Raw genomic sequence first — 71,138 nt, forward strand, 5'->3', positions numbered from 1 at the left:
GCCGGTGTGTAATGAGCATGTGTGGGTGGCCAGGGGACCCAGAAGAGCCGGAGAAAGCGCAGCCTGTCCACTTTCGCAGTTGACGGGTGAGGACTGTGCACCGTGGGTCGGGTTCGCACGCAGTTCTGTCGCCCACGCCATTGTGTGTGTGTTTCTATTCATGTGACAGGTCCCACTGAGCTCAGGTTCTTTGTTCGGGTTGCTTTCTGCTGTTTCTCAGGATCATCGTGCCCCCGTGTCCGTATCCTGTTACAATGTGGCAGTAATGACTGCTCTAATGTAGGGTAGACACAGAGTCCTAGATTAAGTAGAGTGTAGTGATTGTCACATGTGATACACAGCAGCACAGCACACGGTGCACACAGTGAAATTTGTCCTCTGCATTTAACCCATCACCCTGAGTGACCAGTGGGCAGCCATGACAGGCGCCCGGGGAGCAGTGTGTGGGGACGGTGCTTTGCTCAGTGGCACCTCAGTGGCACCTCGGCAGATCGGGATTCGAACCGGCAACCTTCTGATTACGGGGCCGCTTCCTTAACCGCTAGGCCACCACTGCCCCTTACAAGTTTTAAAAGTGCTTCGTATCTGCATGTTTATGGGTAAAGACATGGCCCCGTCTGGCCTTGCTTATCAGATGTTTCATTTCTCTCGGAGCTGTAAATACAGATGGGTGACGAATTAAAGGCAAAAACAACGTAAAGATGAACCACCAGAACATCCTTAATTCCTCTACTGGAGGAACACCATTCGGCAGGTGGAGATACAATGTCTCCACATAATCTACCACATGTATGGAAATTGTATAATTCTCACAGTCAACAACCCAACATTTTGTTCTTATAATACAAAAACATACTAAATATTTTCCATTTCCATTCAGCTGTATTATATAATTGCACGAAAATGCACTATTCTATTACACTAGCCCCTTATATTATATTGCAGTATGAGGGATGGGAGGTTATAGTCCACATTTTTAGACTTGATTCAAAAGAGCAGGATTACCCACTCACTTATTTTATTGCCGTAACTTCTGTGTCTTATCAGAAGGGACCTTGTTGCTTTGAATATTTCCAATGTGCCATTTCCTTTTAGTGAAATTTGAGGTTTTAATGGAAAAGCAGCTACTGTTGACCTGCAGTGACCCTTCAATACCTGTAAATCTCTCTCAGTAAATCACTCAGTCAGAAGCCTCTGAATACCTGTATTATGTTACTCACATAATTAGCTTTTGTCTTTCATTCTATTTTATTTATCTTTTTTAATAAATTGTTTTGTTATTGCACATTTAATTCCATGTCTCATTAATTACACTAAATTGGATGTAATTAGTGTCATTCCTGCACTGCTAAGCACATTGTACTGATAGTTTGCAATATAACTTGTCACCTCCTCTGAGGAAGTCTTCTAATTTAATGTGCAAGGATGATGGAGTCGATCAGTGTGAATGCAAACGCATAAATTCTGTTGCATTGTGTGTGTGCGCGTGCGTTCCAGCACATCTGTGCCCGCTTTGTACGGACGCAGTCGTGTTTATTTTGTGGCACTGCGGTCTACCTGGCTCCTTTGTGCTGGTGTGTGTCGCGATGGAGATGTGTTTACACCGAGACCCAGCTTTGGCCGGCCGAATGTTTGTCTTCTTGTTGTGTTGCGTAGGAGAGCTCTCGGGTTTGTATATGGAGTTGGTGGGTGGTCTCCTTGCGGCGGCTACCCTTGGACATACACAGGGATATTTTCCTCAAGAGCAGGTTCCACTTTTCCTTAGAAGAAAAACATCCCCTCTTTCCTCCCCCCCTCCTTTTTTAAAACTGCGCAGAGAGACGTTATGAATGGCTGCCCTCTCATACATATCGGAATTGCTGCTGAGGCCTCCTGGCCTCCCTCCCTCTTCGTCTTCTCTCTCTCTCTCTCTCTCGCTCTCTGTTTGTTTGCATGCGTTCGTGTCGCTTTTCCATTCCGTGGTCTGTAGCCCATTTCCCTTCTCATTCTGTTCCTCCTTCTCGGCCCACCTCCAGCCTCGCGGGCATCGATCCTCTCCAGCGTTTCCATGTCCACGCTGGTTTATTTCGCAATCACTGGTTTGTCGGCGGTTTGGCTTGCTGTTCTTGTCGTATCGGTTTTGCTTCTTCGCTGGTCAGTTCCAGGCTGAAAGTGACCTGTGGCTAATGGACTCCTTGCATCAAGTCTTAACAGCGCACAGAGCTGCAGGAGAACCTTTCCCGGGGCCATTTATCACCGAAGCACTGAAGCATAGCTTGGTGTCTTGGTCCGTGTTGAGGCTGATGAGGTTTACAGCTTTGTTTGTAGATTTTTGGACATTTAGGATGCACAGTTCCACGCACCCACTAATCAAACGGGATTTTCTTAGTTGCCGTCTGTGTGGGATCGAATGACGCCCACGCCTGGAAAAATGGGGTTGGCTTCAACGTTGGGTTCAATCGCACGTCCTACATTCGAGCGAAGGGACACTGCAAATCAATACAAAGTGACTGTGATTGATGATCTTCGCCATAAGAGGGAACATTTCTCTCCTGATGGGAGTGGTGCCTTCCAGAATGAGGGTGAATCCGCTGAACGGTTGATGAAGATGGGGAGCAGACAACGTGGGCTTCAATCATTGCATCTAATCCCAAAAACTGGGAACATGATACATGCCAACGCTAATGAGGGAAGATCTTTGGGAAGAATTGCGTCCATCCGTCAAATAGAGGACAAGAGACTGGAGAATCTGGGTCAAGGGACACGGAAGCACCATCCTGAGACACTTTACGTTGGCTTTCTGTGGATCTGTCCCCCATCTGTTAGCAAACAGATTACATTTGGTCGTTTCCGATCTATGGTGCACTCTACCCTGCACCTCATTACTGAGACAAGAATGGACAAACTGCACGGCTCTTTATAAGAGCACACACACCACAAAGTGGCACAGCGCAGCACTAAAGCTGGGAACGAGGAAATGAATTTTACAGCCTCTGTCCCTCAAGTGGCCTGCACCCCGTTCTTGTCTCCTCGCTCGTTACTTAGTAAAATTAGATTTAAAAAAAAAAAAAAAACGACAAAAAACTGTACCTTCAATCCCTCAACGCATGTGGCACATTTTTGTGAATATAACATTATGTGGCATATAACATTATACGCAAGGCATCCGGTGGACATTGATTCATTTCCGATTCATGCGAATACCCAGAGTACAATGGTGCCCCTTTTTTTTTGTATTCATGAAATGGGGCTAAAGGGGGGTGCAGAATTCCTCGTAGGATGTCTTGCGCAGCGCTGGGTTTGGTCGCAGGCCATGTCACATGACCTCAGGATGGTTTAAACTAAAGGCCACTGAGCGCTATACTGGTTTATTATGGTTTATTACCCGCCCTTCTAATCCAGACCGCCGCCCCAAACGAAAAGAAAAGCTGCTCATCCAGATATTTGATGTAAGCAGATATAAAAAGACAGATTACCGCCGTATTCGCCGTATTATGGTGCACTGCTGATCGGCGACACTTAATACAAAACCTGAGTGAATGAGTCAAACTTTGGCGGGCATTTTGAGCGGGGCACTTCAAATGAAAGGTCATAATTCGGCTGATGAAACATCTCCATCCCGCTGGGTGTGTTGGCTTCCTGGATGATGATTAAGAGGACCGTAGCTATGGCCTTCGGTCACTAGATCACAGCCGAATGGAACACCTATGGGTTATTTTTAGGGTGTTGTCATAGACACCAACTCTTTCATCATTTTTACAAAGGCATCCAGCCCTCCAGCGGAGTACGAGCTCTGAAGATGTTCCAAAGACGCAATGTCTTACTGGCGTCCTCTTAGCTTCTTGGTTTCGTGATGAAAAATGTGGTGCGGCGGATTACGTGTTGGTCTCCTGCTGATTGCTGCACGGCGTGTCGGTGATTTTACTGGAGTGTGTGTGTGTGTGTGTGTGTGTAGTGTAAACTCTTAAAGGGAACATTTTCGCGTAAACGCTGCAGGACACCTTGACGAGCAATTTATTGCCGGGTTAGACAGCACCGCGGTGGAATTTTAAATCATTTAGCTTAGCACCAAACATTACTCTGAGAAATGTCTCGTGGTATCTTTCCGTGCACAGACACTGCAGCAGAGTTGAACATGGACGCCGGGGAGGAGCCGCTGGTGTTGATGTTCGCGGTCACGTACCGTTCACGTTCCGCATTCAGATTTGTGCTGATTCGAGATCCTGACACAAGGACCTGAACCTTGAAATAAGGAGTGTCTAGATTGCATGTGTCGGTAGACATTGGTCCCCAACCTTGCAGCAAATTAATTTCGGCCCAGAGCATGATGAGCTCCTCGCCTACCGCGGCGGGATTACTGGACTGAAGCAAAGCGAAAGTAATTCATCATTTTCGTTCAGCATCAGTTGGGGAGGAAATGCTGTAAGAGAAAATGCTCAAATTTTGACAATTGTCAAGCGGGCATTTGCCCGCAAGGCAGCAGTCACACCTGAGCTCACCAAATAGACTCCGGACTCATTAATAACACTTTAAATACATTACAGCACTTTGTAATGCATTTTTAATGTCTTACCTGCAGTAGCTGATGGTGGCTACTGAACGTCAAGAAGATTCTGTTAGGTAGTAGCCTAGTGGGTAAAACACTTGCCTATGAACCAGAAGTCCCAGGTTCAAATCCCACTTACTACCATTGTGTCCCTCAGTTAGACACTTAACCCTGAGTGTCTCCAGGGGGGGACTGTCCCTGTAACTACTGTCCCTGTAACTAAGTCGCTCTGGATAAGGGCGTCTGGTAAATGCTGTAAATGTAAATGTAAGCTGGGTGTTTTATTGCAGAGGTTGGAGACGTCCATCTTCTGGGCATTTAAAAAAAAATGTAATTATTCTGTTTGATTCTTATGAATTTGAACGCACCTAGAGAAGCGTTGCCTGGAACCGATTTTGGCTCCAAGCGTTGCCTTTACAGAATGGAAATCTTGAGGAGCCTTGTGCCATCAGATCATCGGTGATAATTAGAAAACAGTGGATTCGTCAGCAGGGAAGCCCTCAAGAGTTAAGATAACAGACCTACAGACGTTGCATTGGGGGGGTACGGACCTTCTCCATTTTTACCCCCGTGGGCTGATTGGTTCTGGTTATGGAGATTTGAATGGATGGTCGTAACTGCAGGGTTCGAATCCGGTGACCGGACTGTTCATTAAGAGAGATGGGTTAAGTGCAGAGGACACGTTTAATTTAGCGTACTTGCTGTACATCACAATGTCAAACACGCTGTACGCTTGAAAGCAGAGAGAAGAGTTATGTCCCTGTAAGACATATATGTAGGAATATTTATGATGTTTACATTTACAGCATTTATCAGACGCCCTTATCCAGAGCGACTTACAATCAGTAGTTACAGGGACAGTCTCCCCCTGGAGCAACTTAGGGTTAAGTGTCTTGCTCAGGGACACAATGGTAGTAAGCGGGACTGTTCACTCATCTCTAGACTAGGCAGCAGTTTCGTTATTCGACCATATCATCTCTTAATTTAATAAGAGATGACATAATTTAATAAGACAACAAAGCCTTTTGTCCCGCTCCTTATCTGATTAGATAGCAGATAGTCCGTCGAAAGGAATAAAAGATTAGTGTAGTTGGCCTACCAGCAGAAGGTGTAAAAAGTAAAGCGTCGGGCTAATTAATGGAATCTCATTAGGCGGGACGCTGGGTCGTCTGGGTTCCCGCTAAAACGTCCCGGTGTAAAACCACAGCTTTAGGCGGATGGGTGTTGCGACTCCCAGGCCTCCTGGGGACGCGATATTGATTATCGGCTATGGAAGTTCCGCCATTCCCACGCTGGCCGCAGGGGGCGCGCTTCTCGTGTTTGGCCCCGCTTGCACGAGGGACCGTTGCTCGCATCGCATTGGCTGCTGAGCCTCGGTGGGCGTGGCCACGACGACGACGCTTTCTACAAAACCGAATCGTGCCGCTGGACTTTCTCATTCACTGCGACCGTCGCGGCGCGTCTAATTGCGTCTCCTGCCCTTGCGGTGCATTAAGTCCACTTCGAATAAGTCTGACAAAGGATCTCTGAACGGAAAAGTTTTCTTTGAGCAGTTTACTTCCTGCACGAGGTAAAAGAAGGCGGCTGCTGCCTCCCGCGAAGAAGCCGGCCAGCATGGATTTTGTGGGGCTCTTGTGCGTCGTTGTGAGTCTCTTCGCCTGGATCTCATCTGCCGAAAGGCACAGCGTCTTCTGGAATAGCACCAACCAAAAGTGAGTGGCCGAGATTTTTTTTTTTTTCGTCTTGAATTAAATGCTTTTACGGTCCTCTGCACGCATGCAAACTGCGCGTAAAGCGACGAAACTTGTCGCCGGAGACGCAGTGCAAGCTTTTCTGCGTGCAAGTTGCACGTCCTGCTGGGGTTTTTTTTATGTGCATCACGCCGCCGCCTCGTTTGCGTGTAAAGAGAGTTTAATGCGCGTCGCCCGGTACCTGTGGCGGCATTATGCAACCCACGTCACAATCCCCGAGCCCACTCCGGGAAACAGGTTTTTAAATCTTTTTTTAAGGAGAGGTGTGTGTGCGTGTGTGTGTGTGTGTGTGTGAGTCGTTACGCAATGCATCCCATGCATGTAAACACGAGCACCTTTACACAGAACCCGTAAAATGAACTGCGCCACCCCACAGGAAGCTGTCTGCAGTAAAAACCGGGCTTTAACTGGGAAAACTCTGTGGGAAGTCTGGAGTGGGAATCTTTTCTTTTTCTTTCTTTTTTTTTTTTGGCGTTTGAACGTATCTTAAATGGATTTGATGGACGTTCCAGACCTGTCTGTCGCACGATGGCACATTTTGTAAGGCTGCGTGACAGCCAGACCTGTACGGTCTTCAGTGGTCTGATGACTGATGGTGGTGGAGTCGAACCCGACACCCGAGCTGCGGGCCGTGGTGAGAACGAGCAGATCGGACCTGGTTTTTGAGGGCGATGCGGGCCGTGGGGAGGAATTAGGACGAAGTGGAGAGATGTGTTGATAGACGAACGGATAAGAGTAAGGCCTTCGCACGCACCGCAGGCCGCATACGTGTCTGGCGCGTAAATATTGGAACCAGATCAATCATGCTGGGAATTTGGGTTTTTCAGCTTTTTTTCCCCCCTAAGTGTGTGTGTGTGTGTGTGTGTAGATCCAGTTTATTTGTGTAAATCCAGACACACGGCCGACCCAGAACTCTTGGTGGCGGTTACCAAATGCAGACGTAAGAGTTATGCGTGTGTGAGTGGCGCGCAATCCCGAACGCCGGCTACTTTGAACAGTCTCTGCCCCGAAATCCCACTTTCGTTCTCCACCGTTGCTGGAATCGTGCCATCTGCCATCTTGTCTTGGTGACCCCCGACCCCTGTCTGTTGTCGCTCGGTCACTGGTCTGTAATTGGAGGTCTGATTGATTTCAGACCGACCCAATCGGGTCAATAAAGCAGAAACTCATTACCTCGTCTAGACCCCAGTATTAAGTGGTGTGTGTGTGTGTGTGTGCGCGCCTGCCTGGGAGCAAGTTGACTCCAAGGTCAGTCAGTATGTTTCAGCATGAACGAGGGTCCTGTTTCTGACAGCTCTGTTCAGAGTTCTCTCTCTCTCTCTGTGTGTGTGTGTGTGTGTGTGTGTTGTGAGTCCTGCTTGTCTTGGCTCGCCAGGTGTATATGCCTTTCAGTACCTGAGCGAGGACCTGAGATTTCACTCCAGCCGAATGGTGCTTTGTGTGTGTGTGTGTGTGTGTGTGTGTGTGAGAGTGTGAGTGTGAGTGTGAGAGAGAGGGAGAGAGACGCAAGGAGTGCCCATGTTGGACGCACACACACTTTCGCCACTTCCTGTTACACGCTCCCTACCTTGCTACACTGCAGTGATTCATGCACATTGTTGTCTTGACACTCATTTCTGCCCGGCACTTGCTGCACAAGCTGAGAGTCATGCAGTCTCTCTCCTTCTCTCTCGCTCGCTCGGTGACTGATCGTGAGTGAACCCCCCCTCTCTCTCTCTCTCTCTTTCTCTCTCTCTCCCTGTCTGTACCTGTCTCTCCTTTGCTCCACAACTTCCTCCTGTTGGCAGGTTGCCGTACGCACGCACACACACACACACACACATGGTCTCCCCCACTTTCTTCCGTCCCTCCGTGCTTTTTCCACCCGTCCAACCGATTCCTTTGTTGGCCGTTGTTGCTCGGTCCGTCCAGCTAAACGCCGTTTTGTGATTCATCCCGTGCTAATTAGCGATCGCTTGTCCCCCCGGTAAAGAAGCGGAGGGCCGCGCCGACTGATCTGGGGTCAGGGTTGCCACACTAATGAAGCGGCGCTCATTGCGTCTGTCCGTCAACTCGCCCGGAGCAGTCGGTGGTCTCCTGAATGGGGGTGCGGGTTCACGCTGCTGTGGACCCACTGAAGACGGGGCTCCACCGTCCCCCCGCCCCTCTACCTTTCATCCCTATCCTCACACGTTCCCCTTTTTATGCCTTCACCCCCCATTTACGAAAGAGAAAGTGAGAGAGGCTGGAATAAAAGCGGGGTGAAGGGAAAGTATGTGGGTTCAGGTGTGACTCCTACCAATGGGGTGCTGGTGGCGGAAGGGTAGGGCGGGGGGGTCTCGTTGTTCCAGAAATTGCAACTTTATCTCCTCCCATCTTTTCCATTAAAAGCAGAGGGGCTGCCCCCCCCCCCTTCCTAATCCCCCTTCTTTACAAAAAAAAACTCTTTTCTAGTAACTCCCCCAACCCCCAGGCGGCACTAATCTGGTTGCTTAATCTGAGCCCCCAGAATTGAATCCAGAATAGTCATCTGTTACATTTCAGAGCAGCGATGAGCGCCTTCTTATTTATTTAGTAAAACTGGCCGCCTTCAGAACCCCCGATTATACCGTACCCCGTGATCCGTGATCGTTCCGTGTTGGTCTCCTCTGATCTGCGCTGATCTCTCGGAAATTCCTGCAGACAGTGACAGAAGGCGGCCCGCTAATGAGTGTGTGGCGGAGATAAGCAGGCCAAAGGTTTTCACAGAGAGAGAGTGTGTGTGTGTGTGTGTGTGTGTGTGTGTGTGTGTGTGTGTGTGTGTGTGTGTGTGTGTATATATATATATATATATATATATTTATTTGTGGGTCCTGGACCGAACATCCGTATTACTGCAGGTCCAGACCAGGCGGTGTTACGGTGGGCGCCGCGGCCTCACCTTGTACAAATTTGGTGTCTAGACGTGGCTGGCGGCGTTACGGCTGCGTGCGACGTTTGCCGCTGGCCAGATGTACCAGCAGGTTTGGGTTTGTAGGGTTTTCCGCCGGTTAAAACGCGTCCCCGTGGCAAATCTGCTTCTCATTCACGTAGTTTTTATTTTTTTTAAACATGCAGAACGCTGCACTTTCGGTGGGGCGACGCCCGAGGGGGTGCGAGGAACCACGGGCGAAGTGGGCAGACCTGGAGACCGCCGTCATGAAAGAGAAAAACCGGGCGGAGGGGCGGCAGACAGCCCGACTGTCTCCGCTCGACACCTCCCCCCCCCAAGCCCGCCAATGTGTAATGAGAGAGGGAGGGGGGGGGGGGGGGGGGGTCCAGAAAACCCAAGATGTCATTTTAGCTGCATGGTTCATAATTTAAACGCGGCATAGCATGTTAAGCAGGGTTTTGTTTTTCTGAATGTGTGCGTCTAAAGAAATCAATACTCATTTGCACAAATGGCTAGATTTTGTGTGTGTGAGAGAGAGAGAGAGACATTATGTGTGCTGGGGGTGTTTGTGTTTTTTTGTGTGTGTGTGTGTGTGTGTGTGTGTGTGTATAGCAGCAGATGTCAATACTCATCTCCTGGCATCGCGTCCTGACAGAACGCTTACGCCTCTGAGTAAACAGCAGTATACGGCAGAAGGAGACTAGATCAATACACACACACACACACTCTCCCTCCCGCTGGAGAAATCCAAATGTTCCGCTCCGAGCTCCATGCCGACCATCATCCATATTCATCCCCACGCCCGCCTCCATCTTCGCGAGTGCCTTTTCTCATTATTACACTCACTTAAAAGTTGCACTCCAAATTAGCCCCGCCCATCAGCTCCCCCACGCCGACTTCGCACCCCACGCCCTGATTTCCCCGTAGGTCGTAGGTACACGGCGCCGATCGATTGGCAGGCCATTTCAAATACGATTAAACTGCGACCGCCGCGCGTCTTTGCCGGCTGAGACCGTGGCTTGACTAATCCTCTCTCTCTCTCTCTTCTGGCCCTCAGGTTCTTGTGGAACGACTACGCCGTGAAGGTGCGACTGAACGACTACCTGGACATCGTGTGTCCGCACTACCCACTGGGCGAGGTGCCCTCCCAGGATGCCGAGCGCTACGTGCTGTACATGGTGGAGCGGGAGGACTACGAGTCGTGCCGGCCGCAGTCGTACGACCAGATGCGCTGGGAGTGCGGACACCCGTTCGCCCCGCACGCGCCGGAGAAGTTCTCCGAGAAGTTCCAGCGCTTCACCCCCTTCACCCTGGGGAAGGAGTTCCGGCAGGGAGAGAGCTACTACTATATCTGTACGTTCTTCCAGAACGAACCCCTAAACGACCAAAAAACGCCCTGCCGGGTCCGCGCCGTATGATTTATGGCAGTCTGGGCTCCGTGAGTCATGTGAAGCATCGCGAGAGGGCGTGGCCGCGTAAAGCGGCCTGATCCCGAGCTTCGCTATCGTTCCGAAGCGGCTGCCAGATGCACTGGGCGTCTCTTTTTATCCGCGTGGAGCGGCCGGGTTCTCCGCCGGGAGAGCCGGTTCCACCCAGTTTTGTAGGCGTCATTGGCAGCGAGAGACGCGTTGGTTCTTTGGGGACTTGTGTAACACTTGGGACGTGGCCGTTTTACTTATTTTTTGTTCTCTCTCTCTCTCTCTCCAGCCAAACCTCTGCACCATCACGGAAAAGAGTGCCTCCGGCTCAGGGTGGACGTCATTGCTGCCGATGGTAAGCATGTTCCCCTCAAAGTACGTTCCGAGCGTGCCAAAATAAAGAACGTTTTGCACCAGTTTGGGCCTCGCCCGTTAGTCCAAGTGACACAAATCGGCATCGAATCAGCTTGTAGTGTCAAGCCAACTCGTCTCGTGACCACATGTGTCACAAGAGGCTTAACCTGGGTCTTAACCTAGTAGAGAAGTCTCACCTACCCCCTACATTCTACCATTCTGTGGGGGCCAAGCGGGTTAAAAAAAAAGTGGCCCCGTAATCAGAAGGTTGCCAGTTCCTCAAATCCTCGAGCCGCCAAGGTGCCACTGAGCAAAGCACCGTCCCCACACTCTGCTCCCAAGGGTGATGGGTTAAATGCAGAGGACACATTTCGTTGTGTCACCGTGTGCTGTGCTGCAGCGTTTCACAATGACAATCAGTTCACTTTCAGGAGGCCCTTTAACAATATGAACATTTTTTGCTGCATAATATTATAAGAGTATTTCGGGTTTTTTTTTTTTTTACCACAAACGTAGCCGTACCTACTAGAGACTGGAAGTCGCTCAGTATCAGAAAACGTAAGACGAGCACACGCTTGTAGAGGGACGAATAGAATTTTTTTTTTTACACCGAAATCTGTATTTGGTTTGGATCTGGCCACAATCTTTCTTTTGTCAGAGCGAGGAAAGATATTTACAGGTTTTATGTGTTTTATTTTAGGCTCTCAAGAAGCCCAAGTGGGAACGGGGGGCGGAGTCCACAACCCGTCCAACAGACTGCCTGCAGGTAAGCTTACTCTCACCGCGGGGATTTCAGCCAAACGGGCGAGACGAGACCTGCGCGCCAATTAGGCAGATGCCGTCGAAGCCACCGTGCTCCTGTACGTCTGCCTTCGGATAATTAAAAATCTCTTTTTGTCCCCCCTTTGTGTAGATGACCCCGTTGTGGTCCTTCCCAAGGTTCAGAAAAGTGTGAAGTCCAGCTCGGCGGCGGCGTCGACGGCGGGCGTCTCCGCGGTGCTGCTCGGCATCTTATTACTGCTCGGCCTGCAGTGAGACACCAGAGGGGACCGCAAATCCCAAATATTTGGGAATACACTGGCGGCGAGTCCCAGAAAGACAGTTCCCCAAAACCCGGTGCTGGCCACTGGAAGAGCCACTTGTATAAAACCGAACAAAACAAAAAAAAACTTTAAAAAAAAAAAAAAGAACATTCCGGCACTTGCAGTGTCAAGAGAGTTACCTGGGGCAGTGTTGAACGTTCCTCTCCTCTTTTGACATCTCGAGACATCAGTATTTTTTCTGGAAGGAAGACTTTTATTTTTATTGTGTTTTTTACAACTGTCCTCCCCTTTTTTTTCCTGTGATTTTTCGACAAAACTTTAGGAAAAGTGCTTAAACTATGAAGACCAGTGGGACAAGTTAAATGGACTCGCGGAACATGAGTATGGACAGCTCTTCAACTTTGATGTTCCCAAAAAAGGACACATTCGTGTGACGACCGCATGAGCCAAAGACATCAGCACCCTTCTCTGACAACATGTACAGCGGTTCGTGAAGTCTAAATGTTTTCGTCTAGTCCTTTCTGGAGAAGGAGACTGGTTTGATTCCAGAGTCGGGGTTTTTTTTTTTTTTGCATTTTTGATGTAGCATCTGAGCAAAACAGGGGTTCGATCTTCTGTCTCAGCCCAAGCTGGACCGGGTGCTCCAACAGCACAGAACTGATATTCTTGGACCACATGCACAGATTCAGTAGTACTTTGACACACACATACGAACAGGGGTCCTTTAACGCTGAAGTGTACATTTTTGTTTTTTTCTTCTTTGCAAATAATTTATGAAGTTTGCCGCAGACAGATCACTGTATATAGAAACTGAAACTGAGTGGAGAGAATGGATTGAGTGAGATAATGTGTGGAGTATACTAATTTGAAGAGAGGGGCAACAAAATGATATTTGCCAAAACCCATGTACACATTAATTCAGATAGATGAGGGGAGCTGGACTGTCCCAACTTTTTTTTTTTTTTTCCTTGTTCTACAAACTCCAAGCATTTAACACTGCCAAGTACAATCACATAGATTACACGTACCCGCTCCGCAGTGCAGTGTTTCTTTTTCCTTTTTAATCGATAATGGTAAAAAGCACTCATTATATTTCAACATTGCTGTTATAACGTCTTCCTTGGAAGAAAAAAAACTAAATATTAACAAGCAAGCTAAGCCAGTGAAAGGATTCATGCCTTTTATTTTCGGGAGAAACACTGCACTGATGCACACGAACCTCAATGTCGGACGCACAAGCGTTGCAAGTGTCTGTGCCATTACTAGAACGTGTAACGTAAGACGTAAGCAGCCTGTTGTAGCTAAACTCCTAGTGGTGGTGGGGGCTTGTATGTACGACCAACGTTGCTCTGTCTCCTCCAAACACCTTATTTTGTAAAAAGTTGTATGTAAAAGTGTATCATATTTGTATATATAGAGGATTATATAAAAAAAAAAACACCTTTGATAACGCTAAATGTGAAATTCTCATGTGAAATAAAAGAAAAATATTTTTTTCCCGATTCGTTTCCAACGTTTATTTCATGTTTTCTAATTCATTGCTACTTTCAGCCCATATAAAGTCAGTGAACCGAACATTAAAATATGAATCAATTTTAGCCAGATTTTTGGGAAGGGTTTATTGGACCTACATGTTGTTCGAAATTAATCTCGGCACTCTGAACTCCAGGCCGGGCAGATATTTTTTCCACATGGTCAAGCCAGGGCCCTGTGACAGGAAAACGGCAACAATGGTCGGAGGACGGTGGCCTTCTCAGTGTTTTACGCTCACCGGTGTGACTGTGTCGTTTTTTTTTATCTCTACTTGTTGTCAGGCTCTGACCCGTAAACACCCTCCCTCCCTCTTTCTTTCTCTTTTTCTCTCCGCTGCGCTATTAACGCCAGATCTAGCAAGAGTGGGGGAAACTGAATCATATAAAACCCGGCATTGCACCCTCCAGTTATATTTTTATTCAGAGGGGTTTGGGGGTGCTAATTTATAAGGACCCACTCAAATGGCATATTCTGAGACGCAATGGTAGTAGATGGAATTCGAACTTCTGAACTTGCTGGGTCCTTTTGGTCCATTATTTACCCTCTGGCCTATGACACCAACTACTTTATCTTATAATCTGTAAATCTTTTTTTTTTTTTTTTTATTGCTCCTGCGACCTCCAACGTGTGAAAGAACTCGCCCAATTTCGCGTGGAAAACACGGACCTGGCAACAAAGCGGGGCCTTCTGGCCGCATTGTTCTCCGGGGTCCTTCCAGAAGCTCCCATGCGGGCGTGACACTAAAACCAGCTGTCGCACCATTGACCAGAGCCGTGAGCGCCGCATGTGTTTTTTCAAAGTGACGGGCCATAAATTAGGGCCGGCAGACAGACACTTAACCATTCGACCCCGTCCTGAGGGCCCGAGGTCTGCGAACGCGACGCTGTTTTATGTCCGCGGCGACGGCGACGTTCACACCGTCTGCTGCACCGACGGCGACATTTCACCTCACGAAACTCCCTGCAAGCGTGTACATGCAAGCGCTGGAAAACCATTAAAGGCACGAGAGTCTGCTTAAAAAAAAAAAAAAAAAAAGGTGTAGTATACGCTGCAATACGGACATCTGCTGCAACGTTTGTGATGGTTTTGCTAACTTCATATTTTCAGCAGTTGTAGATACGTACCCATAATCAGACCCGACTTTAAAAATGGTAGTCAATCCCATTAAATGTTATTTAGTCGACATTTGTTATGAAGTCGATATTTTCTTGATCTACAGTAAAGGCAGTAAAGTTTGGACACCTTCTCATTCAATGTGTTTTCTTTATCTTCATGACCATTTACGTTGGTAGATTCTCACTGAAGGCATCAAAACTATGAATGAACACATGTGGAGTTATGTACTTAACAAAAAAAAAGGTGAAATAACTGAAAACATGTTTTATATTCTAGTTTCTTTGCTCTGATTACTGCTTTGCACACTCTTGGCATTCTCTCGATGAGCTTCAAGAGGTCGTCACCTGAAATGCTTATCCAACAGTCTTGAAGGAGTTCCCAGAGGTGTTTAGCACTTGTTGGTCCAGCTCACCCCAAACCATCTCGACTGGGTTCAGGTCCGGTGACTGTGGAGGTCAGGTCTCCACTTTTTGTTAAGTACATAACTCCACATGTGTTCATTCATAGTTTTGATGCCTTCAGTGAGAATCTACCAACGTAAATGGTCATGAAAATAAAGAAAACACATTGAATGAGAAGGTGTGTCCAAACTTTTGGCCTGTATTGTATGTCTGTAAGTAACATAAAACATTGTGAGCTTAACGGAAACTAGTAATAGGAAGCCCGTTAAATTAGGGTCCTAATTTAATGTCGTTTTAAAGGCCATTTGTTGCTTTACATGCATTTCAGACCTAATAATAATCCTCATCATCATAATAATAACACAATTTAGAAATCTGATCTTAGATTAAATGGCGAATCTTTGTGACAGTCAAGGCTGCATTCACACACTGGATGATCAGCAGCATTACTTCATCGCACTTTTAACACGGTTGGACCTGAAGGGGAGAACTGTGCTGTTTTGGCGCACCGTTTACACAGAAGTATTATGCAGTATTATTTCTGTTGTAATACTATAGAGGTTATGCTCATTTTAAGGGGGTGGCTGTTATTTACTTCATCCCGAACACACACGTATGGTCAGGATGACAAATGAGTTGTTTGTATGCGAGGGACACCGAATGCAGCCATAATCTTCTTGCTTTCCTGAGTAGTGTTTGTTCAACCTCTCTGGTGCCCTGTGGATTGTGTGGATGTCATTTTTTCTTGATTTATGGCATTTTCGGTGCTTGCTGTGACCAGTGTTGTTCCAACATGCGTAATTACTGCAGTAAAACAAACAGCTTTGAGCTGATCCCTGTGGAAACCAGGGGAATGCAAAATGACACTAAGACAGTTGTCGGAGGCGTCTGACTAGAAGTCCAACTTGTGGGAACTATACGTATATACAAAACCTAAAGCTTGTTAGGAGTGAAAACGGTAACACTTCCACCAAAGAGCAGAAACACTTCCTGCAGATTCCAAGGCCCTGGGGGTGATGGTTGCCCGCGGTCACATCCTACTGAGAGGTGACCACACTGAGAAAGATAAAGCTGGCCAAGCCTGAGTCACACAAGTCGGAAGAGCCTAGACTGGAGGGAGGAGCGAGCAGATGGCCGTGGAGTCTGGAGTTGGTCTGGCTGCCAAACTTGCCTGGTTACAGTTAAGATGTGAGTTCTCCACAGGAAACATTGTTGCGGGGAGAAAGATTATTCTCATTTGACCACTAGGGAAATGTATTGAATTAATGCTGCAACGTCTCCTTGAGAACACGTTTAGCATGGCCTGCAATTACGCTGTGTGCCCGATATTTTCAAAGCATCATAAAAAGGCTTCGCACTTCGGAACAACAACGTATGGTCAAGTACGTCCTCAAGATTTACATTTTCTGATGTGTAATTGAAAGTGGAGTGGTTGTGAAACACTGCAGCACAGCACACAGTGACACAATGAAATGTGACCTCTGCTTTTAACCATCACCCTTGGTGAGCAGTGGGCAGCCATGACAGGCGCCCGGGGAGCAGCATGTGGGGACGGTGCTTTGCTCAGCAACCTTCTGGTTACGGGGCCGCTTCCTTCTGTTTCAGGTTAACATCGTCTCCATAAACTTCAAAATTGGAAGAGCGTATAGCAATGACTGACAGCTCACACGCACACTACTGTCATATGTCAAATAGCTACATCATCCAAAAATGCGGCATAACACACAAAACATCCCAAACAAAACTTAAATGATTTTTGGGCTCCTCAATACCCATTCTTGTAGAGTGGTAGTAGCCTAGCAGGTAACACACTCACAACTGAACCAGACGACCATCAAGTCCCAGGTTCAAACCCCACTTACTACCATTGTGTCCCTGAGCAAGAGACTCAACCCCGAGTGTCTCCAGGGGGACTGTCCCTGTAAGTCGCTCTGGATAAGGGCGTCTGATAAATGCTGTTTATATGCCCTAAATATCAAATACAAAACCACCAAATCTGGCCAATCCAAACATGCAGATAGATTTTGTTCAAGAATTCTGATTCTGGCACGGTACTGAATGTGACGTTCCGGAACACTTTTAATGCGCGTCTTATATGATGCCTCTAAACGTACCTCAGTCAGTTTCAAACTTGTCGTGTCCAGTTCAGGCATTCAAAATTTAAACCATCTAATTCATTCCATCTACAGGAGTTTTGAGTGGAACCACTGCAGTCAGTGGAGGACATTGATTGCACGACGCAAAATGGAAGGAACAAACAGGAGCAACAGAGATGTTCTTACGTTTTATGGCAGGTCACCTGATCTACCTACAAGTAGAATCTTTACAAAGCGCACTGGGTGTTTCAGGAAACTGCCTGTTTGCAGCTTTTCAAGTTCTGGAACTCGTTCTTTTTTTTAGAAAATGCACACAACAGTTGCAAAATCTGGACACAATGGATTTTGCGGTTTTGCAGTGCTCCTGTGGATATCATCCCACAAGCCAAATGCATACAGCCGAGGTGAACTAAGCCGGGTTTAATTTACCCTGGTATGTGTGCATCTGTGGTGGACTGGGTCCTTGTTTAGGACGTGTTCCTGCAGCCAAAGATTGTTGAGCTGAGAGACCCTCATAAAAACAAGCAGGTTCAGAGAAAATATACATGGAACATTTTTGCAATATGATATCTAATTATTTTCATCATCCAGTTGTATATATATATATATATATCGTGATATAACCCAGTTTTGCAGACTTGTTTCTGGAGAGCCCCACCTCACACGCACGCCGTCAGAATGGTTTTCGTCCAACCCACATTCTTCACATGCTTTCAGACCGCCGCATTCATCCTTAGACAATTAATGTTGACCTATGCCTAAAGTGAGGTTGGAATGAAAACATTTAGGTGGGGGGGGTCCCTCCAGGATGAGAATTACTATTTCGTTTTTTTCCATACGAATGGCATTGCTTGGCTCGGGTTGACTCGGTTTGGCCCGTCAATCAGGCACAGCTTGTGTCTGTGGATTATCCTCCAAATGGGCACGCCCCATCTAGTCCATCATGTTGCTGAATGATGATTGAACACAAAGGACATTCAACAACATTAGATGCGTTTAAAGATGGCCGCAGTGCAGTTTGGTCCTGCTCAGGAGAGGGTTCGAAATGAATGGGAAATGCTAATTATCCCAGCTCTGTGCCAGCATGGCCAAAAAAAGTGGTAGTAGGACGAGTATTTACCACAGTATATAATACCATGTAAAAGTTTAAGGACATTTTGAAATGTCCTCATTTTTTTGTCCATTAAAAAGACATCAAAGTGATGAAAACTTAGCTGTAAATGACTCCGGTAGCTGTAAATGATGTGTTGTGTTCATTAACCGAAGTGCATCACTTTAAAAGCTTCATTCATTATTACAAAAACCTTTTCAATTATTTTAGAAGCACTGAAAACAGTTGCACTGATTAAAGAAATTGGCCAAATATTTAAATGACCAACTTTGAACAGTATTGTATATATGTAGAAATTATTATTATTATTATTATTATTTTACATAATAATACATAGCATCAACAGAATATGCTATTCCACTGCATATCTTTTTGACATGGGCATTAATCAGTACTGGAATGTGATTAAGATTATGCAACAGCATCAAACCCACATTGAGCACATTTTGCATAACAATATAGGTATAAATATAAATCTGTTCTTATTTAACATCATTTGAGTGGTTCAAAAAAAAAAAAAAAAAGAAGCTGGTTATTGCTTAAATGCAAAATACTCAATTCAAAGTCTGCAATTTGAGTTAAACGTATCGTTAACTCTGGTTCTGTAGGCACGCTCGTCGTATGTGCCTTCAAAAGGTTCAGTACCAAAGCTAGAAATATATTAAGCAGTTTTGCCAAGTTATCAAACAAGGACTAAGGCCTTTAACAGCTCACTTCCTGGAGCTTTTTTATAAGGAGGCTTATGAACATTTCTGTAAAACGTATCACCGTGGCACTTTACTTAATTTATAATGGGGTTACAATGCAGCAACATTCACAGTTAATCTGAAATCTTTAATGCATTCGATCATTTATGCAGTTTAAGCCCAGGACGCAGTGTGGGCTGGTTTATGCGTGGTTTGTGTTGCCCAGGTGATAACCTGAATAATGGGTCTTCTATAGGACCCTCTATAAGGTGGATTTATAGTAATGCTACATGACATACCGGTTGAGGTATTATTGAGGTATAGGTATTATTTATTTAAAATTCTTTTGTTCTGCTAAAAAAACTTAATGTAAATTAATTATTAACAGCCCATTAACAATGTAAAATACTCATTATATAATTTCTCATGTTTTAATTGTCCAGATGTCATTCAGCTCTGGAAAGGAATGATGATATTTCCACAGCATGTTTAGAGGGGAACCTTGACGTTCCCTGCTGTTCCAATTCATCATTTGTCCTTCAGTCGTCACACTTAAACAACATTTAAACAATTTACAGACCACTCTCAGCATATACAGATGAGGAAGAAGGTACTAAACGTCTAAACAAAGACCAGAATCTGGTTTATGCTGAGGTAATTACATGGGTAAAGCTTGATTTAAGTTAAACAAGCACTAACATAAAAATCCCCCCATGTTGTGTGCTAATGACGGAGACACAGCAAGAGACTAACAGTACATTGCAGGCTCATTGAAATTATAGGCTCAAAGTAAAATAATAGTGTGAAATATGAAACCCCGCCTCCCTCTCCAGAGGATTTATAAACCCACATACGGCCCCAATATTTACACGAAGTGCAGCGACAGAACATGGCTCTGGCGGTCCTCGCGTTTACTCTGATGGGATTTAATTGCTTTGCTGTCTTGATGTGAAACACCCGCGATTTAAGGCTAAAATCATTAGGGTCCACCTCTAAACCGCTTTGAAGGGGGTGGGGAGGATTTGCCACTATGCGAGAACCACAGAGCCCTGTTGTAAACTGTACGTGACATTTGACCCCTTTATGGAGAAAGGCTACACATAATAACACTGGAAGGATTATGACGTCACAGTCATTACATCTGCATGTTTATTCATGTGAGACAAAAGGAGATTAAAAGGGCGCAATAAAGGAATTGTAAACAAGTGACATTAACATTCATTATGAATATCCTACTCCAGTACCACAGCTAGCACAGGGTCCGAAAAAACAAATATTATCATTATGTGTCCGCCTCTGGGAATACTGCAAACACACAGCAACACACTGCAACACAGCAATCATTTCCGGAAGAAGTGAAAGTGGCAGCACAGCAAATGGCGACACAACAAAATGTGTCCTCTGCTTTTCACCATCACCCTTAGTGAGCAGTGGGCAGCCATGACAGACATGTCATGACATGACATGGAACCTTAGCAGTTCTGGATTTGAACTGGCAACCTTCTGATTACGGGTCCGCTTTCATATTCGCTGGGCCACCACTGCCCCATATAATGTAGGTGGACCAAATTTTGAGAACCAAGGTTTATACTTAATTGCATGGTGTCAAAATATGCAACAAACTGGATTCATATGTGCTTCTAAGCCACAGAGAGGTTTTTCATAACCCTCAAACCTTGGCATTCAACAACTTTAAGAAAAGGTGTTGTTAATTTAAAAGTCATGAACGTCTGGTTCAGACAGCTTGAAAGAATCAGGAGGCATAGCCCTGCAGAACACGAGCATCATTGGTCCACTTCTTCATCTGTTCACTTGAGCCTATTACTTTGACAAATGTTTACGGCAGGCTAATAAAATTTTTTTTTACAATTTGTCAATGGTTCAAGTCCTCGAGGCACAAATGTCGGCGTAACTGAGCATTTAAAAAAAAAGTGCAGTGATTGTCATTGTGAAATGTCCTCTGCTTTTAACCATCTTCCTTGGTGAGCAGTGGGCAGCCATGACAGGCGTCCAGGGAGCAGTGTGTGGGGACGGTGCCTTGCCGGTTCAGGATTTGAACCGGCAACCTTCTGATTACGGATCCGCTTCCTTGCTTGCTAGGCCACCACTGTCCCATTATACTAAGAATGTAATTATTTGATTGTTAACTAATATTTTAAGCACATATGTTTTGCATCTGCAACTTGATTTTACTAAATGATATCAAATTTTCAGCATGTCTGGGCAAAAAGTGGTGCAGACCACACATTGCGATTGGTCGAGAGTTCAATCAGGGACAACTGATCACAATAAATATCGTTCCACTCTGTTCCAACCACAGATGAGCATCTGCTGTTTAATGACTGTTGCTTAGCAACAAAACCAATGGTAGATGGAGTGGTTTTTCCAGCACAGGCGCATTTATTGTCACAACAGTAATATTGCGAGATAAAATGGGCTTTAAATAGCAATAACACACTCAAGGTTATTTGCACTTGTGTTCTACATTCAGATGTGTGATGAGGTTGAGTGCCATTTTTTTTAACCATTATATGACGTTGAGCAAGGTATGGATTTGAACAGGCATGTGTGTGCAATAAACTTCTTTTTTATTATTTCTTTCAGGATCAACATCTGTGATGCAGAAATTCCCACAGCAGCTCAAAGCTTGGCTGCATAATGATGCATAGTGAGGTCAGCCCCTCCGAGCGCTCACAACTTTTGCAGATTGCTCAAGCAGGAGAAACGATTGCCGTTTTTTCATTTTCAACAGCTTGCTCCAACCTGCAGGGCTTGATATCACGGAGCTTGAATGGCAGCCAGTCAGCTCTGGGGCGGAGCTCTTTCTTCTGCCCAGACTCCAGAGTTGTTCTCAGCCCGTAACGAGGTCTCCCCTCGAACCAAGCTTTGTTTATGCTCGGCAGGGGGGGATGAAAAATGAGAGCACGGCCCTTTTAGTCTTGGAGGGCCACAGAGTATCAGATTAATCCCGAAGCGTCATAAACACAGCCATCCTGTATGCGTTTAGCCGTGTTGGGATTACAGATTGAAAGTCTGCGCATGGAGGGAAGAAAACCAAACAGAACATGTTGACACATTTCTGAGCGAAACGTCCCTACGGACTTTATTTTCTTGCAAATGATAAAGAACAGCTCGCACCCATCCATGAGTCATTCGAGCATCTAATGCATCTCAAACTCTAGAATAGTTCATTACAAGCAAATTTAGAAGAGATTTAGACGTGAAATCATGACATCTTAACGTTAATGTTTTCCATTAAAACGCGCACCCGCATAATTACGTTAATTTAGGAGAGAGAGATTTTATTCAGTTATTGAATCCCCTTTAATGCAGAGTGATTGATAATCTCTCTCGGAAAGAAACCATTCATCATGTACATGCTACACCAACAGATGAACTTGTTCACTGGGGGGGGTGGGCTCCATCTTAAATGAAGTGTGCTTTCATCAGATCCAGCACTGCGGTGCAATGGCTGGAAGAGGCATAAAGCCATGATTACAGAATGTTTCAAAGATACCACGTCACATACTTTACCAGAAAGCTGTGAAAAGGCAGTAAATGAATTTGAATTTCAGCACAAACCAAACATGTCTGGCAATTTTTTTGCAACAATAAAGTGTAACAATATGCTTCCAAACATCCGGTAAACAGGTATAGAAAATGTCCAAAAGTTTATACATGTCTACATCTTCAGTCCTTTTTGCTTCAGGTCCTCTTTTGCCTCCTTGATCTGAGCCTGCAGCTCCTTGGCTGCGTCCTCACAGTCATTGAAGGTGGCCACCCTGTAGCCCACAGTGGCCAGAGAGTAGCAGCCGAACACCACCAGCAAGTACACCGGTATCGGCCATGCCACCTCTTTACAAACCGAAGGTAGCTGCAAATCCAGCAGGTCAAAGGTCACCAGTCCCCAAGCGATGCCCACAAAAGACACCCCAAGCAGCCACTCCAGGAGCTTGGTCATGGTGAATGGGATCACAGAATGGAGAGGAAATTGAGGACCAACTTGTAATTTCCCAAACCTGCAGGGTAGAATAAGAAGAAACCATTCAGAAGTACTGGCGACGTCTGGTCACACACATTCTGCAACTTATAAACTAGAATAGAAAAATAAAATGAATAATTCTGCATTGACTTTTTGCCACATGCTTTACAAATCATCCCTGTCTTACATACATTTATGATACACATATGGACTCCTTACTACTGCAACAAGATGGTAAAAGGAAAAATGTAATTCATTTTGAATGGTTATCTGAAAATCTAGAATCTTTTGCAACAAAGGTACGTAAATATAACTGTAGCTAATGTGTTGAGTGTTTAACACGAAAAGTAATGTAAAAGGGCTAAAAAACAAACGATGAATGCCAAATTAATAAAACAGAAGAAATTCCATAAAGCGCGTTATGATCTAAACACAAATACATCGTTTTAAAACGGTGCGGAAGAGCAGACGAACAATATGATCCACTCTGAAACTTATGCTGACTGCCAACATCTTCAAAACCACAAGCAATACGCGCGCATTGATAAAATCTGGCAAGTTATGTTTAAATCGTAGTGAAACAGCAATTTTATGAGCTAATCCGATTCCGCATCCTACCTCTAATATTACGCCAGCTCACTACTACTGTGCCGGTCGCGGACTTAAGACGTCATCAAGTCCTGTAGAATTCTGGGTAATGTAGTACGTTTGATTTAGTGGGCGCTACTGAAGTGCACTAAACAGCTATTGGGTAGGCAAATATTTTTTAACAAAAAAAAAAGATGCATCAGAAGTGAATTTTAATTATTCTTACATAGATCTGCAATTTGACATTAAGGAACATCGTTTTTAAAGTGTTCCACAATCTTTTCATGTACGCTTTGACAGATTAGAGAGCCTTTGCCCATCATTACTTCTGAGAGACTCTGTCTCTATAAGACATCCCTTTTATAGCTAATCATGTTACAGGCCTGATATCAATTAACTTAATTTGTGGCTAGACATTTGTCCTGCTAAATCTTTTTAAACTTTCTTGCTTTTTCAGCCATTTTCATCCCAAATCTGAAATGACCTATTTAGTTTCCCAGTTTGAACATTTATGTTATCTGTGTTTTGTAATGAATAAAATATTGGCTCCTGATATCTTTAAGTTTTTCCTTAATTCAAATGTATGGAACATCCCAATTTCTCTGGACACAGTCTCACTATTTCCAGCTCTATGGAAAGTACATCAATGTACATTGTAATGTATAATCTAATATTTGTTGAATGTCATTTGGCAATGAATATAGCATGCATAAGGCCTTTATGACCACTGTACTATCTAGTTTATTAATAATCTGGAATATTCCATATCTGTCATCAGAAATGATAACAGATTTTAAAGTGTATTTGAATGTCAACATGCACCCACGGGTCAATTTATTAGAAACACATATCTATGCTATTTTATAGCAACGTGGCAAAAGGTGTATTATTCACAGGATGTGGTGCATCTGCTGCAGCTGGTCACCTCTGGACTTCCAGAAATATCCGACGAGTGGCTGTCCTGTGGTCAGAAACTGACCACTAATGAAGGATTAGAAGATACACAACACAAAATATACAACAGCTGCTCTACAGTCTATATATAATAGGCAGTAAGTCAGTTCTTGAACGTGATGTTTTGCACTTACTCCCCCCCAGCGAATAAATTATTTGTTAGAATACCGATGTTAGACATTTTTTCTATTTATTTATTCTATTTAAGGTAAAGGACTATACTTGTTAAATTATCCTCTATGGGAAACTGACTCTATGCTTATAGCTGTTTGTTAATTTGACGAGAGTCTTCAGAACACTGGGTCGAAAAAAATGGTTAGTCTATTGTGAAAAGCATTTAACTTTTAACCTGAAGTGGTGTAAGGAAGAAGATCCAGTGAAATGAGAGGAGCATCACTGTGTGCACTGTGTGCTGTGCTGCTGTGTATCGCAATGAGAATCACTTCACTTTACTTTAAGAGGAGCATCGCCATTGGAACCCATCAACTGAAAAAAGAAGAGGCAGCTTCGGTCAGAGTGACCCTGATGACCCCTGTTCTGCGGTTGCGACTCTTGCTCAGCTGAGTAAATGTTGGGTCGGACACGTGCTGTCATGGCTGGAGTGTGGAGGGCACTTCAGCGCCAGGGACACCCACACATCTCTCGGTGAGAGGGTCAGGCTGTAAACACAGTCCAGGGAGGACGTTATTATTAGGGGACGGACTGTGTACACTTGAAGCAAGACGAGTCACAGCGTGTGTGTCTCTGTGTATATTAATGTGCCAATGTGCACGAGACATAAACATGTCATAAACACGATCTCTTCGCGCATCTATTTTGGACAATGTGTTTGATTTCTGTTACTGATTACCATGCGCGCTGAACATTACCGGTCCGGCTTACTGGAGGCGGCCAGAAGCGGTAAATGTTTTACGTGGGTGTGCGTCTGCGTGAGTTGATGTGTGAATATTTTGTGTATTGAAGGAACACGATTGGTGAAGCGGTGACGTGTGCAGGGGGTCTGCTGTTAGGACGTGTGTGTGTGTGTGTGTTTGTAGCATTTTGTAAGTGTGTGTGTACAGTATGTGATGAGATTGTGTGTATATGTAAACGTGTGTGTGTGTGTGTGTGTGTGTGTGTGTGTTCGGAGCGCGGTGGGAATGCCAATGCCGGCTGTTCTCGGTGCTTCTCTGCCAGCGTCTGTTCCCCGAGCTCAGGAAACCTGAACTCCTCCAGCGAGCGGCTGGCGGACGCAACACAACAGCCTGTTTCAGCGCAGGAGGTGAGGAGAGAGGGAGGTGAAAAGGGGAGGACAGACAGACAGACAGGCCAGCGGATGGAAGGAACCTTGATAAGGCTGTTGGAGAAGGCGGCTCCATAATAGGAGGCCAAGAATGTGGAAGATCAGGGAGATAAAAAGAGAGACGAGGCGAAGGAGGAAACGTGCCACGCTGAAGAATCCAGGAGTCTGACGTGAAGGAAGATGGAGAGGAGAGAGAGGAATCCGGCGCCGCGGCTGTGTTTATATGGAAAAACACGGCGCGCTGCCGATGGCCGGGAGACGTGAGGGGGAGGGGACCAGAGATGAAGAGGGGAGGAGGAGGAGGGAGGAGTCAACTGCAGGTGCGGCCGGAGCAGATGATGACCTCAATGGAGCATTAAATCCAGATGCTCCAGCAGATTTTGGCATTCACCTCCTCCCAAAGTGTGTGTGTGTGTGTGTGTGTGTGTGCACTAATCCAAGTTAAGTAAATGTGCAATAATACCGATAATAGAATAAATATGGAAGACAGCAGAGTGGGAAAAATAAACACCTGTCCCGTGAGGACCAAATCTTTACACGGACCAAAATATTTGACTTTAGTTACTGAGATCAAGTTTAGTTTTGTCTAGAGCTACGTACACGAAGTTATGCACTTGTTACGTATTTATTACTCTAAGTCCAGACGAAGATCTAAAAGCAATCTTTTGTGTGTAGATTTTAATCTCAAACTCCCCAAACAAACTGTCATTGTATTTTTGAGAATACAGATAATTTACATCAAATTTCAAAGGGGGGAGAGTTCAAGAAAAACAGATACAAATAATATCACACAATAGTGTGTGTGTGTTTGTGTGTGTGTGTGTGTGTGTGTGTTTGCATTAGTCTTATAACAATGGAGCTTGGCTAAAAAACAGGAACCCTCTGTTTCCTGAACCACTGTCCCCCCACACACACATTCACACACACTCACACACACACTCACATTTTCTGTGTGTTGTTTTTTTTTTATCTTTTTGGTGATCTGGTGTAATAAATGTGTAACATGAGTATGATGAATGTTGAACTGTCTCTACATTTCTAAACTACATGTTTTTTTTTTGGGGGGGGGGGGGGGGGGGGACTGTCTTTGTGATGGCATTTGGTATTTACTGAGATGTACAATGCAAGAATACACACACACACACACACACACACACTGTCTCTTACCCTGAAAGTGTGCCCAAGTGAGCATGTGATCACTCGTTTAATGTGGAGTTTGCTGCTGTGTTGTATCTTTTGTGGTTTCTGGTAATTTGTGGGTGCCAGTGATGTGGTGTTAATGTGTAACACACTCCCTGCCGTGTCCCTGTGATGCAGTGCCTGTGTGTGTGTGTGCGTGTGTGTGTGTCTGTGTGTGATGTGTGCAGCCCCCTCCACCCCAGCTCATCTAAGTAAAAACACACCTGCTTGAGCAGCTGGGAGAAAGGAAAGAAACACCACAGACATGATAAAACAAAGGAAGCTGTACGCCCATCCCACTCAGCACAGACACACTGGGACTGATCGGAGCCACACCCTTTCTAATACTGGACCGCTTCCCCAGGTTTTTTATATAGTGTTGGCTCGATCTGCATAGAACATGGACAAGAACAGGCCGATTTCATCAGAAGACTTTCCCCAAAGTTTTATATATGAGTCTTAGTTTGTGAGGATTTATTATTTTAGTATTTATTTGTGCTTGGTTCTTTGTCTATGAAACCTTTTAACAGGCCAAACCTCCGGGAAATTTCTGCATTTTTGTGCACCTGTAAGAAAAGAAAATGTACCATTATACCATTAAAACATAAGGCTTGAAGGAAGCGTTTCATTTATTTTTGTTTATTTAATTAGCTGTACAATTAAAGCACCGATTTTGTTTTATACATACCATTATAATGTTGTCCACCTACAATTTCTGTAGATAATGTGATTTGAACAAGAACATTATACATGCATGAAATATTTAAAATGTTTTTTGAAATAACCCTATTGATAAATCATCGTGAACACAGTTAATGAATATAGCTGGACGGAAGGTGACTCTTTGAAATTGTGATGAAATAGTCTAACAGACCTGACATGAACTAACAGAACAAAGTTCTAGAGAATTAGAGAACATTAAAAAACTACTTATCAGTAATTGGATGGGCGTCTTAGATAGTTTGTTGGATAGTACGTTTTGTTGTAAATGTCTTTTTAAGTATTTATATATTTGAACTAAGAGCTACTTAGGTCTTAGTTTTCTACTAAACTTGCCCTGGACCATGAATAATGTCACAGATAAGAATTCACACATTGAAACATTCAGAAATGTTTAGCTAATTTAAGGTTATGTTACTTAGTGCTTTGAGCGGTTAGTCCTGGCACATCTGAGGGACTTTCTCCCACCAACTCTGGACCCACACCAGTTTGCTTACCGTAGCAATATGAGCACAGAGGATGCATTCTCCATAGCGCTGCACTCTGTACTTACACACCTGGACAAGCAAAACACCCATGCACGGATGCTGTTTGTTGATTTCAGCTCAGCATTTAACACTGTCATCCCCTCTAAGTTAATCTCTAAACTAGAGCCCTGGACATCAACACCTCACTTTGCAACTGGATTATGGACTTTTTGACCAGCAGACCACAGCATGTAAGGTCAGGCCACATCTGCTCCACTACCGTCACGCTCAGTACTGGTGTACCACAGGGCTGTGTGCTGAGCCCCTTCCTCTACTCCCTCTTCACCCACGACTGCCGATCCGTGTAAGGATCGAACACCGTTATCAAGTTTGCAGACGACACCACGGTGATAGGTCTCATCGACAACAACGATGAGACTGCCTACAGGGAGGAGGTCCAGCATCTGGACACTTGGTGCACAGACAATTATCTGCTCCTAAACACCACCAAGACCAAGGAGCTCATTGTGGACTTCAGGAGGGAGAGAAGAGGCCCGCATGATCCCATCCACATCAATGGGATGGCTGTGGAGCCTGTTACATCCTTCAAGTTCCTGGGGACCCACATCTCAGAGGACCTGTCCTGGAGCATTAACAGCGCCTCTTCTTCTTGAGAACATTAAAAAAGAACAAGCTACCCACTACCATCCTGGTGAACTTCTACCACTCTACAATAGAGAGCATCGTTACCAGCTGTCTCACAGTGTGGTATGGAAGCTGCACTGTTGCTGAGCGTAAGGCGATGAAGCGGGTGGTGAAAACTGCCCAGCGCATCACAGGGACTCCACTTCCATCCATAGAGGACATCCAGAGGAAGTACTGCCTGCGTCGAGCTCACAGTATTCTTAAGGACTCCTCCCACCCGGCCCACGAACTGTTCTCTCTCCTGCCTTCGGGCAGACGGTTCAGGCTACCACGGACAAGAACCAGCAGACTTAGGAACAGCTTTTTTCCCAGAGCTGTTTCCTTGCTGAACTCCTCTGCCCCCCCCCCCCCCCCCCATACACTCCCGATAATCACTGTACTACCCATTTTTGCACATGTTTGCATATAATCATTTTTTTATAAATAAGTTCATATTTATTTTCCATCCCCTGCACATATCACTTTATGTATATACATAACTTATTTGAACTGTATCCTGCACTTGCTGCTTATTGCACTTTTGGTTAGACCTAAACTACATTTCGTTGCCCTGTACTTGTACATGTGTAATGACAATAAAGTTGAATCTAAAAAAAATAATAATAATCTAATCATCTTAATTTATTTACATAACTTAATTAACATATTATTTGATTAACAAAAAACAAGAAGTATGTCCCCTCTGTCCATATAGATGGTGCGATGTCCACCAGATCTTACAGAGTTGACTAAATGTTACTGTCACGATGGCTGGACATGGCGAGGACGAAGGACGCATATGCACAACGTCACGAAACGGGTTTAATACATGGTGGACAGGACAAGGGAAACATCACCAAACAATGACCCGATGGCGAACAGACACGAACAGGGCAGGCTGAAAGATGAGCTTCATAAAGTGCTCTTTTCAGCATGTGCTGTATTCTTTCCAAATACAAATCTATATAAAAATATAGGTTTTCATAAAAATAGAACATTTGTGTTTTTAGATTCAGTCCCATATCTAATATTCACAGTCTGCTTCATCCTCTATACTGGATAGCAGTATCTTGTTAAACTTATTGGCATTTGGGTTAATTGAGCCACTGTGGCTAGGCCTATGGGTGTGTTAAATTGGAATCTGCTACTTCTAACGTCCATATGTCCACAGGACTGAGTGATGAATCAATTTTAATGAGCAAGAACGTGCTGCGAATCCACAGTCCTGTTCACCTATTTTCATCCCGTTCTCGAAACCTTGAACTTCAGCAGAATTGATAAGTGTGACCCCCAAGCAACCATGTCCCCATTTGTATGACTGCACAATTATAATGAGTGTACACATGAAATTTCTTCACTGCAGCCTTGATTTGCACCCAGTTCAATGCCTTTGTGGGACAAAATGGATGAATTGAATGAATGGATCGATCTTATTTAATTATTTTAAAGCTACACTATAGGGTGTATCAAATAATAAAGGGGCCTATATGGATCTGTGCCTCGACATAAGAGGTTAACAAATATCCACAGTGATCATATGGGTTCTATTGTGTACTGTAAATGGGACAGCAATTAAAACTATTGGTTTAAAAAGTAGAGCAGCGTGTATAGAGGCCAATGTATACCAAAGCAGACAGTGCTGGCAGCAGACAAACAACCTAACTGGTTCCTTTAACCTCTGACATTTTTCTATTAAAAATTGAAGGAGGGGAAGTTCAAAATTAAAGCACTCAAGAATGTGTTCAGTTTTGAAGAAAGAAAGAAAATGTAATCGCGTGTTGTAAGGGTTCACACTAGACAGTCAGTTCGCCCTAGAGATTTTTACGACATTTACGACACTGAATGTCATTTTTATGTCATTTTTTCTGCATGATGTTTTTAGGAGTAGAGTTGCAGAGAGCTGACCTTGTGTCCACCACATGTTCACATGTTCTAGAGTCCCTAGGTGGCCTATTTATTGCCCACACAGCTATAAATTGTGCAGAATAAGAGTGTCTGTAAAATAGTTGAAAGTTGAAAGGAAGTTGAAACCCATGTCCAGCGGACAACGAGATGTGAGCTGGACGGACGGAGACCAGCGCTGACAGCCGCCTAATTCATTTTGCATGAGCATGTCCACATCCCCGCTGATGTTGATTGGACCGTCTGGATCCTCTCGGCCTCCTTTGCTCAGGGGACTGAGCAATCGTTGATGTCCAGCTCCCCCAGGTGAACCTGTGGATATCTGAGCTGCTCGACGGCCCCAGAGCTCCAGCCAACACCTGCTAGCATTTGACCTTTGACTCTAAGGAGCATCTGTAGCTGGGAAGGGCAAAGAAGCAGGAGAAGTGCTGGTTTTTCGAAGGAAGAACAGTAAAATGGATTTTCTAGAGAGAGGTTAGCAGCCCGGCCTCCCAATGCCAAGGTTGTGGGTTTGAGTGGCTGGGTAATTGTTGTCAGGTGCAGGAGGCTGGTGAGATAAGCCCCCCAAAAAGCCCTTCTTCATCCCTTCCTGCTACTGCAACAGAGTCGTTCTGTTAAAGACTCACGCCACGCTTTTCCGATCTCTTCACGTGCGCTTCCTCTCCTGTCACTCAGCACTGACGGTTCACGGTCCCTCTGTCTGTTTCTCACGGCCACGTAGAAAAAGTCGCAGGAAACGTCCCGTTGTTAGACCAACATGTCCTCACACCTGAGATTACTGTAGACCCTCCATCATTCCCAGACTCGGTGGGAGTCGTGGCCGCCTCCCAGCATGAGTTATAGAGCCGCATAAGTGGCCCCCGTCTGAAGTTACGCCTCCATTTCTAGTTTAGCCATAAACCCGCACTGACGGGTACAGGAAAACGATGAAGACGTTTGATAAAGCCGTAACGCTGAAAGACGGAGCTCGTGAGCCGACACCTGAGGAACTCCCAGAGTGCTCCTGGAGGAGAGCTAAATATTATGATTGGTGTTTATCATAAAAGCCTCAAGGCGACGGTAAACTCTGCTCCGGCTCCGTCTCGGCTGAAAGAGGAACTCCCTGGGAAGGTGATGGGCTGCAGATGGAGCGAATCATTTTGATTTACAGCTTGGCCAAATTGCATCATTCCAGTGTTTGTCTTAGCGTCAAGTGATAAATGCACAGCTTGAGTTCAGCGCGAGCTCCGATCCTGCAATACATTCAGAGCGCAAGTGGTGCCACGTGAGAGTGATTATCCGGCTTTTTACTTCCTGAGATCTGATAGCAAAGAATTCGAGCAATTTTGTGTGGCTGAGCAGAAAAAAAGAGAACCTCACGACGTGGGTTTCCTTACAAATGTCAAACATAGACTAAATGCTTTTAATTCTGCTTTATCTAAAGAAATCTGTCAAAGCTGGCAACGTTCTGGCAGCCCCAGACGTGGCATTGACCTTTGCATTTAGAGGGTCAAATGGCTGCTTCATCCCTACATGCCTGTGTGCAGTATAGGTCCATATGGGCATGCATAGCATTACTGTCGGTATTCATTTAGCAGAGCAGCAGTGGGGAGACGGGCAGCCCAGCAAGACCCCCCAAATCCTCTTACCCAACCTTTAGCTGATTGATTTTTTGCTGATGGCCTTCCCCCCTTCATTTAATAAAAGCAAGGTCTGGATTGGATGCTGCTAATGCATTAAAAGGGTTAACTGGAGGGTAGTGTGTGTGTGTGTGTGTGTGTTTTGTACTTGTGTGGTAAAGGATGATGCCTGATTAATTCTATCCAATGTGTGCAAATTACAAATCAACAGGCAAAGTGTTTACAGTGTAAGACTGGGGCGTACATTACTTATATTATTTTACTTCACTACACTGAGAACTACATCAAAAATAACGAGATGAAACATCCATCCAGCCAATTCCCAAGGCCTGAATTTGTAATCTGGACCTATTTAGCACGTCTTTGGATTGTGGGAAAAATCTGATGGACACAGGAGACCCGTGGTGTCCCATGAAGAAAGTGATAGCGCTACAAAGAGGACCCATGCTGAGACTCGAACCCAGGTCCACCATGTCCCTCCACAAAAAAAAGCAAAGTCAAAATATTTCACCAAAATACTTCACCCCAGAGAACACGGAACAGATATAATCTGCTCATTTCAGTTCATGGTTGTAAACAAGGTACAAGATATTAAAAAATGGTTAAAACGACTTCCTGAATACTTCCTCAGAAATGCCTCATCTGATTAAATCTTAATCAGGAAGGCGATGTGCCGATAAATCTTCGGACTTTTTCTAATTCTGAACAAAAGACAAAAGACTTCTCAGTCAAGTGAGAGCAGGAAAGAAAAAAGGAGATGAAAGGATGGCGAGTGGAATGAATTCTTTTTTTAAACAAATATTTGCTTTGCACTCCTGTTGACATGAGCTATCACCCATAATGCCCTTGGAGTACATTTCTCTCCTCGCCGGCTGGGTAAACCTTTCACTGCACATTTCACCGCACAAAACCACACACTAAAAAAAAAACTCTTCTTGAGAGCCTTTTTTAGCTGACATTTTCTAAGGCCCGTGGTGGAAATGTACCTACTGTGCAACTTTTTGGTTTAGCCCACAGTGGGAAAACAATGAAGACACACGCTGGTTTTTAATATCTGCACTTTAAAGAAGAAAGAAAAGTGCAATGGTTTGCACTTGTTTTTCTTTTTCAAAAAAACAGACAATAGACAATTTGAAAAAAAAAAAAAAATCTTGCATGATAATCTTGCAAAAGTAAAGGTTCCTCTTTGATGGTAAGCAGGGTTTGAATTACAAAATGTCATCCAGGGCTGCACAACAATCACACAACAATATGTGCATCCATATAAGGTTGATATCATCAGTAACATTTCAAGTGCACGCAATAAGAGCAACAAAAGAACCGCGCAGGAAGATTAATGGCGGAGCAATCAAAAAGAGATTAGTGGAGACACCCGTTCAGAGAAGGGCGTGTAAGGAGTGAATAAACACACAAGATTGACATATGTACACTACCAGTCAAAAGTTTGGACACACCTACTCGGTGTATGGTGAATCTTCATGGCTGCTTTGTTCACTATTGTCGTCATTAAAAGCCGCTTGATGAGATGCTCATTAAAATGAGTGAATGATAAGAAAGTGTTCGGCATAAAACGTCAGGACTGTTGGGAACCGTCCCACGTTGTCTAACTCGAGAGAAGCCAAATGCTGTGAAATGCTGCATTTACAGAAAAAGCTCCCATTGGATGCTTGGGATAGACTCAGATGTTCCATATTTTGCCTTGTTTGCAATTTTTATATTACATAACCTCTAGTGTGTTATTTCACAGTCCTGTGTCTTCAGTTTTGTTCTATAATATACAAAATGCAAGACCCAGAAATGAGAAGATGCGTCCAAACGTTCGACTGTCAGTGTATATTCATACTTTTTAATTCATTATTAAGGAGCCTTAATGCTCCTTAATAAAATAAAATATAACACAAAGTGGACCAATGGAGCTGTCAAAGGAACTTGTGTTTTTTCAGGGGAGCAAAGGAGAGACTGTTGGGCATGTGGGGTCTGAAAGACACAATGAGACTATTCAAGCCATGTTGCTGTACAAATTGACAAAGTACTATACCCTAGTGCTTAATGAAGCACCAGGACGCACATCTAAGAATTAGAAAGGAAAGATAAAGTTACTCAAGTTTTTTTACATATTTTGGGATCGGGGGCCTTCATAAGAACGTAATGCCTACACAGCATTAACAGTCACACATGTTGTGTCATCAATACCAACTTTTTTATAAGACTAAGAAGAGAATCACTCTTTTTCAGATTTACAGCAAAATGAGTGCTTTCCTGTACTGGTCCTAGTGCTGTTGTCCAGACTGCCTAAACCGAGACCAAGACACTGCCGACACTTGATGGTACCGAGACCAAGACCAAAAATGTAAATAATTTACTCTAAATTCATCTCTAAAACATAAGATACACATGATGGAGAGGACTCGGCTAATCAAGTTTTATATCATTCTGGAATGTCTTGCAATGAAATTATTGCTGCTCTTGCACAAAGACACGGGATTGTAATCAGCCGGACTCATTTTCTGCGCACGCTGAAAGAAAACCGGGTCAGCAGACGGAAGGTCTACACAGACTTTGGTCGTGTTATTGACTTCATCCAGGATTACAAGGGCCGGGGAAAATGCATGGTTATAAACAGATGTTCACAACGTGCAGAGAAAATGAGCTTAAAGCAAAAAAAAGAATAAATTAGAATAATATTAGCCGAGTTGGATTCTGATGGGTCAGCATACCGGCGTAAACGGAGACTTGACAGTAGACCTAATTATATTTGGCACATTGAGTCATATGACAAGTTAAAAACCTTTTTGCCGTGTGTATTATACGGCTTTATAGAAGCTATTTTATAGACGCTTTAGAAATATTAAACAACTGTCCTTAACTTCAGCCCACAGACAGTGGTACAGAATAACTTATAATAACTTGCGCGCATCATTTCTTTTCCATTTCATGGTACTTCGTGGTGCTCTGTAGTGAAAAAACGAAATCTCCCCATCTCCTCGCTCTGCACCTCGCTAATGGGATGCGCTGTTTTCTCTTTTTTGCCATACACATCGAGGCCGCTATGTCCCAGACCAAGACCAGACTGAGACCACAAAGAGAGACCAGGTTTTACTGAATACTCAGAGTTACAGTTTACTGAATTCTCCGTTCTGTGGTCTTGACTTTCCACCGTCCACGTTGATTAATTAATCATTCTGCAGAACAAAAGCCCTCCATGGTAGCATCGGGCTGCTATATTCTGTGATCCCTTAAGATTGATTTTATCAGTATTTTCCCAATTATCTGTGTTTGCTCTACAGTAATTGAAACGAAGGCTTTCGTTGCACAGATTTGTGCCCTGATCCAAATATCGCTGGCCTGAAAATTCGGCAACAAATACGGAGGACTCGAAATCTTGGCCCAAACCTGCAGGGCAACTGCATAATGAGCGAATTTGTTTTTTTTTTTGGTGCTGAGTGCACAATTCGGTTTATATCTGGCCCATCTGTTCTATGGCCTGTCTTGCAAAAAAGCACCAAAAGAAGCACGTCCTCCGTCACGTTCAAGAGGCACGATCTGTTACTGGGATCTTGAGCGGTCGCACGGAGGGAGTGGATCTTCTTACACGTCTGGCCTGAGGCTACACTAGTTGCGGCGCTAATCTGCTCCAGTCTGTCTCCGCTATACGGAAGACATCTCAGGTATCATGGCAGGCATGTGCCGCCCCCCACCCTACCAGACTGCCGCAGATGGATTTTAATAACTGTTTGCGGCTGGGTGGAAAAAAAACATTCTTCTCGTGTAGGGTGGATGGAGAATCACTTGTTGTTAAGGTCACTGAGGACCTAAGTCCTGGTTCGCAAAAAATGGAAGACTAAGGTCCTAATTGCCAAAACTGTAAAAATTGTAAAAAAAAAATGGGGCAGTGGGCAGCCATGACAGGCGCCCGGGGAGCAGTGTGTGGGGACGGTGCTTCGCACAGTGGCACCTTGGCAGATCGAACCGGGATTCGAACCGGCAACCTTCTGATTACGGGGCCACTTCCTTAACTAACAGCCACCGCTGTACGTTGGGGGCTTCCTTTATTTCCAATGTCATGGGTTACTTACTGAGTGCTTTGACTGAATGTGTGCTGTGTTTACCTTTACTTTTGTTCTGGTGTGTTTCTGGCCGTAGCGCCGTGTTTTCCGTTATCTTTCATTACGTTGTGCACGCGCACAATTAATAAATTAATTTGTAATAAAAATGAATAAGTAATAAAAAAGCACTTTAGAACAGTTTTTGTGAGTGACCTAATGTATAATATATTTTATCTATAGTTATTTATGCTTGAAGGGTGAAATCTTGGAATAGTTACACCAGAAAAAACGATTATATCAAAGATGCCAATTACGGTTCGCAAAACGAAACAATTAACACCAAATGTAAATGTAAATGTATCTCAGTAGGGTCATGGACAGCTGACGGGTCCACTCGTGACGGACAACACATCTCCGCTCGACACTTAGCAGATACGAGAGCAGCCTTAAAAAAACAAAAAAAAAAAGGCATGGATAAGGTACAGTCACTTCAGCGTTGGGTAGGTGGGGCAGACTTCAGATAAGTGTTCTTATCTAACGGTGTCTGTTAGTGCCGGCCGGGCTTTTCGAGAATACATCAATTGAGCAGTGATACAGCGGACATGCGTGTTCAGCCCCGCATTCCCGGGAGCCGTCGGCTGGAGATTGGGCCTGGGCTTGTAGCCCTGTCAGGTTCTCAAGTGCTGCAGAAGCCTGCTAGCATCTGCCAGCTTTAACGCGTTATGATTGGTCTCGGCAGAGAGAGGATGGGGGGGGGTGACGCTTGATGAGTGGAACTGGGTCATATGCATCTCGGGGTGACTCCTCTGTGCAAAAAACAACAAAAAGCATCACAGACGTCTTCACTTTTGTCTTGTGGTCAATATTGGGCATGTTTATGGGGGGTGTTTCTGCGTTTGCCGAAAGCATGTGTTTACCAGCCAGCGTGTTCTCACTGCCGATAGGATGAGCTCATTTGCGCGCTTCATGTGGTTTCTGTGGGCCTGCCTGTAGGCCCGCAGCCGGCCTCTGTGGAGATACATAAGCATTTTAGTGCAGATTCTTCACGGTAATTAAAACTGCGGCCGTGTCACCAAAAAAGAAAATCCACATTCATACTCAGAGCCAAGCGTGCACATAGTATACCGTACGTTTTGGCCGTTGCTATGGCAACGCTGCTGGAAGCGGGATTGCTTGTAACAGTTATACCAGTGGGAGCGATTATGTTAGCCATGTCAATTATGGTTTACAACAGAGTTGGTTTGAAGCAAGGTGCAATACAGCAATCCAGCCTTTCTTTACTGTGACTTCATAGCCTTCGTAGTGTATTGTCCCCAAAGAAACATATCCAACTGACAAATATGATGCAAAGGAGCACATTTTGGCATTTTCCTCAACTTTGCTAATTACAGGGTCAACTGGCCTGGAGCTATAGAGGGGTAAGTGCCTTGCTCAGAGGGCCAATTATGGGTGGAGGATTTTAATAGTCAACTTTGATGACCACTGGCCTACACCCCCAGTGTGTGATCTCATACAGAATTTCACAGACAATTTTGCACGTGTGCCTGAGCCGGTTCTGAAAAACAAACAGGAAAATATGACCTTTTCTTCCCCTCCCCCATGACAAGTACATGCAGCCACAGTAACTTTTTCTTTTGACAGATAGAGAAGAATTTGATTGATATTAATAAACAGAGGTTACTGCGTGCTCCAGTAATGATTTGCATTTTGTGGAAGATTAGAAATAGACTGTCTGAGTTTGTAATGCTATGAGGCGTGGCAATTGTTTTTGTTATGATTGATTGGGGTGTGTCCCCTGATTAATCAACAGATTAATCAATACTGATCAATCACTTAAATGTTCCATAGGTCTAAAAAAATATATTTTACATTTTTTAATACTGAAACAATTTTTAAAATTCCTCCTCAAATAAAAATATGTGAAAAAATTCCAAATTTAGGGGTTATCTGATAGCAATTTTTTGGTATTTTTGAGATTACCAGATATGCCTGGTCTGTTGGATGTTCCACCATGGGTCATAAAAATGTCAGACATTTAGAATATTACGTTCAAAACACATACTGTATGCTTTAGTGTTTTTGTTCGGCAAGTACCTTCTTTGTGCTTTTACATCATTGTTCGTTTCCTGCTGCCCCCTGTTGGCAGAGCAGTGTCAGTGCCAAGTGTCATGGGGAGTCCTGTTATTATCAAATATTGAATGACATTAGCTTTTAATTTTACAAAATTTATCAGGTCGATCTGAATCCACTTGTGAAAACTAAACCAGCTGTCATGAGTTCCTTCGGCTCAAAACAAATCCTCTGGTTTGGATGACACAACGCTGCAATATAAAGTACATTTTAAAAAGTGGATGTCTGCAACACATTCAGAAACCGTGAACTGGGAGCCATTCATCAAGTGTCATCATCTGACATGATATTGGATCTGGCACAGCAGACAGACGTCTCTGTTACAATTTGGAAGAAATGTTAAAAATCTATTTGTGGGGAGTGTCTACAATTGTCAGAGGAGATGCTGTGTACCAAACACGCAGATATCAATCCCTTCACACGTGTCTAAGGCGTGTCAGAGTGGGGAAAGCACTACAGTGTGTGGGGAGGTACAGTAGCTGGACATTCAAAGAGGACATGAGGGTTGCAGACAGATTAGGGAAGTGGGCCATACATAGAGCAAGCCATCATCATAAATACTCATGAATCTGATTTAAATTGTACAAAGCAAAGCACCCAGGCTGTGAGCTTGTCTCTGTATTTTATTTGTTGCATTGCACTGGCAATTTCAGAGTTAAGGACCTTAAGGTCTTTATGATGCTGTGAATTTTCACCCCAGACTTTTAAGACATTTACGACACATAATTGGCACAAATGTGAGAGACTGGTTCAGAATCAACTCACCATCCAATTTTTACCCCTCCTTCATCCCAATGACCTGCTATATTTATGTAGGGCTGGGACAAAAACCTGGATAGACCACAGAACATGGTGGCAGGTCCCCAACTTCCCATGCATTCATGACCCAGGTCATCAAGGTGAGAAGCATCACATGAAACTTCCTGAATCTGCAGGACATCCAAGTCTGAAGTGATGTTCAGCACCCTTATGCATGAGATGCATGTGATCATCTGCAAAAATCTGAATTTGCATTAACATACACACACACACATCTTTAGTCTTCGTGTTTCTAAGCATACTTTTGAAGTTTAGAGAAAGTCGGAGAAGACAAAATGAAGTTGACAGAGATACATTTTCTATCCCGAGTTAATATTTAACAATTAATATATTTAAGTGTATGAAAGGTCTGAATCCATTATAATTCTTACATGGTTTCTTTGGTAAAGAAATGGCACCAGTCAGATGAAGGGGGGAAAAAAAGCTATGGTGGCTTTTATAAGATGAATTACAACACGAAAGTCATTGTCACACCAAATCTTTGCATCCCATGAACAAAGTGCAGGTCTAAGGCTGAACTGAATCTGATTCAGTGACCTGAGGAGACCAAAACAGAGCATTACCACTACAAATTTGGCACAAGCGTAAGACCACACATTATGCTAAGGACTGTCTTTACCATGACATTCAAGGGGTGTTTCATAGCTCCGGGGTCTGGAAGGCTAATAAAAACGGCTAAGAGTGAGAATGCAACAGATCTTGGAAGAAGACCTACTGCGAGTCCCAACAAGCCAGTACGAATTGGAATGGTTTACAAATAAAAGACATCTTATGGATTTGTATAGTCTTTAGACGTTTTTAACAGAACTCACCTCTCCAAAGTGATGTGATGTATCAATGTCAGTGTCAGTATTGTTCTCTGGTTTAAACAGCCCATAAATTCTTTATTAATATGGCTATTAATTTGTCAGTCATAATAAAGTCATGTCTTAAGTTCTGTGTACCCCTTTAAAAAGGTTCTGGATGCACATATCTGTGTACTTAAATTATGAGAGCTATGCTTAATATAGACACACAGTTTGTGTGAAAATGGTCTTTGAATGATGGTAGTGGAAATTTATTTGCAATTTCGAACACATTGCTCCAATTCTCACTGGCAAATCTGTCCCACTCCCCAGCCGCAACAACAAATCAAATGCAAAATGCAAACTGGATTCAGAATCAATTTTAGTTTTAGAAATGGTGGGCTGCTGAGGACACATTCCCAATAAATGAGCCAAAATAAAGCATCCAATTAAAGAAGAGGAAAAGCAATTTTGTGGGTTTCACTAAGCTCTCCTAACTAAGTCTGCAGCAGGGGACTATACATCAGATCTGATTTGCCAGTTTAAATGGCTCTATTAGCCAATTACTTTTAAGTTCAAGAGCAGTGAGTCTAGTGAGGCAGACGCCTCCTGTGTAATTGTGTTTTCTATCGTTCTTCACCCCAGGCAAGACACTGGCCTCAACTTCACAGTAAAGAAACACTGACGGTACAGTTTTGCGCAGGATCTGAATAGCATATTCATAAGCAGTATTAATCGTTCATAAGCACTACATGAGCATTCACAGATTCATAAATAATATGTTTGGACAATTAGGAGAAAGTTATTTTAGCGCAATCGATGACAGGATGCCCACTTTTTCACCTGTACCAGACCTGTACCAGCCCGGCAGAACAATGTGACAAAAGCAATATCCTAATGGTCTTTTTGTTCATGGAGACAGCAGTAGACAAAAAGACTGTTCCACACAAGCGTGACAAGCTACTTCGGTCAAAGGCAAGGACCGTTTCTAAACCGGAGGTGCACCTAAAACCAAAAGCCAGGTCCCAACTGGAGAATTCATCAGGATATAGTCTTTCTTGCATATACACATATATTATATATCATTATATTATAAGCATAGGAGCCTAGGTAAATATGCCAGTGTGAGTGCTGCTACTTTGAAACAAGTTAACGACCCCTAAAAAACAAAAACAGTATTATAACAAAGATAATTACATATGCATATTTTTGGAATAGAAAAAAACCTTGGAACTATAAAAACCAAAGCACAAAAAAGTCAAGGCTTATATCACTGGCTATGTAAATGTACCCAGATTAGCATATTCTGCATCAGTGACATCAGTTAGTCAGCTTGGTGACCCGGGACTGGATGGTGACCCTCCTGACAGGTGTCTGGTCCGCATTACGATTGGACACCAGCTCTTGCAGCTGCAGAGCTCCGCCTCCAATGAAGCAGAAAGCCGGGCACACAGGGCCGGAGCAGTCTACTGGCCCCTCCCATAAAGGGCGGAGCGAGTGGGCATCGTAAAAGGTGACCCGGCCCTTTTCAAAGTCCAGACACACCCCCAGCCTTGGAGGCAAGGGATAGGTGACACCAGTGGGGGACGAGGGGCTGTTGGGGAGGGCGGAGTCGCGACCAGAACCACTCCCCTGGCCGCTGTGGTGAGAGTTGGTGGTCGACGGCAGGTAGATTTTACCCATCCCCATGGTGAGAAAGCTGAAGGGTGGAGGGGAATCCAGGGCATCCTCGGCCCCACTGTCGTGCCCACTGTCTGGGTCATAGCTACAACCAGAAACTCTAGTTAGACACTTGCGTTCACCATCAGTACAAAACAACCGTATTGAGAAGATCTGTGTCCATAGCCCGTATTGACTGAAGCTGGTTTAAAATAATTAAGAATGTGGAACTTTTGTGCGTCAGTGTTCAGTCATCTGGCTCCTCCAATTTTAAAACACCGATTATGTAAACATCATTAAAGATTGGTGACAAAAACACTTACAGACTGAAAAGGCTTCTTAATGGGCACTTTCACACCTACAGGCTTAAGTCCATTTGAATCAAATTAAAGTTTGTTTCCCCCTTAGTGTGGTTTAGTTGGTCCGTCGCACTTGGGTGCGAACCAAAACATTGATACCGCCGAAACAGAAGTGGTCTCGATCCGGTACAATCCACATAACGAGACAACCCTATAAATACATTTAATGTAGTTATTTAGTTTGTAGACTCAAGATCCTGTAAGGTGAGGAGTCCTGAGGAGGTTTGGTGTGATGACTCGCGATTTCACACAAACAGGTAGTTGTCCACAACAGAAGATATAATTCCTCTATTTACTGTTGTTGTTTCCGTGGCAACACATCCAACCAATAAGTAGATAGAAAATATTTGTGTTATCTGAAGTGATGTATTTTTGTGAAAAAGAACCGAATCAAGAGAAAACTATGATACTATGTTCCAAACTCACTGACTGATTCGGATCAAAGCAAACGTAATACGGTGTGAAAGCGCCCTCAATCCTAAAGACACTTTTTGACCTTACATTCGTGAAAAAGCCCCCACACCTTGCGCTGCACTTGGCTCCAGGTCAAAAATACTGTCCCTACAATTTGACTACTACAGTTTGATCTAATTAAGAGTATTGAACTGTTAGGGTCGAGGCCGGGACCAGGCACACCTTTTCTCCGACTGGGCTTGGCCATGACAGTAAAAGTTAAACACCAGGTCCCTGTGATTTCTCATCTCACCCTCACTGATTATCTGACTATGTCCACCTTTTCCCCGGTGTATATTTACATTTACAATTATGGCATTTATCAGACGCCCTTATCCAGAGCGACTTACAATCAGTAGTTACAGGGACAGTCTCCCTGGAGCAACTGAGGGTTAAGTGTCTTGCTCAGGGACACAATGGTAGTAAGTGGGATTTGAACCTGGGTCTTCTGGTTCATAGGTGAGTGTGTTACCCACTAGGCTACTACCACCCTTGCCTCATGTGCCTTGTCTTTTGTCCACATCTGACTACCCCTGTCTCCACAAGGTGAAGGTTGTGTGTTTGCTTGCATATATATTCTGATATTGGTTTAATTTAGCAAATGATGTTTAAAACATTTTTTATGTAATTGTGCCTTCAACCTCTCTCTCACTCCAAAACCTTTACAATTACATATGTACTTTAGTTATAACGAAGGCCTTTCTAATAATTCCAAGCTTACATTCACTGTAAAGTGTACATTAAGATAAACATATATATCCCTGCCATGCTTTAGCTGCGTTCTCTCACCGTGGGCTGGCCATGTCCTGGGGCAGGTGAAACCACTCCTGCAGCTTGGCTTCCAGGCCCACACCAACCTATACAAACAGAGAGACAGATGATGTGAAAAGACCTTAAGCATCTAATAATCAAACCAGTAAATAAAATCTTTTCTACATTCAGACCCACTGTATCTAAAGCGTTCATGTAATCAGGACATCATGTTTTAATTAAAACGTCCTTGTAATATAAAGCAGTTGTGTAACAGTTGAGTGGCATTTTGAGTCTGATCAGACAGAGCACCAGTACTCAGGTCCCCGGTTTAAAGGGATTTAGTTTAAAGCCTATAATAAGCACACTGATTTACTCTTCCAGTATGGAGGGCACTATTAGTCTTCCAGAAAAAATAAATAATCTTAATGTACAATTTTGTTATTAATAATAATTTTTTACAGTCTTCCCTGCCCAATGACAATTAGATGATTTCATGTGACATTTACATCCTAATACACTTTTTTGTTGACTGTACTTTGATGTACAGACTTTTAATAAAAAAGATGGAACACAGAAACAAGTATTTAATTGTTATAAGTCTAAAATAATACCTCTTATTCTAAAGAAATCTAATACAGAACATTTTGTACAAAATGTGACATTTAGGGTGAAAAGCAGTCAAAGCTCTATTGTATTCAATGGTGGAAAATGAAAGTAAAAAATAATTGAATTGTAAACTAAAGATTTAAGTGAATGTAAAAAGATCTTCTTTTTTCTCATAATCATATTATTACAAATGTGGAGTATGGATGGGATGGGTTAAAAACCCACTGTGTGGAACCAAGTGGAACCATGTGGACAGGACGTTCTCCTCACCTTCACCAGGTAGGACCCGGGCTCCACAGAACACGCCCAGTAATGGCGGCCCTGTGTGACAGCAACATCCCCCACCAGCAGGTCAGCAGTCAGGTGGCAGGAAGTCAGGGCGTGGTCAGCTGCCTGCAGCAGCGACAGGCCAGGCACACTCCGCGCACACCGCTGCTCTTTACTCACCACCAGGCGGTCGGCGTGGAGACCCCACCGGGAGTCCAGGTAGAAGTTCAGCACTGGTTTTGACAGTGGCAGGAGGAGGAGGAGGAAGAAACGCAGGAAACGGACATGGGTGGGCGTTTCATGGAAAGTAAAAAGGGAAGGAGGGGGGACAGAGGAGAAGAAAACAGAGATAAAGAAGCAGAAAGAGGAAGGAGGGGGATTAGGGAACCGGAGTTAGGAGGCAAGACAGCATCAGCAGGTCATAGAGGGCAGCAATCCAGCAAAGGGAAAGAGACCAAACGACCTAAATAACCAACAGGAACAACCCCGCAAGGCCGAAAACAAGCGAAAAGCATGGGCTTTCTTCTGGAAAGGTGCTTCAGAAAGAGCCGACAAATACATGGGACAGAAAAGCAAGATTAAAAACTACGGATTAATTTACAAATCTCAGGCCAGAGTTTTAAGAGAATGGCCCAGGCCCCCTGGGGCTAAATCTCATCCCTACTTAGTTCAGCAATCTCACAGGTCTGGCCACAACATTCAGCCTTAATGGAACAGCGTGTGTGTGCATTTATGATACACACTATTCGTGTATCCCAGTAATCGAATTAGAAACCCAAATCTAAAAGTGTGTACAAAAGGTCAATTCAATCAGGCCAGTTGCCTGAATCAGGCGGACACTCAATCTGCCGGCATTAGGCAGCATAGCATCCTAATTCAATTTGAGCCCAAAGTATTCATTGAGCTGCCCAGAACCACGGGGGAGGCAGTGACATACGCGAAGGTCACGACAGGAGCACCAAAACATACGGAAAAAAAACACACATCAATTGTGGAATTCTGCTAAATGCTAACGCTAGCATGTTTGCCATTAGCATGGTTAGCGGACGTACCAGGAAATGTAATAAATTTGACTAATTTTAAACAGTTTTTTTTTGTTTCGGTTGGTTTGCTCATGATACCAGTACAGACAACATATGCAATGATTGTACACACAGCATATGACTGATTCATGTTTTGGAAGACAGAAGTGTAAGAGCAGTGTAAGGACTTACTTCCAACTAATCTGCATGAAAAGCATGAAAATGTTGTTTGGTGCCATAATAAATTGTGAAAACAGTGAACTGTGTGTGTGTGTGTGTGTGTGTGTGTGTGTGTGTGTGTGTGTGTGTGTGTGTGTGTGTGTGTGTGTGTATATATGTGGATTTGTTTTTTGAAATGAGCATGGAAATGCAAACGTGAGAGCTGGTATCATCAAAACCAGCACAACATCAAAAAAAAAAAAAAAAAAAATGTTGAATGCAAAACGGAACCGAAACGTCACAGAAGAGAGGAAAAGACTGAACCGAAAGCGAGACTGAGAAGAACATGGCCGAGAGCAGGATGCTGTATAGAGGGGTGGGAAAGAGGGAACTGAAGCACACGAGTGGATGTCAGGAACTGGGATGAAAACAGAATGCAGAGGGATGGGTATTGGCAGAGAGAAAGAGAGATGGGTTATTGAACAGCGTAAAGTCAGCACGCAATGAAATATTTTTAGCTTGTGCATGTGTGTGAGTGTGTGTCTGCTGTAATTAATATTCTGTATCTGGGGATGGGGTATGTGTTCTCACCCGGAGCCGGGGGCGTGTGGAGGTACACCTCTTCACTGTATTCCCCAAAGCCCGCCTTGTTGCAGCCTCGCACCCTCAGCACGTATACACTGTCCATCTCCAGCCTGTCAATCACAGCACTGTTGCCTGTCACTTCCTCCAGACGCTGCCAGCCCCAGCGGGCAGCAGCCAATCCCCCATGGACGCTGCCCCGGACTCCACCCCCTGGCACCACCCCGCGGCGACGGAATTCCACGGAGAAGTGCCAGGCGGGGGAGGAGTCTGGGGGAAGCCGCCAGCACAGGAAGAGCTGGTCGTAGGCCAGGGTGCGTTGAGTATCAATCACAGGGGCCAGAGGGGCTGATGGGAAATGACAATATGTAGACTTTTTGCTGTTTGTATAATATATAAATACAGTACAATACTCAACTGTATTATACACTGAAAAAACGGAAACCAAATCTGCCATTGGTTTAATGCGCTTTTTTTCTCATTGCAGTAAAAATGTTTGCTTTTTTTAAACTAATCTGTCTATTAAACATTTTTTTTTACTTTACTATAATGCTTACAGCAGGTTTGTCTGGTTCATTTACATAACGTCAATGCTAAAATATTAGGTGTGACAGATTACTTAATTAAGTTGAGACAGTGTTTTCAGAGCAAAGAATATGTTCATTCATTTTCTGGAATAATTTTGCTCTTCTCTCACCCTGGATGAAATCCAGGTCACTGAGCAGTTTAAGTTCTCTGGAAACGTCCAATTGGAAATGTCGGAATGAGGGGTCAGCTGCAAGAGAGAAGCACTGCAGAGACTCAATGGCCTTAGCCAACCTGGAGGGGAGAATGGTGGAGATGAACAGAGAAAAGAGGAAGAAAAAGTTATTTAACTGACATAATGCAATTAGCAATATTTTTTAAAGAGAACTGACACTACAAAATGCAATTAGGAAAAATAAAAGAGAAAAACACACCATGAACAGTAAAATCCTCATTACAAAATAACTAAGAAAAAAATTCTTAGGGGGAATATTTTGTGAAAAGTTTCAGAACCACTTTCTAAGACTAAATCAGGCCCTGGTAACATGATCTAAATAATAGTTATAAAGACTGTCCTATTACATAAATGGTACATTTACGTATGACGTGTCCACTGAATTCTGCACCATCAACACTTTTAACAGATAGATTTATGGTAAGATCAGGTTTTTCAATTTTTTGAGTTCATATTAAAATAGAGTACATTTCTATTTAGTCTTTGCTCTGTTCTCTGTATTGTTATAATACTTTAGCGCCCTCTAGTGATTTTCTTCAGAAATAGAAAAAGAAATTGTATTTATAAAAAAAACCCTGAAAGATGATTACTAATACTGGCAAGAGAAAATATGAAGATTAAACAGAGCAGAAAATTGGTGAAAACACAGAGGAAAGTGGAAGCATAATAAATCATAATAAACCATTTCCAGAAATGGCAAACGGGCAACACCATGAAAAAGTGAAAGTGAAGTGATTGTGATACACTGCAGCACAGCACACGGTGACACAACGACATGTGTCCTCTGTTTTTAACCATCACCCTTGGTGAGCAGTGGGCAGCCATGACAGGCGCCCAGGGAGCAGTGTGTGGGGACGGTGCTTTGCTCAGTGGCACCTCAGTTGTAACTGGAGGATCGGGATTCGAAGCCGCAACCTTCTGATTACGGGGCCGCTTCCTTAACCATTAGGTCACCACTGCCCCGCAAGGCCCAGTATAGAAATGAATTCCTCTGCCTCTCTATTGGAATTTGGATTCATATGTGACCAGCAGTTTATTGGAGCTTATTAAGAAAGTGTGCAATTTTTACGTAGGCATTTGAGAAACAAATTTTTATTCCAAATTTTCTTCTTATTTTCATCTACTTATTTTTTGCCTTTGTTTATTGGAAATTAGGCTTGTGCTTGTTTTTCTCATCATTCTCATTTAATTGTAATGTTGTCCCTGTATCAGGGACACAGCTGTGCTGCTGTGTATAACATGTGACAATCACTTCACTTCACTTCACTTCAACTTACATATGACAAAAACAAAACTGAAACTGACGATGATATACAATGATGTACAGATGATATTCAGGCATGTGAGAGAAGGTAGAAAAAGTGAGGCACCTGCTGTGGGTTGACCGTGCGGCGTGCACAAAGCAGGCTGGGTCGGTCTCCTTCAGCAGCTCCTGAGAGAAGGCCAGCAGCCCCGCGTGCTCCAGCAGGCTCCGCCTCTCCGCCACCTGATTGGCCAGGGCCTCTCCGCGCTTCTGCCGCGATGCCTCCAGAGCCTGGGTCAGCATCGCCTGCCGCTCCGCCAGCAGCCCATTTAACTCTCGCACGCACTGCGCTAGATGCTCACGAGCAGACACGCTGTTCACCTATGTGCGCATCAACACACGCGCAGAAAATACTTAGAAAAACCTGAATGCTACAGTTTTAACAACTCAGAAGATTAATTTAACAACGGTTTGTCTGGGTGAAATAGATGTGCTGCAAATTACAACAGAAGGTATGTTATCTGAGGATATATGAGATTACTGGGATAGACTGGGATATACTTGCTTCGTAAGTTGAGGCCTAAACCAGCTCTTGAGCTACATACTCTTTCCGTTTACATGGACTAAAGAGCTGTTGTATTCAGCAGGACAATCTGGGTCGTACATAGTTGGACCACAATTTCATTTCCTGCAGTGACCAATGAGCAAAACAAACCAAAAGCTTTTGATCAGATAAGCCAGCCGCCCTTCTCACCTGACCAAAAGCCTGCAGATGGTTTGGGTTGAGCTGGACTTCAGACGGATGGAAAAGCCATCAAAAGCCATCAAAGTAAAGGATGGCTACAAAACTGCAGCTGTATAAACTCTTAATTGTTCTCTTAATCTCTTTTAATTTGATTCAAGCAGAAAAAAAAGATCTTAGCTAATAATTGTTTTGTTGCCTGCTTTTTTTTTTTTTTTTTTTTTTTTTGAATGAGGCAGTGATGCTGAGCCAATTGTCCATTTCTGCACAGTTGAATTGTCCATCTGTCCAGCTTTGCAATACCCTCTGGCAGTGGTGCACAAACCTCTTTGGCCAGTTTTATTCCTAATATGAATATTATTTATTATTGCCATATTCAATTTTGCAACATGCAACAAGTTAACATTGATAAATGTTAGATTAGAAAAAACTGAAAACTGTCCCATTAAGAATAATATCTATACTAACTATAAAAACACAAATCAACTGTAAACATTTAACAATAATCTCAGAATCTCCTGGCATAACATTAGATGACATTAGAGGGAGCTCATGGGGGAACAAAGATGATTTCTAACTGTTCATTAAGGGTCTCATTCTCCATATTTGAACAAATATGTACTTAAGACATGTTCTTTTCGTATTCCCAGATTACTAAAAGTGAACATGAGTGCTTGCTATCTCCACAGACATGAAAAAATAGTTCCAAGGTCAGCTATAAGAATTTGTTTCATCAATAATTGCCCCCTGGGTCGAATTGATATGGATTTATACATTCAGAGTTACATGAGAAATGAGAAGTCCTGTCAATATCGACAAGGGGAGCAGCGTAGGTGACTTTGTGGATGACAGAAGGTGTGAGAAAGGGTAGCAATGCAGGGGTGGAGTCACCTCGGTCTGAGTAACAACGTTCTCCAGCTGAGTGATCTGGGACAGCACCGTGTCCTGATTGGACAGGATGTAGTTCAGCTCCTTGGAGATTTTGTCCTGTTGGACACATGTGTAAACCATAAGCAAAGAGAAAAACAATGGTGCAGTGACCCCAAATTAAGGAACTGAAGCCCTAGTCTGGGTTCTGATTCCGGATAGAATTTTCTTGTGAGAAATGGTGCGTCATCATACACAATTTTTTAAAAAGACAATTACACAAAATGGACCTCATGGACTCCACTAGACCTCTCAAGGTAGGCTGTGGTACCCGAGACCAAGCAGTCAGTGGCACATCCCAAAGATCCTAAACTGAAATGGATCTAGAGAATTTGGAGGCCAAAAATATAGTGTGGCAGGACAAATTATTTTGCTGAATGAGGACACTGCCATCAGGCAATCCTCAGGCAATGACGCAACATTTCTCACAAGTGACAATCACATGATGACCGTGTTTAGGTAGATGGTACATGTGGATGGCACCATCCACATGAATACAGGAACATAGGTTTCCCTTTAGTCAGTGCATCACACCCCCTGTGATGGCTTTCCTTCTTCCCATGCTGCATCCTGGTCCCCTGCATTACCTCCCCAGGTAAGCAACAGACATGTACCTCACTGTTGACATCAACAAGATTCATTAGACCAGGACACCTTCCTCCTTTGGCCAATGTACATTTACATTCACAGCATTAATCAGATGCAACTTACAGTCCCCCCCTGGAGACACTCAGGGTTAAGTGTCTTGCTCCGGGACACAATGGTAGTAAGTGGGGTTTGAACCTGGGTCTTCTGGTTCATAGGTGAATGTGTTGCCCACTAAGCTACTACCACAATGTAGGGATTCTTGGTAGTGTTACACACTGTGTGTTGAATAGGGCTGCAACAATGCATTGATTAAACTGATAAAAATCGATTACTACGGCAACAAATTTCATAATCGATTCGTTGGGTCGCGCGATGCACAGACAATTGATTATTAAATAAAAAAACTTTAGTTGAGCGTGGAGCGCAGCAAACAAACTCGTTCTCTCTCACACAGTGATGCCTGCAGAGTTCGGCGCCTCATAGACAGGATGCATGTAGAGGAAAGATACAAGGTCATATGGGCCATAATTCGGAAACGCTTTTTAACGTGTGATTTTATGCTAAACACGCGTTTTTATGAACGTCTGTTTCCTGACGCCGCCATTGGAAGCAGGCAGCAAGCAGTGGTCTGTGCACGTGCTCAACACGACCACATATTACGCATGGCGCCTGGTCTGAGCTCCCCTGTCAAACCGTGTTTCACCAAGGGTGATGGTTACAAGCAGAGGACACATTTCATTGTGTCACCGCGTGCTGCAGTGTTTCACAATGACAATCACTTCACTTCTTACCTCTGCATCCCTGCCACATCAACACCATCTGAGCAGCTGTTTTCTGCAGCAGGCAACATGGCCTCAAAGAAAAGAGCCAGGAGCATGTGGACATGCTCACAATTTTTGCATTGCAATGAAAAAAAGTGTCAGAACAAAGGGAGTGTGAGAATGTAAGTGTGTGTGTGTGTGTGTGTGTGTGTGTGTCACTGTGAGAGTTTGTGAGTGCATCTGCGAGTGTGTGCATCTGCGTTGTAGTGTAGAGAACAAGTTCTGACATTCAAACAAATCCTGTCAGGTTTTCTGATTTGTATTGTTCTTTTTTTATATAAATGAATTATTGTTCTGGCAGCTCAGGTGGCACTTCAAGTTTTTATTTGGCAGATGTAAAGGATACATGTGTATGTTTTTTTGTGTTAGTCCATTTTTTGTTTTATTATTATTAGAACAGCTCATGGAGCAACATGTATTAAAATAAAAGGTTGGAAATCAACGATTCTCCAGTTAATAATAATAAAAAATTATAATAATCATTGACAGATTAATCGATTATTAAAATAATCGTTAGTAGCAGCCCTAGAGTTTTACCCTCTTTCTCATCTGGCTCAGTGGTTCCAGCTACCAGATCTGGCAACACAGGCCAGCCTGCACTCCCCACATCCATCAAAGATCCTCAGCCGCCCATGACCCTGTCGCCACTCTAACCCACCGCCAGGAGCCATTCCAGCAACATATGCATATCATCTATACATGTGTCATGTGCCTGACTAGTCATAGTACTGGTTAAGGTGACTCAAGAGAGAACAATGTTACTAGCAGGAGGACCCTCCTTGTTTGTGTTAATTAATTTCTACAAGGACATACAGCATGCAGCAGCAGTTAATGAGACAGTGGCCCCACCTTCAGCGTCTGGTAGGCCTGTGTGATGGGGATAATCTTGTGTCCAGCGTGAATGCGGCGTAGTTTGCAGAGGGCGCAGAGCAGCCGCGGGCAGGACTTACAGTAGAACTGGAGGCGCTCCGTGTCATGTTCCGGACACGAAAGGACCTGCAAATCGAGAGGGTGCAGGGACAAAATAAAAATAAAAAATCTTCTCCACTTTGTGGTGCTTTGTGGATGAATCTATGAAACCTTGAAACCCATAAGAAACAGCAAACGATGACCAATATTAATGGATGGACTCAATATCTACTGAGAGCTGGATGAGCAAGCGAGTACATTTTGGAGACCACCAGAGGGCGATAGAAAATGTACTAAATTGCTTGATCAGCTTTTTGGCATGTGCACAATACTGAGCTCTATTTATTTACTTATTATTAAATGGAAATATATATAAAAAAGTTTAAATGTCTTGTTTGTAAAAAAAACAAATGACCTTCCTAAACTAACTAACCATGGATGCAATTGAATTGAAATTGGGTTGTGTAGGGGGGCACCTTTGGCCTGAAGTTGAGGGTGGGCAGGACGTGTTCGTGCTGGGCGCGGGGCGTGCCCCAGGGGTGGTAGAGCTTAAAGCATTCATTGCAGAAGTTGGCCCGGCAGTCCGCGCAGCCCTTGGTGGCCTCCTGGACCTGAGAGGGTTTGCAGAACTGGCACATCACCGCAGCGCTGCCCAGACTCACTGTGTGCCTGTACCTGTACCGATATAACAACTTGCCATTATCCAGACAGCACAGTTAGTAGAACACATGAAAAACCAATAAACCAATATTATGTCCTGACCTAATTGGCTTAATCTCAACTGTCATATGACAATTTTCATTATTATAACAAAATCTATTATTATAAGAAAATTACATATATTACATTCATTGGGGAGGAAGGGTGTATTTAACGTCCTCCATGGCTTTTATGAGAAATTTGTATGGTGGAGCTCGATATCTATGAAGAGCTTGAGGAGCAAGTGAGTAGTTTTTGGAGACCACCAGAGGGCGACAGAAAAATCTACCCCTTGTGTATTAAATTGCTTGATCAGCTTTTTGAGATGTGCACAATACTGAGCTCTATTTATTTACTTATTATTACCTGGAAATATTTATATATATAAACATCATGATTTTTTTAAATGCAGAGATTCCAGTTAAGTTAAAGTTTTTTTATTTTAATTTTAATATATATATCCATATCCATGACCATGGATGCGATTGAATTTAAATTTTGTTGTGTAAGGGGACACCTTTGGACACCATATGTAGAACACGTGAAAAAAACAAACCAATAATATGTCCTGACATAATTGCCTTAATCTCAACTGTAATATGACAATTGTTTTATTATTATATTGAAATCTATTATTATGGGTCAATTCCATATATTACATTGATTGTGGATGAAGGGGTGTATTTAAAGTCCTCCATGACCTTGCCCCATCCTATCTGTAACCGAACCCCCGCGGCGATCAGATGCGCCTACCCAGGTCTACCCAGGACTAAGCGCAAATTTAGAGGAGATTGTGCTTTTTCAGTAGCAGCTCTTAAACTTTGGAACGATCTGCATCTAGAGATTCGACAGGCCTCTTTTCTTGTCAAACCTTGTTTGAAAACCCATCTCTTGACCCTGGCTTTCGACACCTTATAAGATGCTTGGATTTTTTGGTTCAGGACCGGAGCTTTATTTTAGCCTTGTCTTGTTGATATATTGTAATCGGAAGGTTGCCGGTTTGGTGCCACTGAGCAAAGCACCGTCCCCACACAATGCTCCCCGGGCGCCTGTCATGGTGCCCACTGCTCACCAAGGGTGATGGTTAAATACAGAGGACACATTTTGTTGTGTCACCACGTCCTGTGCTGCAGTGTTCCACAATGACGATCACTTTCACGCCTTTTTATGTTCATTTATCATTAAGTCCAGTTATGTTATGAGTCATTATGACATGTGGCAGCTCTTCTTTTGATGACAACAATCGAGCATAGCGTGATGAAGGAGTGGGGCTGGGGACTGAGGAGCTGCCGCTGTAATTGCTACACTCACAGCTCTCGCTCATTTGTTTTAGGCCATCAGCTCTTCGACTGCAGGTTAATTACAGCTCTGAAGACCAGTCTCTCTCGTTCTCTCTCTGTCTGTCTGACACGCCCAGTCAGGCAGCAGACTGTGGCAGGGTACAGTCCAGAGCACAGCAGATACGAAAATAACCAGCTCTCACCACCTCTACGAATATTTACACAGACATTGCTGAGCTCTGTACTTTATTGTTTGCCTGTATTTTCATTAATTTGATTCCTTCCATTGTCCAGTATATTCACACTACATACACTGGAGGGGGCACAAGATTTAAAAATTGGTGCACACTGGTGTGTTCAGCGTGACCTGTTCTGACATGTGTATGTTCCGTCTTTGTAAGTGTATGTGGGTATGTTTTGCTCATCTGTACAAAGTAAGATCCAGATCTATGTGTGTGTGTGTGCGTGTGTGTTTGACTCACCTCTCTATGATGTTCACAAGGTGTGGCTGTGAGTAACTTTATTTACTGTATATGTGACTATGTGTCAGTGTGTGTGTGTGTAATTGACTCCACGGATGAGCTGTCATGATGATCTTCCTTTTTAAGAAGTACTAAAAACTCTCTTACGAAAAAAAAAGGGTTGGGTCCTGAGTTGTTAAGCAACAGACTGGGTCCCTGTGAACCAAATCAAGGATTCTAATAATGGATATTTTAATGCACTTATGGCGGCTGCTCTGGATAAGCGCATCTGGCAAATGCTGTAAATGTAAATTTAAAGTGTTTCTATCTGTGTTTGTGTGTGTGTCTGTGTGTGACTCGCCTCTCCACAATGCGCTCCAGTGTGAGGTTTCTCAGGCACTCAGCCAGGCCCCTCTCCCCCAGCTCCACGTCTCGACCGCAGGGGACGCATGGAAACAGCATCACAGGTGGAGGTCCATCCTTACGCCGCCGCCCCGGATATGTCCCAAAACCTACACACACACACACACACACACACACACACACACACACAGGAAAATGATCAACAGCCCTGCAATTACGGCCTCATATTTCTTATGACATATATGCTATCCAAAGAATGCATTTTTATAGCATGACTGGACACAGGCTTTAACATTAATTACCCTCCACCTTTATTAGACATGATATTTGATGTGGCCCTGTAAGCAGAGCATCAATGACTAGGCATTTTATTTTTGCCAAGTCCATTAGCCGTGAGTGCTGTATAGATTAGGGACTGTCACTGAATTAAGTGAATTGGGTCGTTTTCTTAATTCAGAAAGAACTGGTTGGTTTTTTAATACACAAATACACCTACCAGGTCGTAGCTGGCGGTCGATGCGGTCAGCTTTGGGCATGGGCCGGCGGGCTTGGCGCGGCGAGCGGGTGTTTGGGGTGGAGGCGGGCGAGTTGGGTTCGGGGGGCAGGTCGGGAGGCGGGTACCCGCTCTGCACCAGCACCTCGGAGGCGCACAGCAGGCAGACGCTGTGCAGGCAGGGCAGCACCACCGGCTGCTTCACCAGGCCCTTACACACGGGGCACTGCAGCTCCTGCTCCATACTCTTCATGCCAGACTGCAGAAAAAAAGGGTGGGACGTCACTGCAACCTTTTCTTGGACAGGTGCTGCTGTCCCAAATAACAGGACAGCACAAAATAAATCAGAGCAATGCCTTAACAGTTTCAGAACTACAGCACAGGACAAAAGTTTGGACGTATATTCTCATTCAATGCGTTTTCTTTGTTTTCATGACCATTTACGTTGGTAGATTCTCACTGAAGGCATCAAAACTATGAATGAACACATGTGGAGTTACGTACTTAACAAAAAAAGGTGAAATAACTGAAAACATGTTTTATATTCTAGTTTCTTTGCTCTGATTACTGCTTTACACACTCTTGCTATTCTCTCGATGAGCTTCAAGAGGTCGTCACCTGAAACTGTTTCCAACAGTCTTGAAGGAGATCCCAGAGGTGTTTAGCACTTGTTGGTCCAGCTCACCCCAAATCTGGATTGGGTTCAGGTCCGGTGACTGTGGAGGCCAGGTCTCCACTTTTTGTTAAGTACATAACTCCACATGTGTTAGTTACATGTGTTAGTTACACTCCACATAGTTCTGATGCCTTCAGTGAGAATCTACCAACGTAAATGGTCATGAAAATAAAGAACTAATTACTAATTAACACATGACAGCCTCCTATACTGTGAATTTTCAGCAAAGAACTACGTTGATCAGGTCGAAAGACCATTTTCTTTCATTAGATGCTGAGAATAAAGAAACACAAAATATAAAACTGAAAATGTAAAATTTTGTAATAGATATTTTGTACAGAAGATAAATCCTCAGTACAACCTAAAACTCCTTCCACTACGACAAACCACAACAAAAAGTCCTCCCCCAAGAAGCATGTCACCGTCCTACACATCTTACATTTGGCTACTAGGTGAAAACTGCATGTGGGTTTATTCATGTCAGGAAATAGGTGACCTGAATGGACCAGTCACACAATGACTGACAAACTTCTGAAGTCAGGGACATTAAACACTATTTCCTTTATATGGATTTCATTTTCCTTCATTACTGTTCACAAGATTTTAAGGAAACAAACTTATTTCATTACCAATTCATCTAGCGTTCCTCAGCCTCCACTCAGAAATATGCCAGATTTGCACATTGCATGGACTACTTACTGACAGAAGTAGGCAAGCAAGACATGAAATGATTAACCCAGATATGTCAAAAGCACAGTAAATCGGTGGAAAGCCCGGAGCTCACCTCACCAGCCTTGGAGTCATTTCAGCACCTCAGTATAAATAACCCCACAGTTCTCAGTGGGGGTATGCGCCCATTTGTTAAAAATGCATGTGGCCAGATGTTAATGATTTAAGTTCTCCACTAGGCTGGGACCTCAGGGCTCTGACAGTGATGAAGTCAGCACATGGCGGCTTCTGCAGAGCGGCACTTTGCGCAGGAGTCCAGAATCCTCCTAAGCCCACCCTGATGAATAAGCAGCAGCTCTGAGAAACGCTTCAATATGCCGATTACCGGAGGAGCGCAGCTGCCCTCCAATGCAGTCCGTATCGCATTAATAAATATGAGTCGAACGTGATGTGATCATTCCATTCTGGTTTATTCCTTAGGATTGGTCAGGGTGAAGTCAATGTTCGCTAAAATGACAAATGTTAACTTGCAGCATACAGCATCTCCGCAGATCAACACTACCTGTAGACCTACGGTACTTTTCTGTCACACCGTGACCCTATCAAAAACACATTTACTACGCAGTATACTACATATTATACTGCGCTTTGGACTTCTCCACCTCTACAACTGTAGGACTTTTTCTCTTCTTGGACAATTCATCACCAACCCTGCACTGACACCACTTGCAGGCTCACTCTACCCTGGAAGGGGGTCCCTCTCTGTATCACTCCTTCCCAAGGTTTCTTCCTTTCTTTTTTTCTCTCTCCTAGAGTTTTTTTTCTGTGGAGTTTTTCCTTGTGTGCAGAAGGGTCAAGTGTGGGGGGTGTCAACTGTAGGGTCTGTCAAAGCCCATTGAGACATACTGTATGTGATTTTGGGCTATATAAGAAATAAATGTTGTTGTTTATGATGTTATTGATGAATCTGGTCCCATCTTGGAACATTATGTTGTTCATTTAAACCTTCTTTTGTCATCACATGAATACATTAGCAATTGTAAAAATATATAATATATATTATTACTAGTCAATACATTTATAACATCATCAACAACAATACTATTTATCTCTTATATAGCCCATAATCACATCACATCATCTTGAGATCGGATAGGAAAATGGTTATAGATACATGAAAAAATCATATGTAGCAAAGAAAGGTTAATGATGAGATAAATTATTATTATTATTATTATTATAACATTTTTTGAATGGTAATAATACTGTGCCTGGATTTGCAACTTATCACCTTGTCAACAGCAGCGCTACAGGCCAGGTAAAGAGGAATAGGAGACACTGGCGGTCTATGATGGGACATCTCTTGGGTCAGGACATCCTCGCCCGTACAGGCGCAGGCAGGCCAGATCCAGGGTGTGTCAATGCAGGTGCTGTTAAATGAGGTTCCTACTCGACCGAGGCTGTTTTTTCATGCAGTCAAATCGTCGTGCACGCTGAACGACATAATCGACATATCGGCACGGGATATATTCATATATTTCCGATTGAAATCACTGCTGCCTTATTAAATAATCTGCACTAAACGGCTTTAAACGGGCAATCGCGCGGAGCTACTCCACAGGTCGCGCAGCACTGAAAAACAGACCCGGACTGACGAGGTATTCGTGCATTTCGAACAGAAACGTGACCTTTCTCGCGTCCGGCGCGGAGTGACGGTCCTGCGTCGCTCGTCCCTCCGGCTTCATCCTCAATGTCAAGCGGGCCGGGAACGTCGTGCACGGAGCGTCCCTTCCGGTCTATCAATCCGCGAATCGCGTTCGCTGCAGTTTTACTCCTCTCTTGCTTTTTTCCGTCCGTAACGTCGTAACATTTCCCACCCGAGACGCGCATCTCGCCGCCGACGGACCGCGAGGAGCGCTTACCTTCACCTGGCATCCGGGCGCCATGACAGGAGGGACGAGCCGGGGGGGCGACGCTCCTCCGCCGGAACAAACCCAGTTGCGCTTTCGTTCTCCGCAATTACGCTCATTGTTTTATTTTAAATAGAAAAATACAAAATTGAGGGTGTAATTTAAAAAAAAAAGGGAGAATCGGCGTCGAAATTGTACGCTTGTGTTTTGGTTACGACGCAATGCATGTTCGGTTTGGTTTTGCCCCGAAATAAAAGGTTTATTTGCTGCTATTGTTCGGTGTGAAATGTGGGTTAGTGGGATGTAGACGGTCCTCTGCAGAGCGCATCCCGTCTCCATGGCGACGGGCATCCCTGCACATCCCTTCCCTCGCACGTACAATAGGCGACAAATACATTAAAACAACAACATTTATTTCTTATATATGCCAAAATCACATACAGTATGTCTCAATGGCCTTAAAACCCAGGATTAGATGCGATCAATCGACATATAAAACATTTTGTTTCAGTTTTGTGTCTACGTTCCTGTTTAATTAATAATCTCCAACAAAAAAAACAGAACAGCTAAATCAACGGCATAAATAATAATTCACTGTGATTAAATGAAGCGCTATCAGCGTGTATTTAATGTCATTATGGGAAATAAAGAACAGCAAATTCACCACAGCCATTCAATCACAGGCCCATCCGATAAAATAACCGATGCTGAGTGAAACTGGCATCGGAATTAAGATCATGCGCTCTCATATGACCGATATCTGCATATTATTCGAGTTTTTATAGTTTAAATTCACGACAGCTCATACTCACACTTAAACGAGCCAGCGCGTCCATCGTCGAGCCGAATGTCACTCCATTTCCCCCCGATTCCCTCCGTCGTCTTCGCCTTATTTCTTCACCCCCGACATCCGTGCAGCTCCCTCCTCCACGCCACGCGTCACGCAGGCCGAAACCAGCGGGTCATAAAACCCGGGACCCCGACAGCCACGTTGACGTTGTGAGCATGCGCACACCGCCCCGGCCGAATACGTCATTTTTACACATGGTCAGCATGGAATAAGCCGGGAGTTATTCCATAGAAGCCAATGATCCCAGAATACTGTTGCATATTATGCTGTGGAGATGACAGTAAATCCCAGGGACAGTGTTCTTTTATGAAAATATATAGTAAAATGTTTTTTTTGTGTGTGAATGTGAATAAACGTGAATGATACATACTATATGAACTGCTTAGAGAATAATGCTATAATATTTTTAAAGGTTGCATGCATAAATGTTATTATTTTATCTAATAATGAATTCAGGAGGTGGAGCTCCTCTGAGCATCGGCTCTAAAACCCATATCATGGGCAAACAATGCCAAGCACATTTTGAGGATGACGCTCATGATAATTAAATATCACCCATTCACTTACAAATGTCTAGTCCCAGTCAGAGACATGGCTGCCGGAGCCCATCCGGACCCGACCAGGACACAGTGGGCCAGCCCACCACAGAAGATCTCACACAGACACACACACACACACGGTGCTTAAAAAATTAAAGGAATATTGATCTGATCAGTTAAGTAGCAGAGGGGGTTGTTAATCAGTGTCAACTGGTGTTTTGCCGTTAATTAAATGAACAACAGGTTCACTACAGGGGCAACAATGAAGCGACCCCAAAAACAGAAATGTATTTTTCAGGTGGAGGCCACAGACATTGGTAGCATGACATGATACCTTGAGTGCAAAATACCCTTCCAATTGGGGCGTACTGCCTTCAGAAAATGACCACTATGACCACTATGGTCTGCAACCACATGAATGCGACATTCGATGAAATGAGAACGAATACAGAAGATGTCATTATCCTTATCCCAATCCAAAAAAGGTCCCAGGAATTATCCCAGAAAAAGTATATGGGATGTACGTATCAGCTCAGGTCTACAAAAAAATATTAAATGGAGTTCATATAAACAAGCTTAATTGTGCAAAGTACTATATAGAACTATACAGTTCCAAAATATTTGGATGACTTGTATGTTCACGACAATGTTATGTACCTAGATGGAAATACTGCTTAAAGAGAGGATTTGCAGAGGACATTGTGTCACCGTGTGCTGTGCTGCTGTGTATCACAATGACAATCACTTCACTTTCACTCATCTGGCAAGAGAATTCAGGCATCATCCTAGAAGACACCAGATGGTCCCACCAGATCCCTGTCCCCTGGCCAAGGTAGGATTCATGTTCAGGTTCAGCAGGGGGCTGGCATGAATGACGGCTCACCATGCAGTCGTGGATGCCTGCATAAAGGTCCATGTACAGCTCATTTGTTTGGTGTCCCAGGACAAGGAAGAGAGTGGGCTTGTGATCCCGATGCGGCCCGTGCACAGCAGCGGTCTCTACATTACACTTTTTGTATTGTCAGTGTTGTGATCCCGATTGCCCTGATTGTTTTCATCTGTGAAGTGTTATGAACGTATGCCCATTGTATCGTGTACATTGTATCGTCGTGGAGTCTTGTTATGTACTGGTTTGTCATCATATTATCTATATTAAGGCCCCCTGTTTAGTATAGTTGTACAAATGCATTAATTCTTCCACCACATTCCTGTTAAACATACTAGTAACAAGCCTCCACACTCGCCTGAATTCCATAGAACATCTCTGGGACATCCAATGCTACCAGGTTGCACCTCAGACTATCCAGGAACTTAATGATGCCATGATCAGGATCTGAGAGGAGAGGAGATACTCAAGGACAACTTCTGTCATTTCATAAGGAGCATGCCCCAAAGTTGTCTTGGTGACTTCGAATGTGGAGAATGACACAAACTCTGGTTTTCAGTATTTCAGCTTTCTTGATGTTAAGAAAGCTTCAAGGTGCCCAAGAAAGTCCAGCAAGCACCAGGACCCTAAAGACGGTCAGTACCACCAGTGCAGAGCTTGCTCGGGAATGGCAGCAGGCAGGTATGAGAGCATCTGCACGCACAGTGAGGCAACACAGTGGTGGCCTGGTGACAAGAAGTGCAGAAAAGAAGCCACTTCTCTCCAAGAAAAACATCAAGGACAGACTGACATTCTGCAAAAAGTACAGGGATTGGCCAGCTGAGGAATGGAGTAAAGTCATTTTCTCTGACGGAGCCCCTTTCCGATTGTTTGGGGCATCTGGAAAAAGGTTTTGAAAAAGAACAAAATATTGAAATTTTGGGTCCATGGCCAGGAAACTCCCCAGAGCTTAATCCATTAGTCAGGATATGGCACAGAAGTTGATTGCAAGGTTATTATAGTTAACGAAAACGAACGATAAAACTAAAACTAGAATTGAAAAAGCATTTTCGTTAACTGAAATAAAGAGTTAAAAAAAAAACGAAAACTAACTGAAACTGTTTTGTGTGTTTACAAAACGAACTTAAACGAACTAATATTATAGCAAACACGTCCTTCGTTTTCGTCTTTGTAATAAGCCTTTTGGGTTGAATTAAAATCTATTTACTTCACGCTGCCAGTTTTAAGCCAGGTTTTTGACCATTATGGTAACACGTGGTCTGTGACGTCACGTGTCCATAGTCTGTCCGTGACCCCGCCGGCTAGCGTGATGGCTGCAGCGAAAGTCGGAAGAAAGCGGAAGAAAGTCCTATTTGGGATTTCTTTGATTATGACAGTGGCAAAAATAAAAGTAAGTGCCTTGTTGTAGAAGCAGGTGATACAATATGTGGAATACTTCTCAAGGGGAAAAACCCCACGAATCTGAAAGTCCATTTGAAAAGCTCACACAAAAAGGCGAACCAAGAGTACCTGAACAAGCTAGCCTCTCGCCCGCCCTCCCCCGAAAGAGAAGCGGTAGCCAGGCCAGGTAACATGGGAAAGGAACGTGATACTACAGCATCCATAATGGACCAAGTAGCTGCTGGCTAGTAAATACGCAGGAACACCACAAATGAGAAGAAGCATTGGTAAATATGTTTATTAAGACTGGAATGTCTACACGACTGTGACTCGATTACCTTCAAAAAGTTCACCACTTCACTCGAACCAAAATTAAAAACACCCGGAGCTGCAAGAGTCAATAACCTTATCGGAGCTAAGATGGATAAGGCTATTCTGGTGATTTTGATTCATGCACCTGACAAATATCCTAATTTACAAAAAAAAAAAACACTGTAACTAATAAAAACTAAACTAGAACTAAGCAATTTCAAAATATCAAAACTAATAAAAACTAGTAAATCTGCCTCTAAAAACTAACTGAATTGGAAAAAAAAAAATCTAAACGAAATAAAAACTAAAACTAATGAAAAATCCAAAACTATTATAACTGTGGTTGATTGACAGCATATCAGGTTGAATTGCACAGGTCTTGAAAAAAAGGGCCAACAATGCAAATACTGACTCTTTGCATAAACGTCATGTAATTGTCAATAAAACCTTTAAAATGCTTGTATAATAAAATACTTCAATACACCACAGGAACAACTGACAAAAATATCTAAAAATGCTGAATCAGCAAACTTTATGAAAAACTGTATTTCAGTCATTATCAAAACTTAAGGTTGATCATTTTAATTTTCATTAAATTATGTGGCATCCTTTTAAAACGTTACTCATTCCATATCAGTATGGATATCTAAGCCTGATTTTTCCCCAATTGATCTGAGGCATTATAAAGTGCTTGTTTCCTTTTTTGAGCAGTGTATGTCAAATATAAATATTACACATATCCAAATATACATACTATGAATTTAATTTCAACCCACCAGTGGCCCAATCTAATGTCCAATACTTGGACAACCGAGCATTTACCTAGCATGTAATTCAGCTTGTCACTGTATATTGTATATAGTTGTATATAGTATATGTGATATTTGATATTTACAGTATTTATCAGACACCCTTATCCAGAGCGACTTACAATCAGTAGTTACAGGGACAGTCCCCCTGGAGCAATTTAGGGTTAAGTGTCTTGCTCAGGGACACAATAGTAGTAAGCGGGATTTGAACCTGGGTCTTCTGATTCTTAGGCGAGTGTGTTACCCACTAGGCTACTACCAACCCATTTGATCTGGTGGACTCCAAACCACTAGGTGGTACTGCACAAGCTTGGCAAATAATTAAGAAGAGCACAATCACTTAATTGTTGATGACTTTGACAAGAGCCGGCCAGGTCATAAATTGCATATTGTTCTTTAAATATTTAAAAAGATATAGGCTTCACGGGATCCACCACTGTCCATTTACCAGTCTGCTCCTGCCCTCCACGTCACACTCATTTCTGTATAGCAGTAAAGGGAACTGGATGAAGTCACTCTGTATTGGCAGTGATTGGCATTCCAGGATCTGAAACTACAAATCCAGACCAATAGTTTATTTAAACCAGCCATTTGCATAGTGAACTTAAGAATGGAAGTAATTAATATTTTCAAAACCCAAGGAGTTAGAAGAGGACCCTACAATCTCTGGGTCCCTGGTGGATAGAGTCAGCAGTATTTTTGACTGATCGTCTCCGAGGACCAATCGTGGGCTTGTCAGGTCTAAGAAGACAAGACAGCACCTGCATATCTAGGACATTCAAATTATCCTAAGCAATACAAAAAGTGTTCTGCTGTGCAGCAGTTGTCACCCAGCTCTCTGGGGCTGTCACTTCCTGACTTGTCCACCACGCAGGCAGTGTCAGAGCTGAACAGATCAGCAGGTAAATGTTGCCTGTCCAGCAGGACTAGGGTAAACATATGTAACATATCATACCATATACAACATATGATAGAACAGAAAGACAAATTAACTTCCACCCTCTGGCCACAATCATTATTAACTATTTACTCTGCTTTTCTCTTATTTATAGCACCCACTGCATGTGCATTATTTGTTGAGTTCCAATACGAACGCACCTTATTCTAAACCTTAGACAATCAACTGAATCAAATCGAAATATTATTTATATTATTTATATGTCCTTTCAACTTTAACTGGTGTATTTGTTAGGTTAGTTATTTATATCGCATCACATGCCAATTAATGGATCAATGAGCAATAAAATGAATGACTGGAAATTTTATGTGTGACAAAATTTTCTAATAGGGACACAAAATCCACCACTGAATGTGACAGATGTGTACTTCCAGTATTTTGTTTTGTCTTTCAAGCATAGTGACAGTGAAGCATTTTCTGAAATGCATGATCTTTAGTTAAAGTTTAGCTGCTCATTCTTTAACTGTAATGCCTCTAATACCAGTGTGTACATTACAAAAATGTCGAAATGAAACACGTCACGCAGTTCATTCACTGTGTCACTGTGTCACCTTCCTTTACCGACGTTAGCACGGCTTACAGCGGTTACTGTGTTGCTACGGACACCCTGACAAACACACACGCGCACACACCCATTACACCATACATGCGCGCCTGGGCAGGGCGGCGTCTGCTATAAAAGCCGCGAAGCGTTTCACAGCCGCAGCCCATTCCAGCCTCCACTCCGGAACCACAGCAGCTCCCCGTTTCATCCCATCTCCTGAGCGGTAAGGATCCCAGCAGGTCTCCGACTCGTCTGTAGGAGTGACTGAAAAGCTGCTTAATGCCCTCTGTTGTGGTTGATCTTTAATTGTTGTGGTATGCGGTATTGGCCCCGAGCAATCTCGGATTGGCCCTGTAAACTTTGAGCAGAGTGAGACACTTGGAAGGCTCTTATCTAACGTTGTGTAACAGTGAGGACATTCCTAACTCGAAATGAACAGCAGAGATTTGCTCCTGGCCATCTTGTGATAGAAAGAATGTTCCACATGATCATTTCTGGCATGCAACTACTTCGCTGTTAACAATATTTCTTCCAAATGTCTAGAAAAGTCTGGACGAACGTCTCCCCCTTACTTCCTCCTGAATTTTTCCATTCTGCCTCTCTGACTCACATCCTCAGGATTCTTCCCTTTTTGTAAGAACAGTCAGGGACTGTTAAAGAAGTGCATGTTGCATGCATGTGGCATTAGTACTTCAGCCAACATCCAGGAGAAACGATCTGTCTGGACGTGTTCGGAGTGGCGCAATTCTTCTCGGCACTCCCTGTGTCCCTGCCCCTTCCCCCTCTTCCCCCCACCTTTGCCCTGTGCAGCTGGACTTTATGTCCTCCACAGTGTTCACGCCTCCTCATCAGGCTCTTTTACTCAACTTTGATCGCGTTAACAATGCAAGCATCTGACTTCTCCCCACGACCTCTGCCATTCTGCACGAGCTTGTGGTTGTGGTGACTGTGGTGTGTGTCGGAGTGTGTTGCCGCTGAGTTCATTTGGCAAGCAAACGGCAGAAAATTCCTTACCGTTGACATGTGAGGCGCGGGCTTTCACCCTTCGTCTGAGTATGTCCCTGAGTAATGACAACACCTTAGATGTGATGACAACAGATTTCAGCAGAAGGCAACCTTTCTCGTGTTCTCCATCTCAGTGATCCCCAGGCTGCAGTCATGCCATCTGATCTCGAGAAAGCCATGGAATCCCTCATCCTGGTGTTCCACCGATACGCCTCCAAAGAGGGAAACAGCAACACACTGAGCCGCCGAGAGCTGAAGGACCTGATGGAGAACGAGCTGGCAGACTTCCTCAAGGTGATATTTCTATCAACACACTTGTCATGTGCCAGCTTTGGGTGAGAAGTTATATGGAGCATGTTGTTGTTGATGTTCTTCAGTCCCAGAAGGACCCTGCCACCGTGGACAAGATAATGCGGGATCTGGATTCTAACGGGGACGGGGAGGTGAACTTTGAGGAGTTTGTGTCCCTGGTGGTAGGGCTCTCCATCGCCTGCGAGAGGTGCTACCAGATGTATATGAAGAAGACCGCAGCAAAGAAATGAAGGAGGAGGACAAATGGGATGGGGGGAGGTGAAATGAGAGAAGGGAGTTGAAGAGGGTTTTCACTTTTGTAATTGTGCTTTTTTTTTCATTAAAAAGAATGACCCTACACCGGACACGCCTTGTGTACATGTGTGTTTGTATTTTAATGAATCATACACTCTACTATATTAGTTGATTCACTAGTATAAAATGCTAACCGGCTTTTTCCAAACGTTACATGGTCTATGAATAATATGTAAATTCATAAAACATTGTACAGTTGTTGTTAATAACTAAGCATGTCTTCACGTTTGCCAGTGTCACATCGAGAACATTTTAAAAGAAAGCCTAAACCGCCACTTCACAAGTAAGCTTTAGTTTGGATTTAATATTAATATTAAGTACTTGTCGTAAACTCCAGCCTATTAAACTATTCCACTAGTCTAACTTGACGTTGATGAAATTTAAAGAGTACATCTCGTTGCGCATAATCCTGATTGCATTAGCTACGAGTGTTAGCTACGCGCTAACGGCTACGCCAACTTCGGTCTGGTAATTCCAGAGGTGCTGGACAGACATTCCTTCCATTCTTCTTTTCCTCCCTTTCTCTCCCTTCCCCTCCTGGCCAGGACAGGGTTTGCTCTGCGGCCTACCAGTGTTCTTCGGTTTCCTGGCAAACACGGCGGTCGCTAAGCTACTGCAAGTCGGGGAAGCTGAGTAATCAGAAGCAGACCTGCCACGCCCGCGAGAGATAGCACTGCCCAAGGACATTTTTTTGGCCTTTTTTTTATTGCCTGCAGCGTGTTCAAGTTTATTTTGCCATTATTCTATCATCCATCATGTAGATTTAATAAAAATACATGAACACTAATGGCAACCATGTGTTAATTCTGACTGTGTAATAAATGTTACTGAGGCGGTTATGAAGCTGTTTATTAACTTCACTCCACTGATGAAATATTCAGCTTCAACTCTTTTCCGCTAATCTGGCATGGGACAGTGGAATTGCAAAACACCATTTGACTCACAAAAGGCCTCATATGATCTGATTTGTTTTGCAGTTGAGGTTCACCTTGATAAAAATGTCTCAGGGAGAACCTCACTGCAGGTGAATATAGGGTTACAGAGACCACAAATTCAGAAAATCCGATGCCAAACCCACACTGTTTATACTACGAACAACTCTGAACTAGAGCGGACACACCTTCTATATGTTTTCCTGGTGACTGCGGTTGGTTATATTTGAATGAGGTATTCTTCATTCCACAGAATACCTTACATGTGTTGCACTGCAGAAACCAAACTGCCTGCACAAGTTTCATGTTCATTTGATTCAAACGAAGGACAATTTAACCCCTGAATGGGGAAGTGAGCCAATTAAATGAAACATTATAATACAATTTTGTGTCAAGGCCATACTACATCACTACAAGTCCCTGATGCTTGCCTACACAGTGACTTTGAGGTCAACCAAAGCTCGGATATACAGTATCTCACAAAGGTATGTGGAGAAATGTGCGATGTTGTCATGGAGGAGTGGAGGAGGATGCCAGTGGCAACCTGTGAAGCTCTGGTGAGCTCCATGAGCAGTTAAGTTACTGGACCAGCTAAGGCAGTACTGGAAAATCATGCCGACCACACAACAATATTGACACCCTGGGCCAATTTTGGCCATTTTTTCTTCGGGGTGAACTCACTTCTGTTGGTTTAGACATTAATGGCTGTGTGTTTAATTAAATTGGACCAATAAACAAAGATGGTGGCGTGACACTAGCTTGTCTCTCAGCGTGCCAATCTGGACTGACTAACACACTCGACTTCTTTTACGTTTAGAAAAAAAAAGTTTCTGTTTTTGCACAGCGGTATTTGCACTATTTTTACATTGCACCTCCATTATTCATTTCTCTAGTTTAGCGCTGTGTGTCTGTCTGTCTTTATTCTTGTTGTCTTGATTGCATATTATGTAGCCAGTTTATGTCGGAACGTAATTTTGTTTAAATTTTACACGTGGCACCAGGTTCCGGAGAAACGTTGTTTCGTTTCACTATGAACCGTCTAACATGTATTCAGCTGAAATGAGAATAAAGTTCACCTGAACTTGAACTCATTTATTTACTTTGTTATTCTGAGGGGACAGCAATTTTGTTATACAAGCTGTACACTGACTACTTTACCTTGTATCAAAGTGCCATATCTTCAGTGGTGTCCAAGGACAGATATAATAAATTCTTTATAAACGCATGCGGGGTGTACACACTTTTGTGAGATAAAGGCATCCATTGACAGCACGGCATTGCAAGCCCAACACAATAGGTGGCCTATGTCTAGTCTGTTCTTGTGCAAGGTTCCCACAAGGTGGAACAAGATGTAACCCTGCAGATGCAGATGTTTTGTTTCTCTTTTCACAGTGAGGTTAGGGTTTTGAAGATGGAATATTTGTGAGCACATTCATTCATAAATAGTAATAGTACAGAATAGTGCCATCTAGCGACGCACAGTCCACATAAAATTGAAGTGTGTATGAGACTGATTGACCACAGAGGGAAATTCAGTGTTAGTGTTAGTCATATTAACGAGTAAATTTGTGCATGTAGTATATGTTACGTTAACTGTAGAAATAAATACCATGTCTATTGGACCACATACATAAGTTCTATTAAATCTCTGAAAGAGCTTCACGTTTGCCTTTGCTATCAAGATCTAGGTTATTAAGTAAAAAAAAAACTTCAATATTCTGAAAGCTACTGCTTATATCACATGGCTAATCTCACACGGAATATGTGGCTGTTTCTTTTGATCTAAAGACCACGTGATAAATCTTTTTTGGGGAGAGAAAGAAACAATCCCAGCACCGATACTGAAAGGGCGCAGGAACTTGCACATACTAAATAACCAAGAAATTTAACATATGATGAAGCTTAAATATTTCAGATTGTAGTTTTTTGTTTTTCTTTTTTTTTTTTTACAAAATGCCCTTCGGCTTTTCAATGCAAATATTTCTTTGTTCATTATGTACAGCCTCAACCATATATGCAAATCTTAGTAAGATTGCAAAATTAGTGCCGAAATGTGTGTTTACATATGATGCGGAACATACAAACCTGAAAAAAAAAAACTATAACCAAACACCATGCATGATATCATCATAGGAATACACAGGAACATCCATAGTTCCACATTGAGCCTGTCGCCATAAAAACATGCATTATGTGAATTGGCTGGAGGCTTGAGAGACCCACGGGGTCCCTGGAAGATGAGCGTAAGTAAATGCAACCTCAAACAGGCCACCCAGGCCTGGATGTGTTACTGTTCTGCTGGGTGCCACGCGGTCACACCGCAGGACGCAGGAGGGCAGGATTACGGTTCCTTCTACCAAAATGGGGTCCTTCCAGATTTTCTCTTCATCAGTTAAAGGCGTCTGGGCCGAAAAGCATCTCTCGGTCGTTAACATTTACATTTAAGGCATTTAACAGACGCCCTTATCCAGAGCGACTTACAACGTGCTTCCATGTTACCATCGATGAAGTGATCAATTCTGGTTCACTAGGACCCCCCAACTATGAATACAGTCGTTTTATTCACTCTGTTGTAGTTTCTATCCATAACATAGTGAATGAAACGTTTGTATAGTTTGGGTCCTAATCGATCACTTCATTGATTAAACGGGATAAATGTTGTGTATATGGTTTGTTACGAACACACGTCCCTCCTGAAGAGGAAAAAAAAAAAAAAAAAGTGAAAGAGGGAGTCTTGTGATGGCTGGGCGGGTCGGCGCCTGCGTCCGCTTCTCTCCGCTGTGGTGAATGTGCGAGGCTCCGGCAGCGGCAGGAGCAGCAGGGGGAGGAGGGGGGAGCAACTCGATCCAACCATGGCGGACGTCGACGACGAGATTCGGTCGGATCCCTCTTTCCCGCACCCCGCGGCGCCCCGGAGCGGACCCGGCGCCGCCCCGGCCGCCGGTACCCGAACCCCGAACCAAGGCACGGTGACGTCAGGCCCCAGGATCGTCCGGATCGTCAAGTCCGAGTCCGGCTACGGGTTCAACGTCCGCGGACAGGTCAGCGAAGGCGGACAACTGAGGAGCATCAACGGGGAGCTGTACGCTCCGCTGCAGCACGTCAGCGCCGTCTTACCCGGGGGAGCCGCGGACCGGGCGGGCATTGCGAAGGGCGACCGGATCCTCGAAGTGTGAGTCGCCCGGCGCCGGGCTAACTAGCGCTAATTAGCACAGTTAGCCTAGCCGCAGCCGAATCGAGCCCAAATTGGCACGTAAACAGCCGGTTATCCAACAAGCGGAGCCCGGCCGGCGTGCCGCGGCGGCCCGACGCGGCCTCATATTCACACTTTTAAATGGACCGGGCGCTAGGTCGCTGTCAGCTAGTTACGCGGCACGGACGCGGTGTGCGGGTCCGCTAGCATTGGCGACGGCCGAGTAAAATGTCAGCGTCGTTTTGCCGTGAAGGAGGTACGAGGCGCCGAACGGCGGCGTTTTGACGGGCTGCACGCCTGCGTGGGTCAGACTCGCGTCGCGTCGCGTCGCTGCGTGCGGCTAATGGCGCGTTTCAGCTGTTCCATTTGTTCGTTTTAAAGGGAATTTTTTTAAAAAAATAAATTGAGGACGGGGCACCTCGCTCGTTTGTCATTCGCGTGGCGTCGCGCAGAGTGACAGCGCGCCAGCTTCGGGGAAGGTGACGGGCTAATGACGCCTGGATCGCGTCAAGCGTCCCCCGGCTCGTCTCCCGATGGCCTGGAAAACCGCGCGGCGTTCCGGGACACCTCCCGACCGGGAGAGGTATGGAACGGGGAGCGCGTGGCTGTGACCCTGTCACGTTGTCTCTCCCGATTCCACGA

At 43.9% G+C, this 71,138-nt stretch overlaps 5 protein-coding genes and 1 long non-coding RNA gene across 9 annotated transcripts in view; 4 read left to right on the plus strand and 2 right to left on the minus strand.

Annotated features, from left to right (window-relative positions):
• The first annotated feature begins 5,969 nt into the window (after positions 1 to 5,969).
• efna1a (ephrin-A1a) lies at positions 5,970 to 13,483 on the plus strand. The gene is made up of 5 exons (XM_028963992.1): positions 5,970 to 6,237; positions 10,224 to 10,519; positions 10,874 to 10,939; positions 11,639 to 11,704; positions 11,852 to 13,483. The coding sequence occupies exons 1-5, from the start codon at positions 6,140 to 6,142 to the stop codon at positions 11,971 to 11,973; spliced, it is 648 nt and encodes a 215-aa protein (XP_028819825.1). The 5' UTR covers positions 5,970 to 6,139; the 3' UTR covers positions 11,974 to 13,483.
• A 2,673-nt stretch (positions 13,484 to 16,156) lies between these two features.
• LOC114770424 (uncharacterized) lies at positions 16,157 to 22,961 on the plus strand. The gene is made up of 3 exons (XR_003743339.1): positions 16,157 to 16,219; positions 21,529 to 21,597; positions 22,634 to 22,961. It is a non-coding gene; the product is annotated as an uncharacterized LOC114770424 (long non-coding RNA).
• Positions 22,001 to 23,568, minus strand: dpm3 (dolichyl-phosphate mannosyltransferase subunit 3, regulatory). Its single transcript, XM_028964355.1, has 2 exons — positions 23,525 to 23,568; positions 22,001 to 22,943 (listed from the first exon to the last, which is right to left on the minus strand). Exon 2 carries the CDS (start codon positions 22,883 to 22,885, stop codon positions 22,607 to 22,609), a length of 279 nt encoding a protein of 92 aa, XP_028820188.1. The 5' UTR covers positions 22,886 to 22,943; positions 23,525 to 23,568; the 3' UTR covers positions 22,001 to 22,606.
• Positions 23,569 to 39,087: 15,519 nt separating this feature from the next.
• On the minus strand, positions 39,088 to 59,450 carry trim46b (tripartite motif containing 46b). 4 transcript variants are annotated; one of them, XM_028964330.1, is made up of 12 exons: positions 59,295 to 59,450; positions 55,231 to 55,486; positions 54,733 to 54,883; positions 52,408 to 52,606; positions 51,872 to 52,018; positions 49,578 to 49,673; positions 48,072 to 48,325; positions 46,639 to 46,760; positions 45,951 to 46,289; positions 44,182 to 44,411; positions 43,342 to 43,409; positions 39,088 to 41,846 (listed from the first exon to the last, which is right to left on the minus strand). In XM_028964330.1, exons 1-12 carry the CDS (start codon positions 59,316 to 59,318, stop codon positions 41,402 to 41,404), a joined length of 2,331 nt encoding a protein of 776 aa, XP_028820163.1. In that variant the 5' UTR covers positions 59,319 to 59,450; the 3' UTR covers positions 39,088 to 41,401. The 4 variants fall into 4 exon arrangements, with proteins under 4 accessions (XP_028820163.1, XP_028820164.1, XP_028820162.1 ...); XM_028964331.1 differs by lacking the exon at positions 59,295 to 59,450 and adding an exon at positions 58,495 to 58,607; XM_028964329.1 differs by lacking the exon at positions 59,295 to 59,450 and adding an exon at positions 58,261 to 58,468.
• Positions 59,451 to 64,835: 5,385 nt separating this feature from the next.
• Positions 64,836 to 66,421, plus strand: s100a10a (S100 calcium binding protein A10a). The gene is made up of 3 exons (XM_028963994.1): positions 64,836 to 64,983; positions 65,900 to 66,059; positions 66,143 to 66,421. Exons 2-3 carry the CDS (start codon positions 65,919 to 65,921, stop codon positions 66,305 to 66,307), a joined length of 306 nt encoding a protein of 101 aa, XP_028819827.1. The 5' UTR covers positions 64,836 to 64,983; positions 65,900 to 65,918; the 3' UTR covers positions 66,308 to 66,421.
• Positions 66,422 to 70,075: 3,654 nt separating this feature from the next.
• The window catches only part of snx27a (sorting nexin 27a), a 14,210-nt gene continuing 13,147 nt past the window's right edge, over positions 70,076 to 71,138 (plus strand). The window contains exon 1 of the mRNA XM_028964710.1: positions 70,076 to 70,475. Coding sequence (XP_028820543.1) covers positions 70,156 to 70,475 — 320 coding nt within the window. The 5' untranslated portion in view covers positions 70,076 to 70,155. The remainder of the gene's footprint in view (positions 70,476 to 71,138) is intronic.

This window comes from Denticeps clupeoides, chromosome 20 (assembly GCF_900700375.1).
Source record: "Denticeps clupeoides chromosome 20, fDenClu1.1, whole genome shotgun sequence".
NCBI lineage: Eukaryota > Metazoa > Chordata > Actinopteri > Clupeiformes > Denticipitidae > Denticeps > Denticeps clupeoides.

Coding starts and splice junctions, on each gene's coding strand:
- efna1a (XM_028963992.1), top strand. CDS start 6,140: ATGGATTTTGTGGGGCTCTTGTGCGTCGTTGTGAGTCTCTTCGCCTGG. Junction 6,238..10,223: donor TGGAATAGCACCAACCAAAA/GTGAGTGGCCGA, acceptor TCTGGCCCTCAG/GTTCTTGTGGAACGACTACG. Junction 11,705..11,851: donor GTCCAACAGACTGCCTGCAG/GTAAGCTTACTC, acceptor CCCTTTGTGTAG/ATGACCCCGTTGTGGTCCTT.
- dpm3 (XM_028964355.1), bottom strand. CDS start 22,885: ATGACCAAGCTCCTGGAGTGGCTGCTTGGGGTGTCTTTTGTGGGCATC.
- trim46b (XM_028964329.1), bottom strand. CDS start 58,317: ATGAAGCCGGAGGGACGAGCGACGCAGGACCGTCACTCCGCGCCGGAC. Junction 44,412..45,950: donor CCACACGCCCCCGGCTCCGG/GTGAGAACACAT, acceptor TGTCAAAACCAG/TGCTGAACTTCTACCTGGAC. Junction 41,847..43,341: donor CAGGACATGGCCAGCCCACG/GTGAGAGAACGC, acceptor TTCTGGTTGTAG/CTATGACCCAGACAGTGGGC.
- s100a10a (XM_028963994.1), top strand. CDS start 65,919: ATGCCATCTGATCTCGAGAAAGCCATGGAATCCCTCATCCTGGTGTTC. Junction 66,060..66,142: donor AGCTGGCAGACTTCCTCAAG/GTGATATTTCTA, acceptor GATGTTCTTCAG/TCCCAGAAGGACCCTGCCAC.